Genomic DNA, 66,064 nt, shown 5'->3' with positions numbered 1-66,064 from the left:
ATGAGCTCATCATGTAAGTTAGACCAAGATGAATCAGGTAAATCTGTAAATCAAAAACTTTATAGAGGTATGATAGGTTCTTTACTGTATCTTACTGCAAGTAGGCCTGATATTATGTTTAGTGTGTGCATGTGTGCTAGATATCAGGCTAATCCTAAAGAATCACACCTAGCTGCAGTTAAGAGAATCTTTAAATACTTAATTGGAACTAAGAACATAGGGCTGTGGTACTCTAAAGAATTTAGCCTAAACTTAATAGGGTACACAGATTCAGACTTCGCTGGATGTAAGCTTGATAGAAAAAGTACCAGCGGGTCCTGTCAATTTCTAGGAGAAAACCTAATCTCATGGTTTAGCAAGAAACAAAACTCGGTTGCATTATCCACTGCAGAAGCTGAATAAGTTGCAGCCGGAAGTTGTTGTGCTCAAATCTTATGGATTAAACAACAATTAGAAGATTGTGGCATTAAACAAGATAAAATCCCCATTAATTGTGATAACACAAGTGCCATAAATCTCACTAAAAATCCAATTCAACACTCAAGAACTAAACACATTGAGATAAGACATCACTTCATAAGAGATCATGTATTGAATGGTGATGTGTCACTCCAATTTGTGTGTACTGATAATCAATTAGCAGACATTTTTACAAAACCCCTAAGTGAAGAGAGGTTTAGTGTGCTTAGAAGGGGATTAGGAGTGATTGATCCATCCTAGTGGGGTTTTTCACTAGATTAATTGATTTTGATGATTAGAATGAGGTTAAAATAGAGTTTCTATGCAGTGATCATCAAATCAGTCCTTAATTAGGTGATTTTCCCTCATTTGGCACGATTATGGCATGGTTTTTAGGTGAGTGCCAAGGTTAGAGACGACTCGAGTAAGTTTCAGAGCCGGCTCCTAAGGGGGAGTCGACTCGCGCATTTGCGGGAGTCGACTCGCAAAGTTGGCAGCTGAGGGGGAGTCGACTCGCACACTGTCGGGAGTCGACTCGCGCATATTCTGGAGTCGACTCGAGGTCGAGTCGACTCGCGACTCAGGGGAGTCGACTCGCAGTCGGGATCCGACTTTTTAACCCTAGGTTTGTCGTTTCGCAAACACTTTTCCTCAAGCCGCCACTGTTCACAAAGCCCTAGAGCCGACTCCTAGGTCATCCCCGATCGTCTCCAAGCCCTTTTTCCGTCGATTTTTCGCCGGACATTGAGTTTCCGTCCGTTCCTAGGTCATTTTCGGTCCGTTCCGAGCTTCCTCTGTCGGTCCTTCACCGTCCTCTAGGTATTTTTCTTCCCGTTTAGGTCAAGATGCCTCGTAAGACCGTCGTTAGGAAGAGGTCCCATCCCGAGGCCGGTCCCGAGCGGCGCTCCAAGGCGCGGCACGATCCCGCGAGGCAACCACCTCCGGATCGTTCCCCGCCTAGGGTGGTTCTCGTTAGGCCGTTGGCCGGGAAGGCCGTCACCTCCGGGAGGTTTGTCGATTTCGACTATCTCTCCCGGGAGGGGTTCACCATAGGCGATAGGCTTAGAGCCCAGGGCCTAGAGTACTTTCTCACCTTGGACCTTCCCACCTATCCTGGCCTAGTTCAAGAGTTTTACAGTACCGTCCATCGGGGAGATGGAGGTATCGAGGGCACGGTAGTAGGTGTCCCGTTGCGTGTCACAGAGGACCTCATTGCCCATATCCTTCACCTTCCATTAGTAGGGGTGGCTCCCGCACACCCTGAGGATAGAGTTGCGGCCCTTACGGTCGTCTTAGGGCATCCACCTCAGTCCCCCCTAGATGAGGTATCTGCTAGCTCACTTCCTATTGAAGTGAGAATCCTTTTGAGCATTCTGTCCAGGTCCATCTTCCCTAAGACAGGGAGATTTGATTTTGTGAATGAGAGGGACTTAGCTATTATGTCTTATATCCTTCAGAACACCCCGATCAACTTCCCAAAGCTCATTTATAGGTATATGTGAGAGCCCCTAGATAGACCTAGGCTCTCACTCCCATACTGGATGTTATTCACTCTTCTTTTTAGGCAGTACGAGATTCCCATTCCTGAGAGGGAACCCTCTCGTGCCTTGCGATGGACTGATTGCTTATGTACGGGGACTATGCACAGGATGGGGTTTCGGAAGAGAGAAGGGATCTGGGTTAGGAAGTCCACTCTCACTGCTCAGACCACCAGACCATCACCTAGTCCTGAGCCAGATTTAGACTACCCAGACCTTCCAGACCATCCAGACCTCCCATCCACTCCTCCTGCTCCTACCACCTCTGCCGGACCTTCCTCCTCAGTTCCACCATCTATGGAGGTCCGTATTGATACAGAGCAGCTCCGGGAGCTGCGGCAGGAGATCGTCCGAGATCTGAGGGATGAGCTGCTTCGGGAGCTCCGAGGTGCGGTGCCTGCCCCCACTCCTGCACCCGTATCTTCTCAGTTGGTCCCTTCCTTGACAGCCGTGACTGACGTGACGGCTCATGTACGGGAAGAGATCTACAATGTCCGGAGTTTGGTCCAGGCCCAGTTCCACAGCATGAGTTGAGGTCACGAGCTCCACTCGACAGATGCGAGAGGAGATAGGTCGTGACATGCACACCACCACCGAGGGGGCCGAGCGCTTGCGAATGTACTCATCGACAAGCTGGACGCACTTCAGACATCGGTGACTGGGCTTCAGGCGTCGGTGACAGAGCTCTCCTGTTGCCCAGAGATGGTCACCCAAGAGGGGGGTGAATTGGGTGTTTTAAAAACTTTTTGCCTAATTAAAAATAAAACACACAAATATAAGAACTAAAATAAAGATAAAGAGATAAGAAGAGACAACCACAAACACACGGTTTTATAGTGGTTCGGAGCCTTCACCGCTCCTACATCCACTCCCCAAAGCGCCTTTGGGAATTTCCACTATAATCCAAGATTACAGTACGGTAGTTTTGCGAGTTCACTACCCAACTCGTTGTTTTACACCGGGCTCACAACAAACCCTAAAACCCCCAATTTCTCTTAGGCTTGGGACGCCTTTCCCTTGTTCCAAGTCCCTTGACTGGAACAAGCAGCACAATAAAAGAGTTTACAAAAGGAAATAAAAGCTCTAAGAAGCAAATATAACAATTATGAATAATGTAACCCGGAAGAATCCTTTTGCCGTTGGAAGCGTGGGAAATGTTGATTCTTCCGAGGTGGAGCGCGTAGGGTTGAGTGTGAGCTTCGAATCCCGAGCGCACGAGAGTGGTTGAGCTTGAAATCGCTTGGGAGACTTGAGAATACTTGATTTCCTTCCTTGAATGCACTCACTCCCTTGAGCTTTTCTTTCTAACTTCTCTCTTGAATTGATCTAGCTTTTTGGTTGGTGAAGAGTTGTTAAGAACCACTTAAGAGGTCCCTTTTTATAGCCCAAAAAGCAAATATAGCCGTTAGAAACAAAAAGAGAAGGATTTGAAATTCAAACCAAACCTGAAAAGCTGTCAGTCGCGTCCCAGGCGCTCCGGGGACGTCTCCGCTACAACGAGGGACGTCTCGCCTACAGGATTTTACTTTTTATGTTGTCTGGGGTCGACTCGGCACTTTACGGGGACGTCTCGGCTTGTCTGCACTTTTTGAGTGGGGACGACTCCGCTGCCTTGGGGACGACTCCGCTTCTTTATCTCCGAAAGACATGTCCTCTGGAATTCCCTGAGAGAGTCGACTCCGCTCTTTCAGGGGACGTCTCGGCTCGTCTGCACTTTATGCATGGGGACGGCTCCGCTGTCTCAGGGTCGACTCCGCTGCCTTATCACCGAAAAAACCATTCTCTGGAAAACCCTGAGAGAGCCGTCTCGGCTATCTTGGGGACGACTCGGGAACTCTCCTTTTTACCTGCGGGGACGACTCGGCGTACAGTGGGGACGTCTCGCGCATATCTTTTGAAAACTGCCTTTCTGCCGCCACTGAGAGAGTCGACTCCGCTACTGAGAGAGTCGACTCCGCTAACGCGGGGACGACTCGGCAGGTGCCGGGGACGTCTCCAAGTGTGCCAGTTCTTCCTGTTTGTGCCAGAGACGTCTCTGAAACTATCAGGAGACGTCTCGGCTGTCCCTGAACTTTTTTATTAACTCAAAATGTTCTTCAATGAATTCATAAAAATTATGGGAACTTGTCTAGACATTTCTCAACAATATTCTAGATAAAACACATGAATTCCTTAATTAAATTGTTAAGATATAATGGAATTATGCTCTAGTGTTTTGTATTCATCAAAATCCATTAGGGGGTCAACAATCTCCCCCTTTTTGATGATGACAAAACACTGAGTATATGCAAAATTTGAAATTTAAACATATACACAGTATTTGATCGGATGTACAAGTATAATATTTTGGCCTAGATACAATGTGCATCACTCAATTCAGTTCTTTCCTTGTGCATAAGATTGATCTTTATAGTTCTTAAATGATTTTGGCATATGAACTGAGTTTGAATCAAGTTAAAATGAAATATTGATGCTGAAGATAATTGAAAGCTAGATTCTTTTTGACTCCCCCTTTCTTTTCTAGAAGGGCAATTATCTTAAAATCAATATTCTTCAATTTTATCTTTCCTAATTCAACTTTGGAGTAAGATTAAAAATTTTGCATTCCATATTCAATATCCATGTCTACTCCCCCTTTCATACTCCCCTTTTCAATATCTCTATATTCAATATCTATTATAAATTTTGCATTCCATATACTATCTACTCCCCCTTTTTGTCAGCAACATGAAGGGGACAAATTATCCTTAGGTGCTTAAGACTCAATTTATAGTGGAATTCAGCATTCATTTTACTCAAGGATATTCAAGTTGTGCTCCCCCTGTCCAAGTCATTTTTATTAATGTATTCATATCACTCCCCCTTTGTTTTGGAATTCATTTCAGACTTATCTTTTAGTTTAACATAGTTATCACAAGATGTGCTCCCCCTGTTTCTTTGTATCAAATTTGAACACTCAAGGTATGTGGTAAGAATTTTTATGGCATATCATACAATCACATACACAATCACAGAAACACATACGCAGAATTGGCAATGTACACAAGGTGTTCAAAAGAGATTGTATTCATTCATATGTCATCATAAACCTTTGAAGTCAGTACATAGTCAAAAGAAGAAATCATTACAAGTATTGATTTCTAATACAAAAGGTGTTTCAAAATAGCCTAGGATTTACAAAAAGAAGATCCTACAAGATATCCATCATCGGCGACGTTGCTCATGGGGCCTACTAGTTGTACTTTGTGCATAAGCCTTACAAGCTGCATCTATGAATGCATTGATAGAATCCATGAGGGTCTTAAATTGATCTCCCTGTGACTTGTGGAAACCTGCCACAAGTGCCTCAAACTCTATAGTTGCCATTTCAATTCTTCCTCTGAGTTGGGCAACTAAGGTGCTCACATTGCCATCTGGCTTTGTTAGCTCTTTAAGACTCTTGGAAATGCTCTTCAAGCTGTCCTTGAGCTCTAATGATCTGATGGTTTGGGTGGCACCCATACCAATTATTTCTTGTGTTGTAGCTTCAATTTGACTTCTAATATCTTTCATCTCTTGTAGAAGCCCTTCATGTGAAGCTCTGATGGGGGCCAACTCTGTGGAGATCATGGATCTCATCTCCTCCCTTATCTGCTGGCAAATGGCAGATGCTAAGGTGTGCATCTGATCCTCTGATAGGAAGGAGGGCCCACTGACTGGAGGAGGTGGTGGCATGGATGTGGAAGGTCCAGCTGAGCTGGAGGGAATATCAGGGATGTTCATGTGGCTAGGTGGAGGAGAGTGATGGTCAGACTCATGATGTGGGATTTCAGGCTCTATGGTTTGTGCTTTTCTTTTTAGAACCTTGACCCACGACCCATCTATCTTATGAAACTCCATTCTTCTCATTGTGCCCTCATTATAGTAGTCGGTGTTTCTCAAGGCCTTTGCAGGTTCATTTGTTGGAATGGGAACCTTGAAGTGTTTAAAGATTAAGGTAAAGATCATGCCATAGGGTATACTAAATCTAGAATACCTATGACATAGGGCAATGTAATTTAGCATGAGTCTAGGAAGGTTTAGAGGGATCCCTTGTAGGATATGATGCATAATAGCTAAATCTCGCTCCGAAACAAAATCGAAGCGACCGGTTTTGGGAAACAAGACCTGGTTGACAATACTTAAAAGTAATCTCATTTCGGCGTTTAGGTCTTGGGAGTTGATAACATCAAGAGGGCCGCAGTCCTCTTGTCCTAACAGCAGATTTAGGGCTAATTCCCTTTGGGGAAGTGAGGTTGGAGCCTCACCGTCCTTAGGGATTTGTAGGACAGTGGATAGGACATCTTCATTTACTTCCACTAATGTCCCCCGGACACATCCAGTGTACCCTTGGTCCCCTAATGCCATATTGCTAAAAAACTCTCTAACTAGGCCGGGATAGGTCGAGGTATTTAGTGTGCAAAGGTGCTCCCACCCTTGAGCTCGGAGTCTCTCTCCAATAGAGAACCCCTCATGATCTAAAAAGGAGAAATCGATGTACCTACCAGTCGTGACTGTGCGATTTGCACAGGAAATCGTCGTGGTCAGCGGAGCAACCGGAGGAGAAGGCGCGGAGGGTTCTTCCCGCCGTTCCTCACCGTCGGCCGCTACTCTAGATCGCCTCCCACGGGTTGTCCTAGCTTTCTTTGGTGCCATGGATGCTAGGGTTTGTAATTTAGAGTAAACGGAGGCTGGGATTTGAGGTGGAGAGCAAATGGAGGCTAGGGTTTTCCGTTTTGGTCGGGAATGAGGGAGAAAGCTCGAGTCGGCTCGAGCAATTTTGACCTATTTAAAAAGCTCTCATTCGGTCCCCGAGACGTCTCCGCGACTAAGGCGAGACGTCTCCCCTTGGGGGGACGTCTCTGCGATTTGCCAGAGACGTCTCCGGCACTGAAAAATTTCAGACTGTATTCTATCTTCTCCCAATTTTGGTTAATTACCCTAATCGACATGATCTCTTTTGATAAACTTAGAGTGAATTTGTTTGTGATCCTCCCCCTTAAGGATACAACCTATAATAATTTGATAATTTTTTTGAATTATTAATATTGAAATGAGGAATGTTTGACCAAATTTCGAATACCTATGAAATAGGTTCTGAAAATATCTCCATGAAGAGTCCAAGGGAGGGTAACCATCCTCCGGAAAGTCAAACAGTTCGTCATTTAGCTTAGATGAATTCATGTTTTCACTTATGTCTACCTTGAGGTTGATTACTAATTTGAGTAGCAAAGTAATCCAATACAAATTCAACTCATTTGCTAGGATCATACAAGCTCAAGGCATTCCTTAAGAAATTGAATCTTTCTTTACAAAGGGGCTTTGTAAAGATATCAGCTAATTGATTTTCTGTACATACATATTCAATCATCACATCATTTTTCAGCACATGATCCCTAATAAAATGATGCCTAATCTCTATATGCTTTGACTTAGAGTGTTGGACAGGATTTTTTGTTAAATTAATTGCACTTGTATTATCACATTTAATTGGTATATTATCCATTTTGATACCGAAGTCTTCAAGTTGTTGCTTAATCCAAAGAACTTGGGCACAACAGCTTCCAGCTGCAATGTACTCAGCCTCAGCTGTGGACAAAGCAACTGAATTTTGTTTCTTGCTAAACCAAGAAACCAAATTGGCACCCAAGAATTGACATGTGCCACTTGTGCTTTTTCTGTCGAGTTTGCACCCGGCAAAATCAGCATCGGAATAAGCAATTAAGTTTATGTCAGATTGTTTAGAATACCATAAGCCTACATTAGATGTCCCTACTAGATATCTAAAAATTCTCTTAACAGCTTGCAAGTGTGATTCCTTAGGACATGCTTGGTATCTAGCACACATACAAACACTGAATAATATATCTGGTCTACTAGCAGTAAGATAAAGTAGAGAGCCTATCATACCTCTGTATAATTTGCAGTCTATACTTTTACCTTTTTCATCTTTGTCTAGCTTGCAACTTGAGCCCATGGGTGTGCTGATTTCCTTTGCATCCTTCATCTTGAATTTTTCCAGCATTTCCTTGATGTATTTGGACTGACTGATGAAGATGCCTTCCTCTGATTGTTTTATTTGTAACCCAAGGAAGAAGTTGAGCTTACCCATCATGCTCATTTCAAATTCTTCCTGCATAAGCTTGGCAAACTCTTGACAAAGACTATCATTAGTAGCACCAAAAATTATATCATCCACATAAATTTGTACAAGCAATAAGTCATTTTCTTTTCTTTTAATAAAGAGGATTTTGTCTACATTTCCTCTCTTGAATTTGTTCTCAATTAGGAAATTACTTAACCTTTCATACCATGCCCTAGGGGCTTGCTTAAGTCCATACAATGCTTTATGCAATTTATAAACATAATCTGGATGTAAGTGATTTTCAAAACCTGGAGGTTGTCCTACATAAACTTCCTCCATTATATAGCCATTTAAAAATGCACTTTTTACATCCATTTGATAAAGTTTAAAATCCATGAAGCATGCATATGCTAAAAGTAGTCTAATAGCCTCTAATCTAGCAACAGGAGCAAAAGTTTCGTCAAAATCTATTCCTTCCTCCTGATTATATCCTTTGGCCACTAGCCTAGCTTTGTTTCTTATTACTATTCCATCTTCATCTAGTTTATTTCTGTACACCCACTTGGTACCTATAATTGAAACATTAGGGGGTCTTTTCATTAGAGTCCAAACTTCATTTCTTTCGAATTGATTTAATTCCTCTTGCATAGCATTCATCCAATTATCATCTTTTTCAGCTTCTTCTAGTGATTTAGGCTCTATTTGTGATACGAAAGCAAGGTAATTACTAGTGTTTCTTAAAGAGGATCTAGTTCTTATACCTTGTGAAGGATCACCAAGGATTAGATCTTTTGGATGACCATGTGCATACCTCCATTCTTTAGGAAAATCTTGAATTTTTGATGGAGGTTGACCTTCTTCATCTTGCTGATTTGTATCTTCCTTGACCTCATCCTCATGTTGTTTGTCTTGTATGGAGAATTCCTTTATTCGGTCTTCAAGTATACCTGCATCACCATCTTCTTCTTTTCTAGAAGAATCTCCATTAGTTTCATCAAAAACAACATGAATGGATTCTTCAACAACGAGAGTTCTCTTGTTGAAGACCCTGTATGCTCTACTAGATGAGGAATAACCTAAGAAGATCCCCTCATCTGATTTAGCACTAAATTTACTGAGATTGTCCTTTCCATTATTCAAAATAAAGCATCGACAACCGAAAACATGAAAATAACTTATATTTGGTTTCTTACCTTTTATCAATTCATACGGTGTTTTCTTTAAGATGGATCTAACTAAAGCACGATTTAAGATATAACATGAGGTATTTATTGCTTCAGCCCAGAAATACTTTGGTAGATCCGATTCGCACAACATGGTACGAGCCATATCGGCTAGTGTGCGATTCTTCCTTTCTACCACCCCATTTTGTTGGGGTGTCCTAGGTGCCGAGAAATTGTGATTGATACCATTTTCGTCACAAAACTTTTCAAAGTGTTGATTTTCAAACTCGGTACCATGATCACTCCTAATTGCTTTTAGTTTAAGATTGAGTTCATTCGAAACCTTATTATGAAACTTGACAAAAGCGAGAAAGGACTCATCTTTGTGTGCAAGAAATGAAACCCATGTAAAACGTGAAAAATCATCAACAATGACAAGACCAAATTTCTTACCCCCTAGACTAGCAGTTCTAGTGGGTCCAAACAAATCCATGTGAATTAGTTCTAAGGATTTTGATGTTGAGACTATGTTCTTAGACTTGAAAGAACTTCTTGTTTGTTTCCCTAATTGACATGCCGCACAAATTTTATTCTTTTCAAAGTCTATTTGTGGTAGTCCTTTGACTAGATCCTTTGTGATCAATTTAGAGATTAAATCCATGCTAGCATGCCCTAACCTACGATGCCATAACCAACTAGTCTCATTGACTTTGGGATTCATGGCTACAAGACATTGGCCATCCCTCATGGTGAGATCATCAAGATCTACCATGTAAATGTTTCCATGCCTATGTCCTGTGAGTATGATCTCATTATCAATTGGACTATTAATTATGCATAGTGATGATTCAAATGACACTTTAAAGCCCTTGTCACAAAATTGACTTATACTTAATAAATTATGTTTTAGTCCATTAACTAACAATACATTATCTATAAATGAGGAGGGTGATATGGAGATTTTACCAACACCAATAATTCGACCTTTAGCATTGTCTCCAAATGTGACTACTCCTCCTTCTTTTGATTCCAAGGTGACGAAGAGACTCTTGTCACCGGTCATATGCCTTGAGCAACCACTATCAAGATACCACATTCTCTTTTTATTTCCGGCTGCAAGGCATATCTGCAGAATGATCATGTGAAGCTCTTAGGTACCCAAGTTTTCTTGGGTCCTTCGTGGTTAGTGTAGTTGACTCCCTTAGGCACCCATACTTTAGTTATGTTTTTAGCTTTTACAAATGTACTCTTGTTAGTTTGGATTTTTCTTTGAATACAAGAGTAGGCTTTATGTCCGTTCTTTCCACAAAGAAAGCATGTTGGTTTTTCAGTTTTTACGTCTTTTGCTTTTACAAAGAAATTCTTTAGATACTTTTGTTGCTTATTAGTTTTATATCCTAATCCGGCTTTATTGAAAACAGCTCTTTGATTTGAGAGAATAAGATTTAATTTTTCAGAGCTTTGTGTGAATTTTTCAACAATTGGCTTGTACTTAAGTACCTCATTCTTAAGATTCAAATTTTCTTTAACTAGTTATTTCATATCCTTTTTAAGAGATTCAACAGTTTGCGCAAGTGAGGTATTACTATTGAGTAGGGAATTTACTTTTAGATTTAATTCCTTGATTAGTGTTTTTGCCTTTTCATTTTCAGTGCTAAGTCTTGAATTTTCGATTTTTAGGTTAGTAGTGTTCATATTTTTAACGCTCTCCTTTTCAATTAATAGGTTTTCAATATTTTTCTTTAGTTTTTGATTTGAGGCTTTTAATTCTTTATTCTTTGCTCCTAACATACTACAATCACCCATAAGTTCTTGAAAAGCATCATATAATTCTTCTAAAGTAAAATTTATAGTTGGGTTTTGACATACCTCGTCATCTTCGAGCGCCATGAAGCATAGATTGGCGGTCTCTTCCTTCTCTTCCTCGGAGGATGATGTGTCACTGTCATCCCATGTTGCCTTCAATGCCTTTTTCTTCTTCTTTCCAAAATGCTTCTTTTGTTGTGGGCATTCGGAACGAATATGTCCCGGTCTCTTGCAGTCATAGCATACGATTGGGTCTCTTTCTTTTTCTTTTTCTTTTTCCCAATCATTTCTTCCTCCAAATTTCTTTCTTGGGAATGGTTTCTTTCTTCTCATGAACTTTTTAAATTTCCTTACTATCAAACCCAAGTCCTCATCTTGACTTTCTTCTTCACTCTCACTGCTCTCTTCTTCACATACACTTGAGGTAGCCTTGAGTGCGATTGTCTTTTTCTTTGGCAACTCTTCTTCATGCTGCTTCATCGTGAGCTCATGCGTCATCAATGAGCCCAAGAGTTGTTCTAGCCCCAAGGTGTTGAGGTCTTTGGCTTCTACAATCGCCGTGACCTTTGCTTCCCATGCTTTTGGCAGTGACCTGAGAATTTTACTCACAAGTTCGGGGTTAGTGTAAGATTTGCCCAAGCTTTTTAGACCATTAATAATTTCGGTAAAACGTGTAAACATGCATGTGATGGTTTCATTAGGTTCCATCTTAAACAATTCATACTTGTGAACTAGAATATTCACTTTGGACTCTTTGACTTGATTTGTACCCTCGTGGGTAACTTCAAGCCTATCCCATATTTTCTTAGCGGAACTGCATGTAGAGACTCTATTGAACTCATTTACATCTAGAGAACAAAATAATGAGTTCATGGCTCTAGAATTGAGTTGAGCCATCCTATCATCATTCTCATCCCAATCCTCCTCAGGTTTGGGAACTCGAACGCCATTCACCACGTGTGATGGTTCTTGTGGTCCCTTGACTATAACCCTCCACAAGGCATAGTCTTGTGCTTAAATGAAAATTCTCATTCTCGTCTTCCAATAGGTATAATTTGTCCCATTGAAGAGTGGAGGTCTATTGGTTGCTTGCCCCTAGGCAGGAACATTGTTAAAGGGTGTTGCCATCTAGATCTTTGGCTAAGACAGTTAGGTCTTTCAAGAAATATACAGAGCACCCGCTCTGATACCACTTGTTGCCCAGAGATGGTCACCCAAGAGGGGGGTGAATTGGGTGTTTTAAAAACTTTTTGCCTAATTAAAAATAAAACACACAAATATAAGAACTAAAATAAAGATAAAGAGATAAGAAGAGACAACCACAAACACACGGTTTTATAGTGGTTCGGAGCCTTCACCGCTCTTACATCCACTCCCCAAAGCGCCTTTGGGAATTTCCACTATAATCCAATATTACAGTACGGTAGTTTTGCGAGTTCACTACCCAACTCGTTGTTTTACACCGGGCTCACAACAAACCCTAAAACCCCCAATTTCTCTTAGGCTTGGGACGCCTTTCCCTTGTTCCAAGTCCCTTGACTGGAACAAGCACCACAATAAAAGAGTTTACAAAAGAAAATAAAAGCTCTAAGAAGCAAATATAACAATTATGAATAATGTAACCCGGAAGAATCCTTTTGCCGTTGGAAGCGTGGGAAATGTTGATTCTTCCGAGGTGGAGCGCGTAGGGTTGAGTGTGAGCTTCGAATCCCGAGCGCACGAGAGTGGTTGAGCTTGAAATCGCTTGGGAGACTTGAGAATACTTGATTTCCTTCCTTGAATGCACTCACTCCCTTGAGCTTTTCTTTCTAACTTCTCTCTTGAATTGATCTAGCTTTTTGGTTGGTGAAGAGTTGTTAAGAACCACTTAAGAGGTCCCTTTTTATAGCCCAAAAAGTAAATATAGCCGTTAGAAACAAAAAGAGAAGGATTTGAAATTCAAACCAAACCTGAAAAGCTGTCAGTCGCGTCCCAGGCGCTCCGGGGACGTCTCCGCTATAACGAGGGACGTCTCGCCTACAGGATTTTACTTTTTATGTTGTCTGGGGTCGACTCGGCACTTTACGGGGACGTCTCGGCTTGTCTGCACTTTTTGAGTGGGGACGACTCCGCTGCCTTGGGGACGACTCCGCTTCTTTATCTCCGAAAGACATGTCCTCTGGAATTCCCTGAGAGAGTCGACTCCGCTCTTTCAGGGGACGTCTCGGCTCGTCTGCACTTTATGCATGGGGACGGCTCCGCTGTCTCAGGGTCGACTCCGCTGCCTTATCACCGAAAAAACCATTCTCTGGAAAACCCTGAGAGAGCCGTCTCGGCTATCTTGGGGACGACTCGGGAAATCTCCTTTTTACCTGCGGGGACGACTCGGCGTACAGTGGGGACGTCTCGCGCATATCTCTTGAAAACTGCCTTTCTGCCGCCACTGAGAGAGTCGACTCCGCTACTGAGAGAGTCGACTCCGCTAACGCGGGGACGACTCGGCAGGTGCCGGGGACGTCTCCAAGTGTGCCAGTTCTTCCTGTTTGTGCCAGAGACGTCTCTGAAACTATCAGGAGACGTCTCGGCTGTCCCTGAACTTTTTCATTAACTCAAAATGTTCTTCAATGAATTCATAAAAATTATGGAAACTTGCCTAGACATTTCTCAACAATATTCTAGATAAAACACATGAATTCCTTAATTAAATTGTTAAGATATAATGGAATTATGCTCTAGTGTTTTGTATTCATCAAAATCCATTAGGGGGTCAACATCTCCACTACACATAGCAGAGCCACCACGTCTATTATCACGCAGCTCGGACATGTGACAGATGCAGTCACCCTCCTCATGGAGCAGAGCCGATTGAGAGGAGGAGCACCATCCTCGAGAGGAGGTGCCACATCCTCCAGAGGAGGAGATGCATCCTCGAGAGGGGGAGCTTCATCCTCGAGGAGGACGTAGATGTGTTTGAGTTGTGTTTTGTCTTGCTTTGCTTTACTTATTGTATTCTCACATGTATTCACATTCATATCAATACAATGAGTAGACATTTTATCTTCAATTATGTGCTTTGCTTTATGATTGATTGTGTGTGATTACCTCCTTTTTGGTATGATGACAAAAAGGGGGAGAAATATGTATAAAATGTGTAAAAGGGGAGAAATATGAAAAAATATGTAAAAAAAATCGAAGGAAATAAATAAAAAGATAAACTCTTAAAAACACACTCAAATTTGTTCTAAGTGGATTCGGTACCTCGAGGCTCATTATCTCTCTTTTGGGGCTCCTAATGGAGTAATCTCCAGAATCTATTCAAGGGATATTCGGAGATTAGCTGAATCCTACTCAAGAACAAATTGACAGATTTTTCCTCTAAAAAGATAAAATTCAGTTCAAAAACTTCAAAGCATTAAAAGGAAATTCAGAGAATTAAAACATAGTTGAATGCATATGTTGAGGGGGAGAATCTGAATTTTAATCAAGCTAAATCATTAATGACATATAAGCCAAACAATTGATTGCATAATATGAAGGCTTATATAATTCCAAATGAAAGGGGGAGCTTTAACTCCGAAATTTAATGTTTCACTCCTTTCAAACTTGGATAAATTAAATTATCAGACATTTGAATTCATTTATGGATTTTACTTCATTGTTTTATGAGCAATTCATTTTACATATACTCAAAGTTTTGTCATCATCAAAAAGGGGGAGATTGTGGAGTGATTGATTAAAACCCCATTTGATTTTGATGAGCTCAAAGCATTTGAGTATATCTTGTGATTACTAATGAATTCAATTGAGTGTTTCAGTGAAAATCCTGTCCAAGTGTCTCTAGATTTGGTTCATAGTATTTTGGATAAGGTAAGAAGTCTGCTGAACCAAAGTCTGAGACTCGAGTCGACTCCCGAGTATCACGAGTCGACTCCAAGCATATCAAGTTCACTGGCACGAGCTCGAGTCGACTCCAGATCAGTACGAGTCGACTCCGACTGAGAACAGACAGAAGGACAGAAAGCTTCAACTCAGAAACTGTCAACGAGTCGACTCCCGAAGTGCGCGAGTCGACTCCAATGTTCAACGAGTCGACTCCAGGGTAGTAAGAGTCGACTCCAAGAGAAACACAAAGAAAAGTCAGAGAGCAGTAAGAGTCCTCTTACTCCAGGGTAGTAAGAGTCTTCCTTGATGTATTTGGACTGACTGATGAAGATGCCTTCCTCTGATTGTTTTATTTGTAACCCAAGGAAGAAGTTGAGCTTACCCATCATGCTCATTTCAAATTCTTCCTGCATAAGCTTGGCAAACTCTTGACAAAGACTATCATTAGTAGCACCAAAAATTATATCATCCACATAAATTTGTACAAGCAATAAGTCATTTTCTTTTCTTTTAATAAAGAGGATTTTGTCTACATTTCCTCTCTTGAATTTGTTCTCAATTAGGAAATTACTTAACCTTTCATACCATGCCCTAGGGGCTTGCTTAAGTCCATACAATGCTTTATGCAATTTATAAACATAATCTGGATGTAAGTGATTTTCAAAACCTGGAGGTTGTCCTACATAAACTTCCTCCATTATATAGCCATTTAAAAATGCACTTTTTACATCCATTTGATAAAGTTTAAAATCCATGAAGCATGCATATGCTAAAAGTAGTCTAGCAACAGGAGCAAAAGTTTCGTCAAAATCTATTCCTTCCTCCTGATTATATCCTTTGGCCACTAGCCTAGCTTTGTTTCTTATTACTATTCCATCTTCATCTAGTTTATTTCTATACACCCACTTGGTACCTATAATTGAAACATTAGGGGGTCTTTTCATTAGAGTCCAAACTTCATTTCTTTCGAATTGATTTAATTCCTCTTGCATAGCATTCATCCAATTATCATCTTTTTCAGCTTCTTCTAGTGATTTAGGCTCTATTTGTGATACGAAAGCAAGGTAATTACTAGTGTTTCTTAAAGAGGATCTAGTTCTTATACCTTGTGAAGGATCACCAAGGATTAGATCTTTTGGATGACCATGTGCATACCTCCATTCTTTAGGAAAATCTTGAATTTTTGATGGAGGTTGACCTTCTTCATCTTGCTGATTTGTATCTTCCTTGACCTCATCCTCATGTTGTTTGTCTTGTATGGAGAATTCCTTTATTCGGTCTTCAAGTATACCTGCATCACCATCTTCTTCTTTTCTAGAAGAATCTCCATTAGTTTCATCAAAAACAACATGAATGGATTCTTCAACAACGAGAGTTCTCTTGTTGAAGACCCTGTATGCTCTACTAGATGAGGAATAACCTAAGAAGATCCCCTCATCTGATTTAGCACTAAATTTACTGAGATTGTCCTTTCCATTATTCAAAATAAAGCATCGACAACCGAAAACATGAAAATAACTTATATTTGGTTTCTTACCTTTTATCAATTCATACGGTGTTTTCTTTAAGATGGATCTAACTAAAGCACGATTTAAGATATAACATGAGGTATTTATTGCTTCAGCCCAGAAATACTTTGGTAGATCCGATTCGCACAACATGGTACGAGCCATATCGGCTAGTGTGCGATTCTTCCTTTCTACCACCCCATTTTGTTGGGGTGTCCTAGGTGCCGAGAAATTGTGATTGATACCATTTTCGTCACAAAACTTTTCAAAGTGTTGATTTTCAAACTCGGTACCATGATCACTCCTAATTGCTTTTAGTTTAAGATTGAGTTCATTCGAAACCTTATTATGAAACTTGACAAAAGCGAGAAAGGACTCATCTTTGTGTGCAAGAAATGAAACCCATGTAAAACGTGAAAAATCATCAACAATGACAAGACCAAATTTCTTACCCCCTAGACTAGCAGTTCTAGTGGGTCCAAACAAATCCATGTGAATTAGTTCTAAGGATTTTGATGTTGAGACTATGTTCTTAGACTTGAAAGAACTTCTTGTTTGTTTCCCTAATTGACATGCCGCACAAATTTTATTCTTTTCAAAGTCTATTTGTGGTAGTCCTTTGACTAGATCCTTTGTGATCAATTTAGAGATTAAATCCATGCTAGCATGCCCTAACCTACGATGCCATAACCAACTAGTCTCATTGACTTTGGGATTCATGGCTACAAGACATTGGCCATCCCTCATGGTGAGATCATCAAGATCTACCATGTAAATGTTTCCATGCCTATGTCCTGTGAGTATGATCTCATTATCAATTGGACTATTAATTATGCATAGTGATGATTCAAATGACACTTTAAAGCCCTTGTCACAAAATTGACTTATACTTAATAAATTATGTTTTAGTCCATTAACTAACAATACATTATCTATAAATGAGGAGGGTGATATGGAGATTTTACCAACACCAATAATTCGACCTTTAGCATTGTCTCCAAATGTGACTACTCCTCCTTCTTTTGATTCCAAGGTGACGAAGAGACTCTTGTCACCGGTCATATGCCTTGAGCAACCACTATCAAGATACCACATTCTCTTTTTATTTCCGGCTGCAAGGCATATCTGCAGAATGATCATGTGAAGCTCTTAGGTACCCAAGTTTTCTTGGGTCCTTCGTGGTTAGTGTAGTTGACTCCCTTAGGCACCCATACTTTAGTTATGTTTTTAGCTTTTACAAATGTACTCTTGTTAGTTTGGATTTTTCTTTGAATACAAGAGTAGGCTTTATGTCCGTTCTTTCCACAAAGAAAGCATGTTGGTTTTTCAGTTTTTACGTCTTTTGCTTTTACAAAGAAATTCTTTAGATACTTTTGTTGCTTATTAGTTTTATATCCTAATCCGGCTTTATTGAAAACAGCTCTTTGATTTGAGAGAATAAGATTTAATTTTTCAGAGCTTTGTGTGAATTTTTCAACAATTGGCTTGTACTTAAGTACCTCATTCTTAAGATTCAAATTTTCTTTAACTAGTTATTTCATATCCTTTTTAAGAGATTCAACAGTTTGCGCAAGTGAGGTATTACTATTGAGTAGGGAATTTACTTTTAGATTTAATTCCTTGATTAGTGTTTTTGCCTTTTCATTTTCAGTGCTAAGTCTTGAATTTTCGATTTTTAGGTTAGTAGTGTTCATATTTTTAACGCTCTCCTTTTCAATTAATAGGTTTTCAATATTTTTCTTTAGTTTTTGATTTGAGGCTTTTAATTCTTTATTCTTTGCTCCTAACATACTACAATCACCCATAAGTTCTTGAAAAGCATCATATAATTCTTCTAAAGTAAAATTTATAGTTGGGTTTTGACATACCTCGTCATCTTCGAGCGCCATGAAGCATAGATTGGCGGTCTCTTTCTTCTCTTCCTCGGAGGATGATGTGTCACTGTCATCCCATGTTGCCTTCAATGCCTTTTTCTTCTTCTTTCCAAAATGCTTCTTTTGTTGTGGGCATTCGGAACGAATATGTCCCGGTCTCTTGCAGTCATAGCATACGATTGGGTCTCTTTCTTTTTCTTTTTCTTTTTCCCAATCATTTCTTCCTCCAAATTTCTTTCTTGGGAATGGTTTCTTTCTTCTCATGAACTTTTTAAATTTCCTTACTATCAAACCCAAGTCCTCATCTTGACTTTCTTCTTCACTCTCACTGCTCTCTTCTTCACATACACTTGAGGTAGCCTTGAGTGCGATTGTCTTTTTCTTTGGCAACTCTTCTTCATGCTGCTTCATCGTGAGCTCATGCGTCATCAATGAGCCCAAGAGTTGTTCTAGCCCCAAGGTGTTGAGGTCTTTGGCTTCTACAATCGCCGTGACCTTTGCTTCCCATGCTTTTGGCAGTGACCTGAGAATTTTACTCACAAGTTCGGGGTTAGTGTAAGATTTGCCCAAGCTTTTTAGACCATTAATAATTTCGGTAAAACGTGTAAACATGCATGTGATGGTTTCATTAGGTTCCATCTTAAACAATTCATACTTGTGAACTAGAATATTCACTTTGGACTCTTTGACTTGATTTGTACCCTCGTGGGTAACTTCAAGCCTATCCCATATTTTCTTAGCGGAACTGCATGTAGAGACTCTATTGAACTCATTTACATCTAGAGAACAAAATAATGAGTTCATGGCTCTAGAATTGAGTTGAGCCATCCTATCATCATTCTCATCCCAATCCTCCTCAGGTTTGGGAACTCGAACGCCATTCACCACGTGTGATGGTTCTTGTGGTCCCTTGACTATAACCCTCCACAAGGCATAGTCTTGTGCTTAAATGAAAATTCTCATTCTCGTCTTCCAATAGGTATAATTTGTCCCATTGAAGAGTGGAGGTCTATTGGTTGCTTGCCCCTAGGCAGGAACATTGTTAAAGGGTGTTGCCATCTAGATCTTTGGCTAAGACAGTTAGGTCTTTCAAGAAATATACAGAGCACCCGCTCTGATACCACTTGTTGCCCAGAGATGGTCACCCAAGAGGGGGGTGAATTGGGTGTTTTAAAAACTTTTTGCCTAATTAAAAATAAAACACACAAATATAAGAACTAAAATAAAGATAAAGAGATAAGAAGAGACAACCACAAACACACGGTTTTATAGTGGTTCGGAGCCTTCACCGCTCCTACATCCACTCTCCAAAGCGCCTTTGGGAATTTCCACTATAATCCAATATTACAGTACGGTAGTTTTGCGAGTTCACTACCCAACTCGTTGTTTTACACCGGGCTCACAACAAACCCTAAAACCCCCAATTTCTCTTAGGCTTGGGACGCCTTTCCCTTGTTCCAAGTCCCTTGACTGGAACAAGCACCACAATAAAAGAGTTTACAAAAGAAAATAAAAGCTCTAAGAAGCAAATATAACAATTATGAATAATGTAACCCGGAAGAATCCTTTTGCCGTTGGAAGCGTGGAAAATGTTGATTCTTCCGAGGTGGAGCGCGTAGGGTTGAGTGTGAGCTTCGAATCCCGAGCGCACGAGAGTGGTTGAGCTTGAAATCGCTTGGGAGACTTGAGAATACTTGATTTCCTTCCTTGAATGCACTCACTCCCTTGAGCTTTTCTTTCTAACTTCTCTCTTGAATTGATCTAGCTTTTTGGTTGGTGAAGAGTTGTTAAGAACCACTTAAGAGGTCCCTTTTTATAGCCCAAAAAGTAAATATAGCCGTTAGAAACAAAAAGAGAAGGATTTGAAATTCAAACCAAACCTGAAAAGCTGTCAGTCGCGTCCCAGGCGCTCCGGGGACGTCTCCGCTATAACGAGGGACGTCTCGCCTACAGGATTTTACTTTTTATGTTGTCTGGGGTCGACTCGGCACTTTACGGGGACGTCTCGGCTTGTCTGCACTTTTTGAGTGGGGACGACTCCGCTGCCTTGGGGACGACTCCGCTTCTTTATCTCCGAAAGACATGTCCTCTGGAATTCCCTGAGAGAGTCGACTCCGCTCTTTCAGGGGACGTCTCGGCTCGTCTGCACTTTATGCATGGGGACGGCTCCGCTGTCTCAGGGTCGACTCCGCTGCCTTATCACCGAAAAAACCATTCTCTGGAAAACCCTGAGAGAGCCGTCTCGGCTATCTTGGGGACGACTCGGGAAATCTCCTTTTTACCTGCGGGGACGACTCGGCGTACAGTGGGGACGTCTCGCGCATATCTCTTGAAAACTGCCTTTCTGCCGCCACTGAGAGAGTCGACTCCGCTACTGAGAGAGTCGACTCCGCTAACGCGGGGACGACTCGGCAGGTGCCGGGGACGTCTCCAAGTGTGCCAGTTCTTCCTGTTTGTGCCAGAGACGTCTCTGAAACTATCAGGAGACGTCTCGGCTGTCCCTGAACTTTTTCATTAACTCAAAATGTTCTTCAATGAATTCATAAAAATTATGGGAACTTGCCTAGACATTTCTCAACAATATTCTAGATAAAACACATGAATTCCTTAATTAAATTGTTAAGATATAATGGAATTATGCTCTAGTGTTTTGTATTCATCAAAATCCATTAGGGGGTCAATATCTCCACTACACATAGCAGAGCCACCACGTCTATTATCACGCAGCTCGGACATGTGACAGATGCAGTCACCCTCCTCATGGAGCAGAGCCGATTGAGAGGAGGAGCACCATCCTCGAGAGGAGGTGCCACATCCTCCAGAGGAGGAGATGCATCCTCGAGAGGGGGAGCTTCATCCTCGAGGAGGACGTAGATGTGTTTGAGTTGTGTTTTGTCTTGCTTTGCTTTACTTATTGTATTCTCACATGTATTCACATTCATATCAATACAATGAGTAGACATTTTATCTTCAATTATGTGCTTTGCTTTATGATTGATTGTGTGTGATTACCTCCTTTTTGGTATGATGACAAAAAGGGGGAGAAATATGTATAAAATGTGTAAAAGGGGAGAAATATGAAAAAATATGTAAAAAAAATCGATGGAAATAAATAAAAAGATAAACTCTTAAAAACACACTCAAATTTGTTCTAAGTGGATTCGGTACCTCGAGGCTCATTATCTCTCTTTTGGGGCTCCTAATGGAGTAATCTCCAGAATCTATTCAAGGGATATTCGGAGATTAGCTGAATCCTACTCAAGAACAAATTGACAGATTTTCCCTCTAAAAAGATAAAATTCAGTTCAAAAACTTCAAAGCATTAAAAGGAAATTCAGAGAATTAAAACATAGTTGAATGCATATGTTGAGGGGGAGAATCTGAATTTTAATCAAGCTAAATCATTAATGACATATAAGCCAAACAATTGATTGCATAATATGAAGGCTTATATAATTCCAAATGAAAGGGGGAGCTTTAACTCCGAAATTTAATGTTTTACTCCTTTCAAACTTGGATAAATTAAATTATCAGACATTTGAATTCATTTATGGATTTTACTTCATTGTTTTATGAGCAATTCATTTTACATATACTCAAAGTTTTGTCATCATCAAAAAGGGGGAGATTGTGGAGTGATTGATTAAAACCCCATTTGATTTTGATGAGCTCAAAGCATTTGAGTATATCTTGTGATTACTAATGAATTCAATTGAGTGTTTCAGTGAAAATCCTGTCCAAGTGTCTCTAGATTTGGTTCATAGTATTTTGGATAAGGTAAGAAGTCTGCTGAACCAAAGTCTGAGACTCGAGTCGACTCCCGAGTATCACGAGTCGACTCCAAGCGTATCAAGTTCACTGGCACGAGCTCGAGTCGACTCCAGATCAGTACGAGTCGACTCCGACTGAGAACAGACAGAAGGACAGAAAGCTTCAACTCAGAAACTGTCAACGAGTCGACTCCCGAAGTGCGCGAGTCGACTCCAATGTTCAACGAGTCGACTCCAGGGTAGTAAGAGTCGACTCCAAGAGAAACACAAAGAAAAGTCAGAGAGCAGTTTTCGGGTCTGAGATTCGAGTCGACTCCAGTGGAACGCGAGTCGACTCCGATGGTTGGCAGGTCGACTCCAAAGAAGGTAAGAGTCGACTCTCAGAGGAACACAAGGAAAAAGTCAGAGAACGATTTTCGGACTCTGAGATTCGAGTCGACTCCCGCAGTACGCGAGTCGACTCCGAGACTGAGCGACCATCAACAGACAGAAGACCATGTTACTGCCTCTGAGATTCGAGTCGACTCACAGACAGCTCGAGTCGACTCCGAGACAAGCTTCACGTCAAAAGGCAGAAGACCAACTTTCGGAAACTGAGAGCCGAGTCGACTCCAAGGAAGTTCGAGTCGACTCCAAGACTGGATGAGCCAAAAGACAGAGAATCGGGAGTTCGGGCTCTGAGATTCGAGTCGACTCCCAGGACAGTCGAGTCGACTCGAGTGGACAAAATTCAAAATTGGATCCACGGACTTCAGTGGATGAGCCGACTCCAAAATTGCCAGGTCAGCTCCAGAAGTTGGCGAGTCGACTCCAGGTCAAGACGAGTCGACTCCCAGTCAAGACGGCAACTTTAATTCAAATTTGGAACAGTTGCCGAGTCGACTCCGGAAAAGCGTGAGTCGACTCCCGCTACAGCCGAGTCGACTCCTGATCGCGCGAGTCGACTCCAACCCACCAACGGTCATATTGTCAGGCTGCGCAGAGTGTGCAGAACGGCCAGAAAAAGCAGAGTAACGGCTAGTTTCCGTGGGGGTTGGCTTAAATAGCCACAGAGGACTGTAGCAAGGCAGAGAACAGACATTCCACTCCAAGCATTCAAGTTTTCAAGCTCTCCAAGTGCTCTTAAACGAAAAAGGGAAGATCTGCATTTACTGCTCCAACAACTTCTTCCCAACAATCAAAGCTTCCTCCTCCTGCATTCAAGTCGACCACTCTTTCAAGAGGAGACCGGAGTTCCAGAAGCCATACCTCTTCACCAGCTTAAAAGCGTTTGAGGGCTTCTAACTCCTTTACGATTATATTGTTTTAAATCTGCTTTTTGAGAAGCTATTTTCTGTTTTCTTCTATCTCTTGTATTTACTTGATTCAATCGGGGGATTGAATCAAGGGGTTTAAGGTTGGTTGGTGAGCCAAGTTAAAACCAACGTGTGTAAGGGTTTGATTGTGAGCCCGGAAAAACAATCGGGGTTGGTTCTAGTCGGTGAGCCTGGAAAAACTGACTGAGTTCGTTGTGAGCTCGTAAAACAACAAGTTTGGTTGTGAGCTTGCAAAACAACCGGCTGTAATCCAAGGGGGTTATAGTGAAATTCCCAAGTGAGACTTGGGGAGTGGACGTAGGAGCAAGGGTTAGCTCCAAACCACTATAAAACTTTGTGTTTGTAGTGCATTGTCTCTCATCTTCTTCCCCGCACATTACTCACAGCACTAGGCTTTAATTAAATAACTTGCTATAGTTTTTAATTAATCATCCACAAAGTTTTAATTAGCCAAATTATTTTAAAAACCCAATTCACCCCCCCTCTTGGGTTGTCTATCTGGGCAACAACTAATGAAGACAGAAAAAGTGAAACAAGTTGGCTTTGGCACCATAGACTAGGACATGCTAGTATGGACTTAATATCAAAACTAGTTAAAAAGGATTTGATAAAAGATGTGCCAAAATTGATTTTTGAGAAAGACAAAATCTGTGGACCATGCTCATTAGGAAAGCAAACAAAATTATCTTTCAAATCAAAGAATGTAGTATCAACCACTAGGCCTTTTGAACTTATATACATGGATCTATTTGGACCTACTAGAACTACAAGTCTAGGAGGAAAAAAGTATGGACTAGTTATAGTACATGATTTCTCAAGATATACATGGATTTCATTTCTTGCACATAAGAATGAAGCATTTTCAGCATTCTTGAAATATTATAAAAATATCATAACTGAAAAGAAGCTCACCTTAATTGCAATTCGAAGTGATCATGGAACTGAATTTGAAAATCAACACTTTGAAGAATTCTGTAATGAAAATGGTATTTCTCATTAATTTTCAGCACCTAGAACGCCTTAACAAAATGGAGTTGTCGAAAGAAAAATAGGACATTGGCAGAAATGGCACGCACGATGTTGTGTGAGTCAAATCTTCTAAAGTACTTTTGGGCTGAAGCTATAAATATACTGCTTGCCATATTTTAAATCATGTTTTAATACATCCTATAACAAAGAAAACTCCTTATGAATTTTGGAAGAATAGGAAACGAACTGCTAAATATTTTAGAGTATTTGGATGTAGATGTTTTATTTTAAACAATGGCAAAGAGGATCTAAGCAAATTTGATGCCAAGTCAGATGAGGATATCTTCTTAGGATACTCGACTTCAAGCAGGGCATACAGAATATTCAACAAAAGAACTCTTGTAGTTGAAGAGTCAATTAATATTATTTTTGATGAGTCTGATAGTGAGTCTTCTAGGAGAGAAAGTATTTTTGATGATGATGCAGGAATTATTGAGTTTGAAAAATTGAATCTTAATGACGTGCCAAATCAAAAAAAGGAAGATGATCGTGTGCCACTACAATCTCAAGACTTGTGAAAGGAATGGAGGTATGCACATGGACACCCCAAAGACTTAATCATTGGTGATCCATACACAACATGGTCCTAGCCATTTCCTCTAGGGTTCTATTCTTTCTTTCCACCACTTCATTTTATTGTGGAGCCCTAGGTGCAGAAAAATTATGAGTTATCCCCTTTTTACTACAAAATTTTTCAAATAGATGATTTTCAAATTTTGTTCCATGATCACTCCTAATAGCTATAACTGAAGTATTTTTTGCGTTAGTTACTTTCTTATGGAATTTCTTAAACACTGAAAATGCTTCATTTTAATGAGCTAAAAATATGACCCATGTGTTGTAGAAAAATCATCTACTATGACAAGACCATACTTGTTTCCACCAAGGCTTGTGGTCCTAGTTGGTCCAAAAAGGTCTTTGTGAAGTAGCTCAAGAGGTCTAGTAGTAGAGATGTAATTTATAGACTTAAAAGAACTTCTAGATTGTTTGCCAAATTGATACGCTCTATAAATTTTATTTTTCTCAAATTTCAACTTCGGCAAACCAATCACGGAATCTCTTTTAATTAACTTAGATAGTGTGTCCATGCTTGCGTGACCTAATTTACGATGCCATAACCAACTTGCCTCATTGAGCTTAGTATCATTAGCTACTAAGCAGCGGCTATTTTTATCAAGATCATCAAAATCTACTACATAAATATTGCCACATCTTAGTCCTTTGAAAACTAAGCTATTGTCAATTGAATTGGTTATGATGCACATAGATGGCTTAAACAGAATATCAAAACCTCTATCGCATAATTGACTAACGCTAAGTAAGTTATACTTGAGACCATCTACAAACCGAATATTATCAACAAAGGTTGAAGATGTGATTTGTATTTTACCGATACCAATGATGTAACCTTGGTTATTATCTCCAAAAATCACCGCACCTTCTTTCTTAGACTCTAGGGTGAAGAATTGCTCCTTGTCATCCATCATATATCTTGAGCAGCCACTATCCAAGTATCAACAATGTTTATTGAGCTTGGCTGTAAGACATTCCTACACAAAGAAATCATACCGTCTTAGGTATCCAAGTTTTCTTGGATCCTTCAAAGTTAGTTATGTTAGTTCCTTTCGAAACCCAAACCTTTTTAATCTTTCTTTTAGCTCTTGTTTTTCTATGGTTACACATATTAGCTTTATGTCCTACTCTATCACAACAAAAACAGGTTACAACTTTAGCTTTAATTTCAACGACTTTTACAAAGAAGTTTGTAAGAAATTTTTGCTTGTTCTTAAGCTTATACCCTAAACCGGCTCTATTAAACACAGCTTTTTGACTATTAAGAATCATTTCTAGTTTTTCAGAGCTATAAGTAAACTTCTCAACAATAGGTTTACATTTTTCAAGTTCTTTTATTAAGTTCATTTTTTTTTAGTAAGTTTAAATCTTTTGTAAAGTTATCTTTTAGAGTTTGATTACTGTTTTTAAGTTCTGAAATTTTCTTAGTTAGTTTTTCTTTATTTTTAATTAAGGTATCAGTTTTTTGAGTTAGCAATTGGTTGTTTGTTTTAAGTTCTAAGTTTTCTTTGACAATAGAGTCCTTATCTTTAATTAATTTATCATTTTTATGAATGTAAGATTGATTAGTTAGCTTCAATTATTTGTTTTTAAGGTATATTGTCCTATATTCATCCATTAGTTCATTAAAGGCATCATACAATTCTTCAAGGTAAAATCTAAATGAGTTTCAGATATTACCTCATTTTTATTTGCCATAAAGCAGAAATTGGCCTTTTCCTCTGGTTCCTCTTCCGATGATGATGATGACTTATCGGAGTCAGTTCAGGTGGTGACAAGAGCTTTCATCTTCTTGTACTTGCTGCCCTTCTTCAGCAAGGGACAGTCGGCTCTAAAATGATCCGGCTTTTTGCATTCATAGCATCCGATTCTCTCACTTTTTCTTTTCTTACCTTTATCCTTATTGAAGGAACTCGAAGAAAATCTCTTCTTATTGAAGGGCTTCTTCCGATTGATGAATCTTCTAAATTTTTGCACAAGGAGAGCCTCTTCTTCATCTTCCTCATAGTCTTCTTCTTCACTACTGCTACTACAAGAAAGATCTTTGTTAGAAGAGGTAGACTTGAGGGCAATTACCTTTTTCTTATGGGACAATTCTTCTTCGCTGTGTTGTTTCATTGTGAGCTCATGCGTCATTAGAGATCTAAGGAGCTCCTCGAGTGGCAGCTTGTTCAAGTCTTTTGCTTCTTGGATTGCCGTGATCTTGGTAAAGAACGAAGAATTTTTCTGACAAGATCACTGTTAGTATAACTTTTGCCAAGGCTTTTTAAGCCATTGACAATATCAGTAAATCTGGTGAACATGCAAGAGATGGTTTCATTAGATTCCATTTTAAATAGTTCATATTTATGAACTAGCATGTTGATTTTAGATTTTTTAACTTGATTTGTGCCCTCATGGGTCACTTCAAGTCTATCCCATATATCTTTTGCAGAGTTACAAGTAGAAATTCTATTGAATTCATTAAGATCCAAGGCACAATAAAGAATATTCATTGCTTTGGCATTTAGTTGTGTCTTCCTCCTATCATTATTATCCCAATCTTTTTCAAGCTTGGCTATAGCAATGTTATCAACATAGATAGAAGAAATATACGGTTCATTAACTATGATGCTCCAAAAATTATAATCTTGGGCTTGGATAAATTGTTGGGAACCCTCCTATGCCACAGAAAATTAACAAAATTTCAGATGCAGAGGAAGTGGCATGCGCGGGATCGATGTTCATCTCATGAACGTTGTTCAAAAACCGTTCGTAGTTAGATTAGGATTAAAAACTTTTAATAACATTAGGAAGATCATATCTTCACGTTGTGCGGGTAGATGGTCACCGCAAACTGAAGTTCGTGGTTTGGGATGAAGGTTTGCTTGAAGCCGCACACGCGTCCGGCCTCTACGGGTATCCACACGAAGTAGAGAACCGATCTAAGCTTTCTTATCTCCCCAGGGTGCTAGCTCCCTTGCAGAGACAACTTTGGATAGCTGATTTCCTCCCTTTGAATCAACCTTTGATTATGCTTGAGAGGAGGAAGAAGAAGAAGGGATCTTGAAGGAGAACCAAAAGCCTGACTGCAGCCCTTTTGTTTCCCTTGCGTTGGAAGAAGGAAGGGAGGAGAGGAGTGCCGCCAAGACTTCTTTCTTTTCTTCCTTGCTTGCGGCTGAAGACCAAGGGAAGAAGGGGGCCACGGCACAAGGGAGAAGAGGACTTCAATTAACCCTAGGGTGCCACCCCATACCCCTTTATAAAGCAAGTGGAGCTCCTAACTTTTGGGAGCTCCTTGATAAAATTCCAAGAGGGGCATCGGCCCCTCTTGTTTGCCGCACCAAGGAAGAATGAGGGGAGGGTTGTACGCCCCTCCCTCTTGGTTAGCCCTAGTCCTCCTCTAAGGAGGATTAGGAGGCCCTAATATGGTTAAGCCTTAATCCAATTAGGCTTAGACCAAGGGTGAACCAATTGGGTTTAATCTAGGTAAGTCCTAATCCAATTAGAACTCAAATCAATTATGACTCAATTGAACTCTTCAATTCTAATCCAATTAGGAGTCTTGTTAATTCATTAGATTAATAATTAATTAGGACTTAAGAAATTCTAATTCAATTAGGATTTATTTAATTTTAGTTCTAATCCAATTAGGACTCTAATTTGAATCCGAAGTCCTAATCCAATTAGAACTTCTAGGAATCCTATTCTAAGTAGGAATCCAAATTGAATTCAAAATTCTAATTCGATTAGGATTGCAGGAATCCTACTCCAAGTAGGACTCCCAGTCCTACTCCAAGTAGGACTCCCAGTCCTAATCCAATTAGGACTGCAGGAATCCTACTCTAAGTAGGATTTGTGTTTAAGTCCAATTAATTAATTTTCATTATTCCTTCTTCTACTGATTATTAATCGAATTGATTACCGTGATTCATAATCACTTTTCAACCATTGGATCGGTCAATACCTCTAGCGTGTGTGACCTCATAGGTTCTATTCTGTCTGGTAGTGAGATATATTGCAATCTCTATCACAATATCATTGAAAACTCCTTTCAATGGGTTGGAACAGTTCCAACTCAACTCATCAGGATTTATCGATCATCAAGATATTCCCTGCAAGTCTTACCATCCATCAGTGACACCTAGCAGCATGTAGTGGCTACCCAGCAAAATGGAATGATGAACCTCTAGGTACAGTTATCGTATGATACAGTCCTACTATCGTGGATCCCTACAGGACGGAAGTCATGGACAACTCGTCAAACCCCATCGTATATCATATGTCAAGATTTATTCGACTTAAGTTTGAGAGTGAAAAACTCTTTCTCCACTATTTTTACTGCCCCGGCCGAGGTCTTACGAACTCAGTCTTATAAATCACATAGGATTTCTCCTTATCTACCAAGGTCGATAGATTCTATATAGCTGCATACCCTACTCCTACAGTGAACCTATTGCAGCTAATCTATACTGCATGGACCCGTATGTCTAGAGACCATGTATACGTGTAGTCAAACTTGTTGCCCAGAGATGGTCACCCAAGAGGGGGGTGAATTGGGTGTTTTAAAACTTTTTGCCTAATTAAGAGTAAAACACGCAAATGTATGAACTAAAGTAAAGATAGAGGGATGAGAAGAGTCAATCGCAAACACAAGGTTTTATAGTGGTTCGGAGCTTCCACTGCTCCTACATCCACTCCCCAAAGCACCTTTAGGAATTTCCACTATAATCCAAGATTACAGTCCGGTAGTTTTGCGAGTGCACTACCCAACTCGTTGTTTTACACTGGGCTAACAACGAACCCTAAAACCCCCAATTTAACCTAGGCTTGGGACGCCTTTCCCTTGTTCCAAGTCCCTTGACTGGAACAAGCACAATATTGAAGGAGTTTTACAAACAATTAGAAAGCTCTAAATAAGCAAATATGACAATGATAAACAATAGAACCCGGAAGAATCCTTTTGCCGTTGGAAGCGTGGAAAATGGTGATTCTTCCGATGTGGATTGCGTAGGTTAGAGTGTGAGCTTTGAATCCCGGGCGGAAGAGAGTAGTTGAGCTTGAAATCACTTGGAAAGCTTGAAAGCACTTGATTTCTTCACTTGAATGCACTAACTCCCTTGAACCTCTTTTTCTTTCTTCTCTCTTGAATGATTTTGCTTTGGGTTGGTAAAAAGTTTTTGAGAAGCACTTAAGAGCTCCCTTTTATAGCTCAAAAAGCAAATATAGCCGTTAGAGATAAAGTAAAAGAGATTTGAAATTCAAACCAAACCTGTAAAAGCTGTCAGTCGCGTCCCAGGCGCTCCGGGGACGTCTCTGCTTCAACGAGAGACGTCTCGGCTACAAGATTTTACTTTTTACGTTGTCTGGGGACGACTCGCCTCTTTACGGGGACGACTCTGGAATTGTACCGTTTGAATCCTTGCCTTTCTGATTTGCTGAGAGGGTCGTCTCTGCACTTTACGGGGACGTCTCGGCTTGTTTGCACTTTTTGAATGGGGACGACTCCGCTGCCTCGGGGACGACTCCGCTTCTTTATCTCAGAAAAACATGTCTTCTGGAATTCCCTGAGAGAGTCGATTCCGCTCTTTCAGGGGACGTCTCCGCTGCCTTATCACCGAAAAAGTCATTCTCTGAAAAACCCTGAGAGAGCCGTCTCCGCTATCTTGGGGACGACTCAGGAAGTCTGCTTTTTACTTGCGGGAACGACTCCGCGTACGGTGGGGTCTCGCGCATATCTCTTGAAAACTGCCTTTCTGCCGCCACTGAGAGAGTCGACTCCGCTACTGAGAGAGTCGACTCCGCTATCGCAGGGACGACTCGGCAGGTGCCAGGGACGTCTCCAGACGTGCCAGTTCTTCCTGTTTGTGCCAGAGACGTCTCTGAGACAACCCGGAGACGTCTCGGCTGTCCCTGAACTTTTTCTTTCATCTCAAAAATTCTTTAATAAGTCCTTAAAAATCATGGGAACTTGCCTAGACATTTCTTAACAATATTCCTAATAAAATACATGAAATCCTCAATTAAATTGTTAAGATAAATGGAATTATACTCTAGTATTTTGTATTCATCAAAATCCATTAGGGGGTCAACAATCTCCCCCTTTTTGATGATGACAAAATACTGAGTATATGCAAAATTCGAAATTTAAACATATACACAGTATTTGATCAGATGTATAAGCATAATGTTTTGATTAGAGCTAGATACAGTGTGCATAATTCAAAATAGTCAATTTTGAGTTCTATCATTATGCATAAGATTGATCTTCATAGCTCTTAAGCAATTTTAGCATATCAACTGAATTTGAATTAAGTTAAAATTTGAAAGCTTAGTTCTTTTTGACTCCCCCTTTCTTTTCAGAAGAGCAATTATCTAAAGGCCAATATTTTTCAATTTTATCTTCTCTTAATTCAACTTGGGAGTATGAATTTTGCATTCCAATGTATCCAATATCCATATATCCATATTGGTTCTACTCTTGGTTCTACTCTTGATTCTACTCCCCCTGCTATATCTACTCCCCCTTTTTGTCATCAACAATGAAGGGGACAAATTATCCTTCCATGAACTACTCAAAGAGATTCAAGTTGTGCTCCCCCTGTCCAAGAATTTAGTCATTCATATCACTCCCCCTTTATTTTGGAATTCATTTCAGACTCCTCTTTTTGTTTAACATAGTTATCACAAGATGTGCTCCCCCCTGTGTCATATGTATTGATAAGTTGTGTTGAATTTGAATACTCAAGGTATGTTATGAGATTTTTATGGCACATCACAAGAAACACATACACAGTCACAGAATCACATACACAGAAGCACATACACAAGGTTTCAAAAGAAATTGTATTCATGTATCATTGTAAACCTTTGAAGTCAGTACATAGTTAAAAGAAGAAATCATTACAAGAAGTGTTCCAAAATAGCCTAGGGTTTACAAAAAGAAGATCCTACAAAATGTCCCTCATCGGCGACGTTGCTCATAGACCCTACAAGCTGCATCTATAAATGCATTGATTGAATCCATTAGGGTCTTGAACTGATCTCCCTGTGACTTATGGAAGGCTGCCACGAGTGCTTCAAATTCTATGGTTGCCATTTCAATTCTTCCTCTGAGTTGGGCAACCAAGGTGCCCACATTTCCTCCTAGGCTTGTCAACTCTTTAAGATTCTTTGAAATGGCCTTCAAACTGTCCTTTAGCTCGATTGATCTGACTGTTTGGGTGGCACCCACACCAATTATTTCTTGCGTTGTGGCTTCAATTTGAGCTCTAATGTCCTTTAGCTCTTGTAGAAGCCCTTCATGTGAAGCTCTGATGGGGGCCAACTCAGTAGAGATCATGGATCTCATTTCCTCCCTCATTTGTTGGCAAATGACAGATGCTAAGGTACGCATCTGGTCTTCTGATAGGAAGGAGGGCCCACTGACTGGAGGAGGTGGTGGCATGGATGTGAAAGGTCCAGCTGAGCTGGAGGGTATATCAGGCAAATCCATGTGGCTAGGTGGAGGAGAGTGGTGGTCAGGCTCCTGAAGTGGGATCTCAGGCTCTAGGATTTGGGCTTTTCTCTTTGGTACCTTGACCCACGACCCATCTACTTTATGAAACTCCATTCTTCGCATTGTGCCCTCATTATAATAGTCGGTGTTTCTCAAGGGTTTTGCAGGCTCATTTGTTGGAATGGAAACTTTGAAGTGTTTGAATACTAGGGTAAATATCATGCCATAGGGTATACTAAACCTAGAATACCTATGACAAAGAGCAATGTAGTTCAACATAAGTCTAGGGAGGTTTAGGGGAATCCCTAGTAGGATATGATGCATAATAACTAAGTCTCGCTCCAAAACAAAATCGAAGCGACCGATTTTAGGAAACAAGACCCGGTTGACAATACTCAAAAGGAGTCTCATCTCAGCGTTTAGGTCTTGAGAGTTGACAACATCAAGAGGGCCGCAGTCCTCTCGTCCTAAAAGTAAATTTAGGGCTATTTCCCTTTGGGGATGTGAGGTTGGAGCCTCACCGTCCTTAGGGATTTGCAAAATAGTGGACAAGATGTCCTCATTAATTTCTATTAATGTCCCCCGGACATATGCAGTGTACCCTAAGTCCCCTAAGGCCATATTGCTAAAAAGTTCTCTAACTAGACCGGGGTAGGTCGAGGTATTGAGGGTACAAAGGTGCTCCCACCCTTGGGCTCGGAGTCTCTCTCCAATAGAGAACCCCTCACTGTCTAAAAATGCAAAATATATGTACCTACCGGTCGTCACTGTGCGATTTGCACAGAAAATGGTCGTGGTTGGCGGAGCAACCGGAGGAGACGGCGCGGAAGGTTCTTCCCTCCGTTCCTCACCGTTGGCCGCTACCCTAGGTCGCCTTCCACCGGTTCGTCTAGCCCTCTTTGGTGCCATGGATGCTAGGGTTTGTGATGGAGAGCAAATGGAGGCTAGGGTTTGAGGTGGAGAGCAAATGGAGGCTAGGGTTTTTTGTTTTGGTCGGGGATGAGAGAAGATAGCTCGGGTCGGCTCGAGCGGTTTCACTTATTTAAAAAAAAAACCTCGTTCGGTCCCCGAGACGTCTCCGCGACTAAGGCGAGACGTCTCGCCTGGAGGGACGTCTCTGCGATTTGCCAGAGACGTCTCCGGCACTGAAAAATTTCAGACTGAATTCTATCTTTTCCCAAATTTTTGTTTAATCACCCTAATCAACATGATTTCTTTTGATAAACACAGAGTGAATTTGTTTGTGATCCTCCCCCTTAATAATACATCCTATAATAAATTGATAAAGATTTTTGAATTATTAATGTTGAAATGAGGAATGTTTGCCCAAATTTCGAATACCTATGAAATAGGCTCTGAAAATATCTCCATGAAGAGTCCAAGGGAGGGTAACCATCCTCCGAAAAGTCAAACAGTTCGTCATTTAGCTTAGATGAATTCATGCTTTCACTTATGTTTACCTTGAGGTGGATTACTAGTTTGAGTGGCAAAGCAATGCAATACAAGTTTAATTTATTTGCTAGGATCATACAAGCTCAAGGCATTCCTTAAGAAGTTGAATCTATCTTTACAAAGGGGCTTTGTAAAGATATCGGCCAATTGATTTTCAGTACATACATATTCAATCATCACATCATTTTTCAGCACATGATCCCTAATAAAATGATGCCTAATCTCTATATGCTTTGACTTAGAGTGTTGGACAGGATTTTTTGTTAAATTAATTGCACTTGTATTATCACATTTAATTGGTATATTATTCATTTTGATACTGAAGTCTTCAAGTTGTTGCTTAATCCAAAGGACTTGGGCACAACAGCTTCCAGCTGCAATGTACTCAGCCTCAGCTGTGGACAAGGCAACTGAATTTTGTTTCTTGCTAAACCAAGAAACCAAATTAGCACCCAAGAATTGACATGTGCCACTTGTGCTTTTTCTGTCGAGTTTGCACCCGGCAAAATCAGCATCGGAATAAGCAATTAAATTTATGTCAGATTGTTTAGAATACCATAAGCCAACATTAGATGTCCCTACTAGATATCCAATAATTCTTTTAACAGCTTGCAGGTGTGATTCCTTAGGACATGCTTGGTATCTAGCACACATACAAACACTGAATAATATATCTGGTCTACTAGCGGTAAGGTAAAGTAAAGAGCCTATCATACCTCTGTACAATTTGCAGTCTATACTTTTACCTTTTTCATCTTTGTCAAGCTTGCAACTTGAGCCCATGGGTGTGCTGATTTCCTTTGCATCCTTCATCTTGAATTTTTCCAACATTTCCTTGATGTATTTGGACTGACTGATGAAGATGCCTTCCTCTGATTGTTTTATTTGTAGCCCAAGGAAGAAGTTGAGCTCACCCATCATGCTCATTTCAAATTCTCCCTGCATAAGCTTGGCAAACTCTTGACAAAGACTATCATTAGTAGCACCAAAAATTATATCATCCACATAAATTTGCACAAGCAATAAGTCATTTCCTTTTCTTTTAATGAAGAGGGTTTTGTCTACATTTCCTCTCTTAAATTTATTTTCAATTAGGAAATTACTTAATCTTTCATACCATGCCCTAGGGGCTTGCTTAAGTCCATACAATGCTTTATGCAATTTATACACATAATCTGGATATAAGTGATTTTCAAAACCTGGAGGTTGTCCTACATAAACTTCCTCCATTATATAACCATTTAAAAAGGCACTTTTTACATCCATTTGATAGAGTTTAAAATCCATGAAGCATGCATATGCCAAAAATAATCTAATAGCCTCTAATCTAGCAACAGGAGCAAAAGTTTCATCAAAGTCTATTCCTTCCTCCTGATTATATCCTTTGGCCACTAGCCTAGCTTTGTTTCTTATTACTATCCCATCTTCATCTAGTTTATTTCTATATACCCATTTGGTGCCTATGATTGAAACATTAGGGGGTCTTTTCATTAGAGTCCAAACTTCATTTCTTTCAAATTGGTTTAATTCCTCTTGCATAGCATTCATCCAATTATCATCTTTTTCATCTTCTTCTAGTGATTTAGGCTCTATTTGTGAAACGAAAGCAAGATAATTACTAGTATTTCTTAGAGAGGATCTAGTTCTTATACCTTGTGAAGGATCACCAAGGATTAGATCCTTTGGATGACCATGTGCATACCTCCATTCCTTAGGAAGATCTTGATTTCTTGATGGAGGTTGATCTTCTTCATCTTGCTGATTTGTATCTTCTTTGATCTCATCCTCATGTTGTTTGTCTTGTATGGAGAATTCTTTCATTCGGTCTTCAAGTATACCTGCATCACCATCTTCTTCTTTTCTAGAAGAATCTCCATTAGCTTCATCAAAAACAACATGAATGGATTCTTCAACAACAAGAGTTCTCTTGTTGAAGATCCTGTATGCTCTACTAGATGAGGAATAACCTAGAAAGATCCCCTCATCTGATTTAGCACTAAATTTACTTAGATTGTCCTTTCCATTATTTAAAATAAAGCATCGACAACCGAAAACATGAAAATGACTTATATTTGGTTTCTTACTTTTTATCAACTCATAAGGTGTTTTCTTTAAGATGGATCTAACTAAAGCACGATTTAAAATATGACATGAAGTATTTATTGCTTCAGCCCAAAAATACTTTGGTAGATCCGATTCGCGCAACATGGTACGAGCCATATCTGCTAGTGTACGATTCTTCCTTTCTACCACCCCATTTTGTTGGGGTGTCCTAGGTGCCGAGAAATTGTGATTGATACCATTTTCTTCACAGAATTTTTCAAAATACTGATTTTCAAACTCGGTACCATGATCACTCCTAATTGCTTTTAGTTTAAGATTGAGTTCATTCGAAACCCTATTATGAAACTTGATAAAAGCGGGAAAGAACTCATCTTTGTGTGCAAGAAATGAAACCCATGTAAAACGTGAAAAATCATCAACAATTACAAGACCAAATTTCTTACCCCCTAGACTAGCAGTTCTAGTGGGTCCAAACAAATCCATGTGAATTAGTTCTAAGGGTTTTGATGTTGAGACTATGTTCTTAGACTTGAAAGAACTTCTTGTTTGTTTCCCTAATTGACATGCAGCACAAATTTTATTCTTTTCAAAGTCTATTTTTGGTAGTCCTTTGACTAGATCCTTTGTAATTAATTTAGAGATTAAATCCATGCTAGCATGCCCTAACCTACGATGCCATAACCAACTAGTCTCATTGACTTTGGGATTCATGGCTACAAGACATTGGCCATCCTTCATGGTGAGATCATCAAGATCTACCATGTAAACATTTTCATGCCTATGTCCTGTGAGTATGATCTCATTGTCAATTGGACTACTAATTATGCATAGTGATGATTCAAATGACACTTTAAAGCCCTTGTCACAAAATTGACTTATACTTAATAAATTATGTTTTAGTCCATTAACTAATAATACATTATCAATAAATGAGGAGGGTGATATGGAGATTTTACCAACACCAATGATTCGGCCTTTAGCATTGTCTCCAAATGTGACTACTCCTCCTTCTTTTGATTCCAAGGTGACGAAGAGACTCTTGTCACTGGTCATATGCCTTGAGCAACCACTATCAAGGTACCACATTCTCTTTTTATTCCCGGCTGCAAGGCATACCTGCAAAATGATCATGTGAAGCTCTTAGGTACCCAAGTTTTCTTGGGTCCTTCGTGGTTAGTGTAGTTGGTTCCCTTAGGCACCCATACTTTAGTTATGTTTTTAGCTTTTACAAATATACTCTTGTTAGTTTGGATCTTTCTTTGAATACAAGAGTAGGCTTTATGTCCATTCTTTCCACAATGAAAGCATGTAGGTTTTTCAGTTTTTATATCTTTTGCTTTTACAAAGAAATTCTTTAGATACTTTTGTTGCTTGTTAGTTTTATATCCTAATCCGGCTTTATTAAAAACAGCTCTTTGATTTGAAAGAATAAGATTTAATTTTTCAGAGCTTTGTGTGAATTTTTCAACAATTGGTTTGTACTTATGTACCTCATTCTTAAGGTTCAAATTTTCTTTAACTAGTTCTTCCTTATCTTTTTTAAGAGATTCAACATTTTGTGCAAGTGAGGTATTATTATCAAATAGGGATTTTACTTTTAGATTTAGTTCCTTAATTAGTGTTTTTGCCTTTTCATTTTCAATGCTAAGTTTTAAATTTTTGATTTCTAGGTTAGTAGTGTTAATATTTTTAACGCTCTCCTTTTCAATTAATAGGTTTTCAATATCTTCCTTCAGTTTTTGATTGGAGATTTTTAATTCTTTATTCTTTGCTCCTAACATACTACAATCACCCATAAGTTCTTGAAAAGCTTCATATAATTCTTCTAAAGTAAAATTTATAGTTGGGTTTTGACATACCTCGTCGTCTTCAAACGCCATGAAGCACAAATTGGCGGTCTCTTCCTTCTCTTCCTCGGAGGATGATGTGTCACTATCATCCCATGTTGCCTTCAATGCCTTCTTCTTCTTCTTTCCAAAATACTTCTTTTGTTGAGGGCATTCGGAACGAATGTGTCCCGGTCTCTTGCAATCATAGCATATGATTGGGTCTCTTTCTTTTTCTTTTTCTTTTTCCCAATCATTTCTCCCTCCAAACTTTTTCTTTGGGAAGGGTTTCCTTTTCCTCATGAATTTTTTAAACTTCCTAACTATCAAACCTAAGTCCTCATCTTCGCTTCCTTCTTCACTCTCACTACTTTCTTCTTCAACTACACTCGAAGTAGCCTTGAGTGCGATTGTCTTCTTCTTTGGCAACTCTTCTTCATGTTGCTTCATTGTGAGCTCATGCGTCATCAATGAGCCCAATAGTTGTTCTAGTCCCAAAGTGTTGAGGTCTTTGGCTTCTACGATCGTCGTGACCTTTGCTTCCCATGCTTTCGGCAAAGACCTGAGAATTTTACTTAGAAGTTCCGGGTTAGTATAAGATTTACCCAAACTCTTTAGACCATTAATTATATCGGTAAAGCGTGTAAACATGCATGTGATGGTTTCATTGGGTTCCATCTTAAACAACTCATACTTGTGAACTAGAATGTTCACTTTAGACTCTTTGACTTGATTTGTACCCTCGTGGGTAACTTCAAGCCTATCCCATATTTGCTTAGCGGAACTACATGTGGAGACTCTATTGAACTCATTTACATCTAGAGAACAAAATAATGAGTTCATGGCTCTAGAGTTGAGTTGAGCCATCCTATCATCATTCTCATCCCACTCCTCCTCAGGTTTGGGAACTTGAATGCCATTAACCATGTGTGATGGTTCTTGTGGTCCCTTAAGTATAACCCTCCACAAGGCATAGTCTTGTGCTTGAATGAAAATCTTCATTCTAGTCTTCCAATAGGTATAATTTGTCCCATTGAAGAGTGGAGGTTTATTGGTTGCCTGCCCCTCAGCAGGAACATTGTTAAAGGGTGTTCCCATCTAGATCTTTAGCTAAGATGGTTAGGTCTTCAAGAATTATACAGAGCACCCGCTCTGATACCACTTGTTGCCCAGAGATGGTCACCCAAGAGGGGGGTGAATTGGGTGTTTTAAAACTTTTTGCCTAATTAAGAGTAAAACACGCAAATGTATGAACTAAAGTAAAGATAGAGGGATGAGAAGAGTCAATCGCAAACACAAGATTTTATAGTGGTTCGGAGCTTCCACTGCTCCTACATCCACTCCCCAAAGCACCTTTGGGAATTTCCACTATAATCCAAGATTACAGTCCGGTAGTTTTGCGAGTGCACTACCCAACTCGTTGTTTTATACCGGGCTAACAACGAACCCTAAAACCCCCAATTTAACCTAGGCTTGGGACGCCTTTCCCTTGTTCCAAGTCTCTTGACTGGAACAAGCACAATATTGAAGGAGTTTTACAAACAATTAGAAAGCTCTAAATAAGCAAATATGACAATGATAAACAATAGAACCCGGAAGAATCCTTTTGCCGTTGGAAGCGTGGGAAATGGTGATTCTTCCGATGTGGATTGCGTAGGTTTGAGTGTGAGCTTTGAATCCCGGGCGGAAGAGAGTAGTTGAGCTTGAAATCACTTGGGAAGCTTGAAAGCACTTGATTTCTTCACTTGAATGCACTAACTCCCTTGAACCTCTTTTTCTTTCTTCTCTCTTGAATGATTTTGCTTTGGGTTGGTAAAAAGTTTTTGAGAAGCACTTAAGAGCTCCCTTTTATAGCTCAAAAAGCAAATATAGCCGTTAGAGATAAAGTAAAAGAGATTTGAAATTCAAACCAAACCTGTAAAAGCTGTCAGTCGCGTCCCAGGCGCTCCGGGGACGTCTCTGCTTCAACGAGAGACGTCTCGGCTACAAGATTTTACTTTTTACGTTGTCTGGGGACGACTCGCCTCTTTACGGGGACGACTCTGGAATTGTACCGTTTGAATCCTTGCCTTTCTGATTTGCTGAGAGGGTTGTCTCTGCACTTTACGGGGACGTCTCGGCTTGTTTGCACTTTTTGAATGGGGACGACTCCGCTGCCTCGGGGACGACTCCGCTTCTTTATCTCAGAAAAACATGTCTTCTAGAATTCCCTGAGAGAGTCGAGTCCGCTCTTTTAGGGGACGTCTCCGCTGCCTTATCACCGAAAAAGTCATTCTCTGAAAAACCCTGAGAGAGCCGTCTCCGCTATCTTGGGGACGACTCGGGAAGTCTGCTTTTTACTTGCGGGGACGACTCCGCGTACGGTGGGGACGTCTCGCGCATATCTCTTGAAAACTGCCTTTCTGCCGCCACTGAGAGAGTCGACTCCGCTACTGAGAGAGTCGACTCCGCTATCGCGGGGACGACTCGGCAGGTGCCAGGGACGTCTCCAGACGTGCCAGTTCTTCCTGTTTGTGCCAGAGACGTCTCTGAGACAACCCGGAGACATCTCGGCTGTCCCTGAACTTTTTCTTTCATCTCAAAAATTCTTTAATAAGTCCTTAAAAATCATGAGAACTTGCCTAGACATTTCTTAACAATATTCCTAATAAAATACATGAAATCCTCAATTAAATTGTTAAGATAAATGGAATTATACTCTAGTGTTTTGTATTCATCAAAATCCATTAGGGGGTCAACAAAACTACAATAACCTCACTGTGAGTAGCCGAAGCACCGCAGGTCAAAAGACTAGTCACACTACTGCAACATCAAGCAAGTCACTGACGAGTGGATAGACATCCAAGTGACTTCTTGTCTTGGTCACGCTCAGTACCTTTGTTCTTTAACAAGCACCTGCACTATTACTTCAGTGTCGCCACACCGTGGACTTGAGTCTCGTCCATCCAAAAGGAAAGCAATGTGTGCACTGATCTCATCGGATCGATCACTATCCTCGTGATGATCCATCGATCAAGAGCATTCAGAAATTAATCACCAATGATGCATGGCTCAAAATCTTAACTCTTAAGAATATGCATCATCATCTTATTAATTCTTGGACGATTCATAGACACATAAACAATATGAATGAAAAAGATGCTTTTTATTTATTCAATAATAAATAGTCAAGTAGAAAATTATGTCTTAGAATTAACAATGTGTCAGCCAGATTGGCTTCTAGGGCATACATTTAACAATCTCCCACTTGCACTAAAGCCAATCAGTCATATATCTAAGTCCCATCTTCTCAAGGTGGGCTTCAGTCTTTTGTTGACTTAGCTGCTTAGTGAACGGGTCCGCCATGTTGTCCGCGGAGTCTACTCTCTGCACCTCGACATACTTCTTCTCAACATGGTCGCGTATGAGGTGGAAGCGCCGCTCTATATGCTTGAACTTCTGATAAGACCTTGGCTCCTTAGCAAGAGCTATGGCGCTATTATTATCGCAGTAGAGTGTTATGGCATCTGATGACATTACATCCAATTCCGCAATGAATGTCTTGAACCAGAAGCCTTCCTTAGCAGCTTCAGAGGCGGCGATATATTTAGCTTCCATAGTAGAATTAGCAATGATCGGTTGTTTAGAACTTTTTCAATTTATCGTACCACCATTGCACAAGAACACATATCCAGATGTAGACTTTCTATCATCGATATCAGTCATGAAATCTGAATCTGTGTACCCTTCTACCTTTAACTCTGATGTTCCTCCATAGATCAAAAATAAATCTTTAGTTCTTCTTAAGTACTTAAGAATTCTTCACAGCTGTCCAGTGCTCTTCACCTAGATTCGACTGATATCTGCTAGTGACACTCACAGCAAGGGCTATATCAGGTCGTGTACATAGCATGGCATACATGAGGCTCCCTATTGCCGATGCATAAGGGATCTTGCTCATGCGTTGAATCTCTTTAGATGTGTTGGGGCACATCTTCTTGTAGAGATGAATTCCATGCCTAAGGGATAAGAGACCCCTTTTGGAGTTTTCCTTGCTGAACATTTTCAGCACTTCCTCTATGTACATCTTCTGTGATAGGCCAAGCTTTCTTTTAGATCTATCTCTATAGACCTTTATCCACAAAATATAGGATGCTTTCCCAAGATCTTTTATGGAGAATTCTTTTGACAACCAGACCTTGATCGAGGTTAGCATGGAAATATCATTCCCTATCAAGAGAATGTCGTCCACGTACAATACGGAAACACGACAGCACTCCCACTAACCTTCTTGTAAACACACGATTCATCTTCGTTCTTGATGAAATCAAACGTTTTGATTGCATCATTGAAATGAGTGTTCCAACTCCGGGATGCTTGCTTTAATCCATAAATGGACTATTGCAGCTTGCAGACCTTGTGATCTTTATCACTGAAAGTGAAACCCAAAGGCTGTTCCATATAGATATCTTCATCAAGATATCCATTTAGGAAAGCTGTTTTCATGTCCATCTACTAAATTTCATAATCATGAAATGCTGCAATGGCAAGCAATGTTCGGATGAATTTCAGCATGGCTACAAGTGAAAAGGTCTCCTAATAGTCAATGCCTTCGCGTTGACTATACCCTTTCGCTATTAGCCTTGTCTTATAGGTCTCTACCTTTCCATCCGAACCTATCTTCCTTTTGTAGATCCATTTGCATCCAATAGGTACAATACCTTCTGGTAAATCTACTAAGGTCCAGACTTGGTTGGAATGCATGGAGTCTAACTCTGACTTCATAGCTTCCAACCATTTTTCGGAATCAATATCTGATATCGCCTTGTCGTAGATTTTGGGATCCTGTATGTGTTCCCTATCTCCCATGAGGAATATTTTCTTAGTATCCTCTTCAAGCATACCTAAGTATCTATCAGGAGGATGGGAGACCCTACTAGATCTGCGAGGTAGAGGAACAACGTGTACTGGCTCTGTATGAATAGGTTCTATAGGATCCATGACTCATTGCTTTTCAGAGATTTTCTCTTCAAGCTCAATTTTCCTCCCATTGCCTCTATCAAGGATCAACTAATTTTTCAAGAAAATGGCATGTCGGCTCATAAACACATTGTGATCCTCTAAGATGTAAAAATTATATCCTAATGACTCTTTAGGATATCCTATAAAACGAGCACTTATGGTCCTAGCCTCTGGCTTGTCCGCCTGTAATCGCTTGACGTGGGCTGGACATCCCTAAATCTTAAAATGACCAAGACTTGGTTTCTTACTATGCCATATCTCATACGGTGTGGTAGGAATGGATTTAGAGGAAACTCTATTCAGTAGATAAATAGCGGTAAGTAAGGCATCTCCCCAAAGAAACATAGGTAAATCAGTGAAGCTCATCATGGATCGGACCATATCCAATAGAGTCTGATTTCTCCTCTCTGACACCCCGTTGAGTTGAGGAGTTTCCGAAGGAGTCCATTGTGAGACTATGCCATTCTCCTTGAGATAGTTCCGAAATTTTTCACTAAGGTATTCTCCTCCTCGATCTGATCGAAGTGCCTTAAGGAGTTTTCCAGTTTGTTTTTCTACTTCATTTCTGAACTCTTTGAACTTTTCAAAAGATTCAGATTTGTGTCTCATAAGATCCACATATCCATGCCGTGAATAATCATCGGTAAAGGTAATGAGGTACGAATAACGACCCCAGGCTAGCACATCGAATGTGCCACACACATCTGTATGTACCAAGGTAAGTATTTCAATGGTCCTCTCCCCATGTCCTACAAAGGGCAATCTAGCCATTTTTCCTTGAAGATAGGACTCGCAAACTAGATATGACTCGGAAGTCAATGAGTCGAGAAGCCCATCTTTATTCATTTTGTTCATTCTGTCCTCTCCAATATGGCCAAGTCTGAGGTGCCACAAATATTTTTGGTTTATCTCATCCCTGGATCTCTTGGATCCTTTGGCACTCACTTCTTGCTCAGACACATTTACAGACACATCCATATGCAAATGGTAGAGACTGTCAATCATAAAACCACGTGCGACTATTTTATTTCTGAAATAAATAGAACAGCAGTCTTTATCAAATGTAAAAATATGACCTTCTTGTGCTAGACATGAAACAGAAATCAAATTTCTGCTAGCAACAGGTACATAATAACAGTCTCTAAGTAATAAACTAAAACCAGACGGTAGTCGCAGAGGGTAGGTACCCACAGCCACAGCAGCAACTTTTGCCTCGTTGCCAACCCGAAGGGTTATTGCACCTTCCGCCAGCCTTCTACTTTTCTTTAGACCCTGCATAGTAGTGCACAAGTGAGCACTAGAACTAGAATCTATAACCCAACTCGAAGTAGAGAAAACCGTAAGGTTAGTTTCAATCACGAGCAAGTCTAACATACCTTCTGAAGGTGTGTCTACCTTCTTGTTCTTCAGGCTCTCAAGATATGAAGGACAATTCCTCTTCCAGTGGCCATCGACATTACAGTGAAAATATTTTTCTTTGTCATTAGCCTTTTTCTTTTGAACTTCCTTCTTTGGCTTCTTGTCTTTCTTCTGCTTCTTAGCAGGCTTCTTTTTCTTCCAAGTAGACTTTCTCTTGGAACTAAAAGTCAACTCAGCAGCAAGGACATTGCCCCTTGAACCTTTGAAGGCTCCCTCAGCAGTTACCAACATGTTTAATAGTTCAGTCTTAGTGCATTTAATCTTATTCATGTGGTAGTTTACTATAAACTGTCCAAATAAATCAGGAAGGGATTGCAGGATCAGATCTACTTGCAATTCCTTGTGCATGTTCATACCGAGCTTCTCAAACTCCTTCAAGTCCTTGATCATAGTCAGACCGTGATCATGGACAGACTGCCCTTCGCGCATCTTTGCCTTGAAGAGTCTCTTGGACACTTCAAAATGAGCTGTGCGACTCTGCTCACCATACAACTCTTGCAAGTGTGCCAGTATGTCCCTAGCAGTCTTCGTATTCTCATGCTAGCATTGGAGTTCATTGGATATGGATGCCATGATGTAGCACTTGACCTTAATGTCATCGTCTGTCCACCTTTCATGCGTCGCACGCTGATCAGCGGTCGGACGTGCTGGTAATGTGGGGATATCATTGTCAAGCACATAGCCTATTTTCTCGCAACTCAGAATAATTTTGAGATTTCTAAGCTAGTCTTTGTAATTGGTACCGGTCAGTCGGTTGGTCTCAAGAATACGTGTCAAAGGGTTTGAGGCTGACATTGTGATTTGCAGAGAGTAAAGATTTTAGTTAGAATTTTGTACTTCATCTTAATTTGTTCTAGGATCTTTTAGAACAAATGTACCTCTCACTATTTTCTCGAATCCTCACACTCCCCTGGTAGGAAAATGGAAATCCTACACGACTAGGATTTCTAGTGGGTACTACGGTCCCACCGATTTACATGCCACCTCACCTAACAGTTATTGATGACACATAAATGGATGAGTGTACAACTCTTGTACAATGTTTCTCAAGCATGTTGCAGTGCTTCTTGGTCTTTAAGTCATATAGACCTCACCTAACAGTTATTGGTCCCATTTTTTAGTTAAGTCAGACCCACCGTATAACCGTAGAAATAAAGTCGTCATTGGGTCCTCACCTAACAGTTATTGGTACCCAACCCCATCTTTATCCCTACAACATCACATGTTTATAGAGAGGTCCAGCCCCCCGATGCAACTTGCCCATTGTGTCCAGCCGAGACAAGTCAACACCAGAAAGACCTTAGCAGCTCTACTATGGTGGAAGACCTATGGACTTAATATTGATTAATCATGTCTTAGTGTTTGCAATTTGAGCTCTTCATAAGAGGTAATCGAACAATTGGCCAGATAAGCAGGTGGGAGGCTCCCCTTACTCAGAGAGTAAGGTGCTAATTAAGTAACCACCATTCATGCTTTCCTAGACACCAATTAGATCAATTAATCTAATATGAATCGCTCATGTTGGTTCACTCTCGACATGATTGAGGAGGTTTTAGTTTAGGTCTCATTGGGATTGGTCTACTAGATTGCATCATATGTAAATCTATCTACCCTGCTCACATTCGCATCGCATACAAACGGCACATCGCAGGCAGTTATAATTGCAATAATAAATAAAAGCTGAATTTAAATAGGTGATGATCATAAATTCTAATTAGGTCATATTACAAGCACATGCACGTCAATCGATTAGCTGGTCTTCAACTCTTGAATTGGTCCCGAGCCTCCTTGATTCGATCCCTGATCAACTCTTGATCCAATCGCCATCAACCGCTCAGATCGCCGTTCATCTCAGGTACTATCTTCGACTGATCGTTGACGTACATTACATCACAGAAATACAACCAAATATATAATAATTACATCCCTTTTAGGAGGCACGCAGGCCCCTCAAAACATCAAATAAGATGCATGCAAGCATCTCAAAAATTACATGACATTACATATCACATCGCAGGTTTTTATATTTGATACCAAAAGGGTTTGAATCCATTGATCATCACCACATGCAGCAATTACAATTTTCAGATCTGAAATCTAATTGATTACGTTATGACATGGTTGCTGATCATGCTAGACATGATTCTAAACCTTTGTAATCTTATTAAAAATGCAATAGAATCATCAATTTATCATATAAAGATTCAGCATGCAAAAATCAGCAATCCTGAAAAAATCTGCATGCAGAAAATTTTCAGCATGCATAACCTTTTAAATTTTAGATCTAACATACCTTTTAATAATTAATCCTTACCTTAATCTATAAAGCCTAGGCTCTGATACCACTATTGGGAACCCGCCCATGCCACAAAAAATTAACAAATTTCAGATGCAGCGGAAGTGGCATGCGTAGGATCGACGTTCATATCATGAATATTGTTCAAAAATCGTTCGTAGTTAGATTAGGATTAAAAACTTTTAATAATATTAGGAAGATCAGATCTTTATCTTGTGTGGGTAGATGATCACCGTAAACTGAAGTTCGTGGTTTAGAATGAAGGTTTGCTTGAAGCCGCACACGCGTCCGGTCTCTACGGGTATCCACATGAAGTAGAGAACCAATCTAAGCTTTCTCGTCTTCCCGGGGTGCTAGCTCACTTGCAGAGATAACTTTGGATGGCTGATTTTCTCCCTTTGAATCAACCCTTGTTTATGCTTGAGAGGAGGAAGAAGAAGAAGGGATCTTGAAGAAGAACCAAAAGCCTGACTGTAGCCCTTTTGTTTCCCTTGCGTTGGAAGAAGGGAGGAGAGGAGTGCCAACAAGCCTTCTTTCTTTTCTTCCTTGCTTGCGGCTGAAGACCAAGGGAAGAAGGGGGCCACGGCACAAGGGAGAAGAGGACTTCAATTAACCCTAGGGTGCCACCCCATACCCCTTTGTAAAGCAAGTGGAGCTCCTAACTTTTAGGAGCTCCTTGATAATATTCCAAGAGGGGCGCCAGCCCCTCTTGTTTGCCACACCAAGGAAGAATGAGGGGAGGGGCGTACGCCCCTCCCTCTTGGTTAGCCCTAGTCCTCCTCTAAGGAGGATTAGGAGGCCCTAATATGGTTAAGCCTTAATCCAATTAGGTTTAGACCAAGGGTGAACCAATTGGGTTTAATCTAGGTAAGTCCTAATCCAATTAGAACTCAAATCAATTATAACTCAATTGAACTCTTCAATCCTAATCCAATTAGGAGTCTTGTTAATTCATTAGATTAATAATTAATTAGGACTTAAGAAATCCTAATCCAATTAGGATTTATTCAATTTTAGTTCTAATCCAATTAGGACTCTAATTTGAATCCGAAGTCCTAATCCAATTAGGACTTTTAGGAATCCTATTCTAAGTAGAAATCCAAATTGAATTCAAAATTCTAATTCAATTAGGATTGTAGGAATCCTACTCCAAGTAGGACTCCCAGTCCTAAGTCCTACTCCAATTAGGACTGCAGGAATCCTACTCTAAGTAAGATTTGTGTTTAAGTCTAATTAATTAATTTCCATTGTTCCTTCTTCTACTGATTATCAATCGAATTGATTACTCGTGATTCATAATCACTTTTCAACCATCGGATCGGTCAATACCTCTAGTATGTGTGACCCCATAGATTCTATTCTATCTGGTAGTAAGATATATTGCGATCTCTATCACAATATCATTGAAAACTCCTTTCAATGGGTTGGAACAGTTCCAGCTCAACTCATCAGGATTTATCGATCATCAAGATATTTCCTGCGAGTCTCACTATACACCAGTGACACCTAGCAGCATGTAGTGGCTACCCAGCAGAATGGAATGATAAACCTCTAGGTGTAGTTATCGTATGATACATTCCTACTATCGCGGATCCCTACAGGACGGAGGTCATGGACAACTCGTCAAACCCCATCGTCTGTCATATGTCAAGATTTATTCGACTTAAGTTCGAGAGTGGAAAATTTTTTCTCCACTATTTTTACTGCCCCGGCCGAGGTCTTACGAACTCAGTCTTATAAATCACATAGGATCTCTTCTTATCTACCAAGGTCGATAGATTCCATATAGGTGCATACCCTACTCCTACAGTGAACCTATTGCAGCCAATCTATACTGCATGGACCCGTATGTCTAGAGACCATGTATACGTGTAGTCAAACTACAATAACCTCACTGTGTGTAGCCGAAGCACCGCAGGTCAAAGGACCAGTCACACTACTGCAACATCAAGCAAGTTACTGACGAGTAGATAGACATCCAAGTGACTTTTTATCTTGGTCACGCTCAATACCCTTGTTCTTTAATAAGCACCTGCACTATTACTTCAGTGTCGCCACACCGTGGACTCGAGTCTCGTCCATCCACAAGAAAACAAATGTGTGTACTGATCTCATCAGATCGATCACCATCCTCGTGATGATCCATTGATCAGGAGCATTCAGAAATTAATCACCAATAATGCATGGCTCAATTCTTAACTCTTAAGAATATGCATCATCATCTTATTAATTCTTGGACGATTCATAGACACATAAACAATATGAATGAAAAAGATACCTTTTATTTATTCAATAATAAATAGTCAAGTACAAAATTATGTCCTAGAATTAACAATGTGTCAGCCAGATTGGCTTATAGGGCATACATCTAACATAAATATCCTCATTCTAGCCTTCCAATAGGTATAGTTAGCTCTATTGAATAATGGAGGCCTATTGGTGGATTGCCCCTCACTAAGGAAAGATCCAAAAGGGGTTGTCATCTTAATCTTTTACTCTTTTTAAGAATTGGAATACCAATCAATATGAGAGTACCTGCTCCGATACCACTTGTTGCCCAAGGAGACAACGCAAGTGGGGGGGTGAATTGGGCTTAAATTAATTATTGACCAATTAAAAATAAGGTGAGTGATTAACTAAACCTACTGCAAATGAATTAGTTAGATCACAAGATGCAATGAGTGAAGAGAGTGAAAGAGAAAATGTGCAATACAAACACAGAGAGATTTATAGTGGTTCGAAGCTAACTCTTGCTCCTACGTCCACTTTCCAAGCCGCACTTGGGAGTTCACTATAATCACTAGGATTACAGCCGGTTGTTTAACAAGCTCACAACCCAACTTGTTGTTTTCATGAGATCACAACGAACTCGGTCGGTTTTGACAGGCTCACCGACTAGAACCACTCGATTATTTTTCCAGGTTCATAATCAAACCCAGTTGATTTTTTCTGGTTCACCAACCACAACCTTACACCGTTGGTTTTATCTTTGGCTCACCAACAAACCTTACAATCCTTGATTCAATCTCCTGATTGAATCAAGTATACAAAATAAGAGTTTATAGTTTACAAGAAAGCTTCTAAAAAAGAAAGTGTGAAACAATATAAATAAAGTTGAGTTAGAAGCTCTCAAACAGATTTTAGATGAGGAAGTGGGGGCTTCTCGATTTCTAAGTCTGCTCTTGAATGTGCCAAAGGATGGAGGACAGTAGTAGAGCTTTGAATGCGAAGAAAGCACTTTTTGGTTCGAGTTGAATGCACTTCTTCCTTCTTTTTCTTGGATTCACTCTACGGAAGCTCTTGGTGGTTGAAATGCTTTAATGCTCAGATGAAATAGCTCTCTTGTTGTCTACGACTGTTCACTCTGGCCATTTAAATGGTTCCTTTCGAAAACTAGCCGTTAGAAAGTGATTTGGAGCCGTTCTGTCCCGTCTGCACATCCTGACAATGTATCCGTTGGGATCGGAGTCGACTCGTGCGATCTGGAGTCGACTCGGCTGTTACTTGAGTCGACTCGCGCTTTACTGGAGACGACTCGCCCACTGTTCCAGATTTGAATTAAAGTGCATGCCTCATCCTGGGGTCGACTCGGGCCAAACTGGAGTCGACTCGCCATTAGCTGAAGACGACTCGGGCACTTAGGGGTCGGCTCGTTCTCAGGGTTCCAGAAACTCAACTTTCTATTTTTCTTCCTCGAGTCGACTCGGGTTTACTTGGAGTCGACTCGTCTGACTTAAGAGGCGACTCGATATTTTCGAGAGACGACTCGTTCTCAGAGACCGAAAAATTGATTCTCTGTCTTTTGAACATTTCTGCCTTGGAGTCATCTCGGACCTTACTGGAGTCGACTCGACTATCTTGGGGGTCGACTCTGCAACACTTGGAGTCGACTCGTTCACAGGATCTTCGAAAGCTGATTCTCTACCTTTTCAGACTACTTTTCTTTGGGAGTCGACTCGTACATACTGGGAGTCGACTCGCCAAGAATCGAAGTCGACTCGCCAAGAATCGAAGTCGACTCGCAACCTTATAGAGTCGACTCGGTAACAGGGTCTAAAATCCATCGTTCTGTCTTTCTGTCTGTTACCCTTTGGAGTCGACTCGGGACCATCTGGAGTCGACTCGCCAAGCATCGGAGTCGACTCGAAATCTTTTGGAGTTGACTCGCTATCAGGGTCTAAAAATCATCGTTCTGTCTTTCTGTCTGTTCTCTGTCGGAGTCGACTCGGATAGTCCCAGAGTCGACTCGAGCTTGTGCCAGAAACGTTAAACCATCCGGAGTCGACTTGCAAAGTTTCGGAGTCGACTCGTGATGCAGACTTTGGTTCAAATTAAGTCCAATGCTTAGCCAAATAACTTTGAACCAATGCTCGAGGCACTTAAACAGAAATTCACATATATTTTTCTGAAACACTAGTTTGAATTCATTAGAACAACATAAGATATACTCAAAATACTTTGTGCTCATCAAAATCAATTAGGAAATACTCAATTACTCCACAAGTCGTCTCCTCAAATAGTTCAAGAGATAAAATCTTTTTAAATTAGATTTAACAATTGATTGCAAACCACATATCAAATAAACTAAAATTCAACCAATAATAGTCAATCAAAATATGCAATTTATCATTCATAATCAGTCATCAAAATGGATCACAAATGCATAATTCACCTCTAAATTTACAAAAGACTTCTTCATTAAGAGGTTTAGTGAAAATATATACAATTTGTTTATTAGTATTTATAAATTTCATTTTCATATCCCCATTTTGAGAATGATCTCTTATGAAATGATGTCTGATTTTTATATATTTAGATCTTGAGTGTTGTATGGGATTTTTAGTCAGATTTATGCACTAGTGTTGTCACACCTTATAGAAATCTTATTTTATTTTATGCTATAGTCCTCGAGTTATTGCTTAATCCATAGAATTTGGGCACAGCAACTTTTTGCAGCAATATATTCAGCCTCGACTGTAGATAAAGCTACAGAATTTTGCTTTTTGCTAAACCAAGAGATTAAGTTTGTTCCAAAAAATTGATAAGTTTCACTTATATTTTTTCTATCTAATCTACAACCAGCAAAATCAGTATCTGAATATCCAATTAAGTCAATTGTAGATGTTTTAGAATACCATAACCCTAAATGTTGAGTTTCTTTTAAGTATCTTACTATCCTTTTAACAACAATTAAGTGTGATTCTTTAGGATTTACTTGATATCTTACACACATACAAACACAATGCATTATATCAAGTCTACTTGCTTTAAGATAAAGTAGAGATCCAATCATTTCTCTATACAGCTTTGAATCAAAAGATTTACCATGCTCATCTTTTTCTAATTTATAAAAGAGGCTCATAGGAGTACCTAATGATTTTGAATCTTCCATACCAAACTTCTTTAAGATTTTCTTTGTGTATTTGTTTTAGCATATGAAGATTCTATCTCTTGTTTGCTTGATTTGGAGTCCAAGGAAGAAGTTGAGTTCACCCATCAAACTCATCTCGAACTCATTTTGCATGAGCTTAGCAAATTCTTTACATAAACTTTCATTAGTAGCACCAAATATAATATCATCAATATATATTTGAACAATCAAAATATTAGCATTTTTTTTAATAAATAGAGTTTTATCAATATTTTCTCTTGAAAAATTACTCTTTATTAAAAATTTGCTTAATCTAACATACCAAGCTCTAGGAGCTTGCTTCAAGCCATTAAGTGCTTTGTTCAATTTAAAAACATAATCTGAAAGTTTATGATTTTCAAATCCGAATGGCTGTTCTACATAAACTTCTTCAGTTATGAAACCATTTAGAAATGCACTTTTAACATCCATTTAAAATAATTTAAAATTCATAAAGCATGCAAATGCAAGTAATAGCCTAATAGCTTCAAGTCTAGCTATAGGTGCAAAAGTTTCATCAAAATTAATTTCTTCTTCTTGATTCTATCCTTTAGCAACTAATCTAGCCTTATTTCGAATTACAATTCCATCTTTATTTAATTTATTTCTGAAAATCCATTTTGTCCCAATTATAAAAATATTTTCATGTCTTCTAACCAAATTCCAAATATTGTTTCTTTCAAGTTGATTTAGTTCTTCTTGCATTGCCATTAACCAATTGTTATCTTTTCAGCTTCTTCAAAAGATTTTGGTTCTAGTTGAGAAACAAATGCAAGATGATTACAAATATCTCTAATAGAAGATCTAGTCCTAATGCCATGTGAAAGGATCACCAATTATTAAGTCTCTAGGATGACTATGTGCATACCTCCATTCTTTTGGTAGACTAGTTTTACCTTTAACCATTTGGTCTTCTTTTTCTTGATTTTCATCATGTTTTGAATTTTCAGATGCAGAAACATCCTTTAGGGTTAACTCTCGGATTTGCTTGTTGAGTTCTCCTGCATCATCATCGAGATCTACATTCTTTCTTGAATAAGGATCATTAGATTCATCAAAAATAACATGTATTGATTCTTCTACAACTAAAGTTCTCTTGTTGAATATTCTATATGCTTTGCTTGATGAAGAATATCTAAGAAAAATAGCTTCATCTGATTTGAAATCAAATTTCTCAAGTTGTCCTTACCATTATTTAGAACAAAAAAATTGCAACCAAAAATATGAAAGTATGAAAGATTTGGTTTCTTATTTTTCAAAAATTCATAAGGAGTTTCTTTAGAATAGACCTAATAGTAACTCTTTTAAGAACATGACAGACTGTGTTTATAGCTTCAGCCCAAAAGTACTTAGGTAAGTTACTTTCACATAACATTGTCCTAGCCATTTCAGTAAGAGTTTTATTCTTTCTTTCTACAACTCCATTTTGTTGTGGTGTTCTTGGTGCAGAAAAGTTATGATCAATACCATTTTCAGTGCAGAAATTTTCAAAGTCATGATTTTCAAATTCAGTTCTATGATCACTTCTAAACTTGATGGTTTGCAGTCCATGTTCATTTGAAATCTTTTTATATAGTTTAGTGAAAGCTGAAAATGCTTCATTTTAATGCGCCAAAAATAAAATCTATGTGTATCTAGAAAAATTATCCACAATAACAAAGCCATAAAGTTTTCCACCTAGGCTTGCAGTCCTAGTTGGTCCAAATAAGTCCATGTGCAGAAGCTCTAAAGGTCTAGTTGTGGAGACAATATTTTTAGATTTGAAAGAAGTTCTGGTCTGTTTTTCTAGTTGACATGTAGAGTAGATTTTATCTTTTTCAAATGATAATTTAGGCAAACTGAAAACAAGTTCTTTTCGAATAAGCTTTGAAATTAAGTCCATGCTTGCATGAGCTAATTTTCGATGCCATAACTAGCTAGCTTCACTATTTTTGGTTTTCATAGCTACCAAACAATCCATGTTTTTCATGAGTATTTGATCTAAATCAACCAAATACACATTTTCATATCTATATCCAGTAAATATTACACCACTGTTATTAGTACTAGAAACTAAGCACATAGATGATTCAAAAGTCACAACATATCCTTTATCACATAATTGACTAATGCTTAGTAAATTAAGTTTTAATACATCTACCAATAAAATATTTTCAATAAAAGTTGTCGGAGTGATCCGAATGTTACCAATACCAATGATTTTGCCTTTTCCATTATCATCAAAGGTAATCATTCTTCCATCTTTCTTTTTGAGTGACATGAATTGGGATTCATCCCCTGTCATGTGTCTAGAACACCCACTGTCCAAATACCATTTTCTGTTTGATGTTTGGGATGCTAGACACACCTGCAAAACAGAAATTTAATTCTTTATCTTTGGTACCCAAGCTTTCTTGGGTCCTTGAATGTTAGCAATGATGGTTCCTTTTGAAACCCATATCTTCTTAATTGAAACATTGCTCATAAGATTCTAGCTTATATGATTGCATGTAGTGCATTTCTGTTTCAGTTTGTCTAATTTGAATAGTGCAGATTTTGGTTGAACATAAGTTGGCTTCACAAATATATTTTTCAACGATTTCTATTTTCTTCAAGGATTATATCCTAAACCAACTTTATCATAGACAACTTTCTAACTTTCAAGAATTAGATTTAAATTTTCAGAATTTAGGGTGAATTTATCTACTATAGGTTTCAGTTTTCCAACTTCTTTAGCTAACTTCGGATTTTCATCATGCAATTTTTTTTCATTTTTCAGAAGCAGAACATTTTCTTTTCCAATGATTAGTTCTTATTTTTCAGTTCCTTATTTTTTAAGCTAAGTTTTTTATATTCAATCATTAGTTCAGAAAAAACATCTCGAAGTTCATCAAAAGTGAAATCATATTCAGTATTCAAATATACCTCATTTTTGTGTACCATTAGACATAGATTTGCAGCTTCTTATTATTGTTCTTCTTCTCTAGAGCTGGATTCATCACTGTCACTCCAAGTAGCCAGCTGGTGTGCTGTCGCAGGTAACCAAAAATAAAACCTATACTCCTAAAAATATATATGTAGTAGTGCGAGTAAGGATCGTTCCCACGGAGAGTATCTAGCCTAGTTTTATGCTACTTGAATAAGGATTTGGGGGGGGTTGAGTATAACGAAAATAATAAAATAACTAAAGAACAATTTATATTAAAGTATTGAAATCAATCAAAAGAACAAATCTTGGTCTAAGTCAACATCCACCTTCAAAATTTTACAACTAATCATTGATGCAAGTATATATCAATTCGCACTTTGAATATTCACCGTTGGAATTATTTCCCTATCTCTTCTTAGTCGTAGTTAATTAAAAACAAGCGATCTAATTTATCCTAACTACTAAATAACCCAAGACAAGCACTAAAGGTTTAATCTAGTAGCAGCCTTAAGAATTAGAGAGATCAATGAAGCTAAACAACACAAACACAAGCGGTTGCATTTAATTTAGTCGGGCGTTCTTCCTAAGATCTGAAAATTTCTGACGCAACAAATCATTAAATCTTAGTTGCTTCACAGATTAGAGGGATCAAATAATTACGGATCTGATATCTAACCTAGCAATGGATTGCAATGAATAATAAACTATTAGGCCTCCTAGTAATTAAACGAAACAATCATAAAAATAGGCACTGAAGAACATCTGATACTCAAGCATAAATTGAACAATAAAAATAATTCAGATCTCACAATAAAAATAATATAACTGGGAAAGTGGTGTTTCCAGCTTGAATTTTCGTGCATCAAATTTGGAGACTTGTGAAAATTGACCGAGTCAAATCCACATACTGCAGGCTAAGGACGTGCAGCAACATTAAGACCGATTTTGACCTTGATAAAGCTAGTATCTCTTAAAACTCAAACCATGAAAGTTGTATATCTTTTTCTTGGCATTCCATAGTATCTTGAATCATCTCAATCAGAGCTCGGATGAGAAAGTTGTGCCCAGATTACGAAGCAATATCGAAACTATCCAAAATCACCCAATTAGCTTCGTTTTGCACTTAACGCCTCCATTTGCATCCTAAATCAAAATATAAGAATAATGAGTACATTTAGGCACAAAATAAGTATAAAACACTAAACATTAAAAAAGAAAAATATGACATTTTGCATTCTCATCAAATTCCCCCATACTTAACTTTTTGCTCGTCCTCGAGCAAAACTCAAATTCACTTTTCCGAAAATACGAAGGTTGCAACGCCATCAACAAAGAACAACCAAACTCTTCAAAAGTCATAACAACTATTTTTGAACAACTTATAATTACTTAGTAAGCATTTTCACTCAAAAATAGAACGTTAAATACGTAGACCCTTACGAAAATAAATACTCGACTCTCATGTATTTGAAGGGTATGTGTTTCGCTCAAATTCATTCCAATAGAAATAATCTACCATAGGCTTGCATATCTTCTCATTCTCCGCCACTGGGATCACATGCATAACACGAATCATAAGGACTTTTCAAGGGTTGTAACAAGGCTTAGGATCAAGGTGAGAAATATTTGGGAATGTAGCTCAAAAGCCATTGAAACTAGTAGAGCAAAAATGAATTAACTCAAGCTCGAATATATGACATGTAAAACCAATCACTTCATTCAGCAGCTTCTTCAATTTGGCTTCAAAGCATTAAATCATGTGAAACTTCTGCATTGAAAAAAAAAATCGTTGAAAAGGAACACTTTTCGTTTGCAGCAGGGAACGATCTATCACAACAGCTTCCACCTTTGTATATATCACGTATAAACAGATCCCTTTGTTTTTTTTTTAATTGTAGGAGGAATTATGAACATGAATAGTTTGTACATTAAAAATGATTTCCTCCATTACTTTTTCTCTTTTTTTTGTTTCTTTTTTTTTTTGACATTGAAACTCACGAATTAAGAATGAAAATATGTTCCATTTCACCAGTCATAGCCATACCATAAATCCAGACACCCCCACACTTATTTCTTGCACACCCATACATATTATAATGATGAATAATGCTCCACTAGTTCTACGGCTTGGGTAAAGGCATTTTTTTTTCTTTTTCTTTTGGGTTTAAAGCTTGTAACGTGGGTTCACAATAAATGAAAAAGGTCAATAAAGCCCAAAGGGGTTCAACAAAGGAAAAAATTAATTACAAGATAGGCTATTTGCCTTATGCAGCTTATAACAAAGAAGGCCTTAATCATGTTCATGCATGCATGTATCAATGTGACCTCGAAGAGAATCAAGGCAAGTTCTAGAGAAATAAATCCATGGAAGAATATCTCTCATGAAAGAAAATAGTGAGAGTGATATGGATGTGTCAGTCTAAAGGCTCAAAATCTCACCGGCTTTTGTCAACCAAATTTAGTCACTACCATTCTCAAGAAAAATAACTAGACTAATTAATTCTAAGTTGGAGAATTTTGTTATGAGTTTTTTTTTCAAGCTTAATTGAATCTTGCTTATGACATATACAACCTAAATCCCTCCCCATACTTAAAACTTACGTTGTCCCCAATGTAAGGCTAAATGCAAAGGAAAAGCAAAAATAACTAAAATATAAGTGCGAAAATAAGAAGAAAAAGGAACGAACTCTCCTTGGGTTGCCTCCCAAGCAGCACCTTTGTTTATTGTCATTGGCTCGATTCAATGCTTTCTTCTTCAATTAGTATAAATCGGGTCCTCAAGTACCAATTCTGCCACATTCTCTACTTAGGAACCTTCATAGAAAGGATTAAGTCTACAGCCATTCACCTCGAACATTTTGAAAGTTGCTAAACTTTGAATTTCAACTACACCATGAGGAAAAATATTAGTAATAACAAAAGATCCAATCCAACGAGCACGCAACTTACCCGGAAACAAACGAAGCTGTGAATGGTATAGAAGAACTTTTTGACCAACTTTAAACTCCTTCGTAAAGATCTTGTCATGAAAAGCCTTCGTCTTTTCCTTGTAAATCCTTGCACTCTCATAGGCATCATTGCGAATTTCTTCTAATTCTTGTAGTTCTAACTTCCTGTGTTCTACACATGTTGAAACTCTTGAGAGCCCAATAAGCCTTGTGTTCTAACTCCACTGGAAGGTGGCATGGTTTTCCAAACACCAACCGATAAGGTGACATACCAATGGGCATCTTATATGCAGTCCTATACACCCACAAGGCATCATCCAAGCGCAAATTCCAATCTTTTCTACTTAGATTGACCGTCTTTTCAAGGATGGACTTGATCTCTCGTTTTGACACTTCTGCTTGTCCACTAGTTTGTAGATGATAGGCAATTGACACCTTGTGAATCATATGGTACTTTCTCAGCAAAGCCTTCACAGTCTGATTGCAAAAGTGAGTGCCCCGATCACTTATTAGAGCTCTTGGAATTCCAAATCTGGAGAATATGTTAAACTTGATAAAATTTGTAACAACTTTAGAATCATCAGTCCTGGTAGCTTTAGCTTCCACCCATTTCGAGACATAATCAACAGCAAGCAAAATATAAACATAACCGAAAGAGACAGGGAACGGTCTCATAAAATCGATGCCCCAAACATCAAAAATTTTGCAAAATATTACGGGGGTTTGTGGCATCTCATTTCCTTGGGATATATTACCTATCTTTTGACAATGATCGCATGACTTACAAAAAGAATATGAATCTCGGAATATAGATGTTGTCGAATTCTTGTTTACCTAAAAATACGCTAAACAGATCGTTGTTAGAACCGACAAACAAAGTTTAATTTAATTACACTCTTACATTTTTTACTCGAAGAATAGTGGTCGTAAGAGATCGATCCACAGGGAGGCAGTTGGAGTTGCATAAAAATCAAAACGTTCACTCGGATTCAAATTCGATTTTTGAATAACAAAAGAAAAACATTATGTCGGGAATGTTGAATGATTCTCTAGTCTACCAGAGAATATTTTTTATTTAAAAATAAACAAAGGAAAGAAAGAAAACTTGCAATTGAATTCTAATGCAGAGTAGGGGTCGACTCCTGAAGACATAATATAAATAAAAACTACAGATCGAATAGCAAAGAAAAATTTCAGAGTTATCCTAAAACTAAGAATTCTAAAATGCATAAAATAAATTGCAAAAATTAAACTGAAACTTAAACATGGATTTCATAAAAGAAAAATGATGGAAAACTTCTCCCTCTCGGTGGAACTCCCAAAAAAATAACATAAAATATTATTTGGAAAACAAAGCTCTTCTTTCTCCCTCTTTTTTCCTTTTCTTTTTTTCTCTTTTCTTTCTTTCAAAAATAGAGCTCTCCTTCTCTGTTTCTTGGCCTCAACCGAGCACACCCTCCTCCCCTTTGGACCCTGCCGATGGCTCCCTTATATAGATCCCCAGCAAGCACGTGGAGAGGAGGGGAAAACGGACGCGTGATCAATAGGATTGGGTCTCCAGAAGCTGGCCGCGGGATTGCTGGGAGGCTGAGGCGGAATTTTTGAGTGCATCGCGGGATGCTGGGAATGTGGAGGGCTGAAGAAGAAGATGGCTGGATCGATGGCTTCGGAAGCTTCATGGACGGTTGGGATGCACGAGATGAGATGCGAAGAATGCTGGGATGCGCTGAAGAGGAAGGATGCCACGGGCACGCATCGCAGGAAGAAGTAGAGGCGAAGGAGGGGTGCTACGGATTCTTTGCTGGGAGGAGCATGTTCGTCCGATTTCTGTCTAACTAAAAATATGCTAAACAGATCGTTGTTAGAACCGACAAACAAAGTTTAATTTAATTTTACTCTTACCTTTCCTACTCGAAGAATAACGGTTGTAAGAGGTCAATCCACAGGGAGGTGATTGGAGTTGCATAAAAATTAAAACGTTCACTCCGATTCGAAATCGACTTATGAATGATAGAAGAAAAAACATTATTTTGAGGATATTGATTGATTTTTTGGTCTACCAGAGAATCTTCTTTATTTAAAAATAATAAAAAGACAAGTACTTAGAAATCAAAGAGCATTTATAAATTCATGAAATGTTTAACTATTCAAAAGAAAATTTCGGTATAAATTAAAATGGATGAAAACAAGTGCTAAGAAGATCAAAAGCCTAGAACATAACTTGCATAAAAGAAAATTTAATGTATTGCATCAAAGAAGAATTAGAAGATTGCATTAAAAAAAAGAAATTAACTTGAACCTAGAACAAGGATTGCATGAAAAAAAATGATAGATTTGATAAAAAGAAAATTCATTACCAATAAAAGTGGAGATTGGAAACCTAATGTTTCTTCTCTTTTACAAATAACATAAAAAAATTAAAACAAAAAGCTTCTCCCTCCCGTTAGAACATAACATTTTTTTTTTCTTTTCTTCCCCCCAAGAACAGAGCAATGCTCTGTTTTCCTTCTCAACCGAGCTCACCTCCTCCTCCTTGGACCCGCCGGCCACCACCCAAACCGAGCTCTCCTCCCCCTGCTCTTCCTTCCCTCTTCTTATAGATCGCCCCCACCCGGCGATGGATCCCATGATTTCGTGGAGAGGATCATCCGGGATGCTCATCCCGGCTAGCCGCGAGGTACATGGGGTGCTGGGATCGCGCATGATCTGTGGGGGAAATGGCTGGATCCGGATGAAGAGCGCAGCGGGATCGACGAGAGGAAGGGATCACGGCTTGGAGATGTTGAAGGTTGGATGCGGAAATGGAAGGAGATGGACGCGGTGAGGAGCCGATCACGGGATGCTTGTAGACGCGGATAAGGCAGACGGAGGGAGTCGATGATCCATGGAGCTCGGACGCGGCGTCGAAGGCTGGGATTCCGGGAGGACGTGGATCCGTGGGTGCAGAGGCGGAGGCTGCCGTGGGACCATTGCTAGCATCACGGGAGGCTTGGATTCCATGGGAGAGGGGGCTAGCCGCAGGATGATGGCGTTGAAGACGGGAGGAGGCGTTCACGGCTTGGATCCGAGAGGCTGATGTGCGGACGGATCGTGGAGGAAGAAGAGGGCTAAGGCGGAGGAGCTGCAGGATGAGCTGGAGGAACTGGGAGCGTTGGGAGGAGCCTTCTTGGATGGCTGGGATGTTGATCACGGCAATCGGTGGAAGCTTGGATCACGGCTTGAAATAGGAAGGGAGCTTGATCCGTGGATGTTCACCGCTTGAAGAATGGGATCACGGGAAGGAAGGAGACGTGCGGATGCTTCACATGCGTGGGAGCTTGATCTGATCATGAGATGGACGGCTGTGATGACGGCGTGATCCGTGGGATGCTAGGAGGACTCGTTGACGATGCGGACGGAGTGGATTTATTTGGGATGTTGATGATTGGCTGGGCAGATGGCCGAGAAGAAAATGATCGTGGGTGGGGCCTTGATGCGAGACTGATTTGGTAGGTGACCTGATGGACGGTGCAGGATTTCATGCTTGCATGGCAGCTGGGGAATTTATTGAGCTCGAGCTGCTGGGCATTTGGGTTCAAACCCAATGTTATTGGGTCTTTTGGACTCCTTGCACTCAAACACAAATACAATGTTAATTAATTAATTTTATCATTAAAAATTAACTATAATACTAATTAAGGTGGTACGATGATTGCACTTTTGTGCTCTCATCACACCCCCCAACTAGCTTATTGCTAGTCTCTAGCAATTTAGTGCAAAAGTGTTATTTATTATATAAATATACTAAGATAAATACTCACTTTCGTAGAGCATTACGATTGCACTTAGCACGTGCAACAAGCCGTTAAACCCCTAGGTTACCCTAGTGGACGAGTGTTGTCTCGTGAGGGTTTGCAAAGAAGTTACCACAAACTTCATTAGTCAGGAATTTCTAAATTTTAACTCGAAATTTGAACAAGTATTACTGCATGAAACTAGAATTGCAAGGACAATAAAGACTTATAGCTTTCATATTTAAGCAGACTTTAACTCAAGTTTCATTATACCCCATCTATCTGCTAACAAGTCAAGAATGTAGTGAGGTGCAAGATAGTATCATGTAAATGAGTGGCTTTCACTTACTTCCAACATGATCACTCCAATTTTCAAGACTTTCTAGAGTTAAATGGTAAGGAATACCCCGGATTTATTTATTAATTTTTATCAAACTGAATGCTAAGAAGAATGACTTGTGCCTTATTAAGCCTTCTAGCTGACCCATATAGCGAGTGTTAGGCCAGTGACTCCCGATCCAGATAGCTCAGGGCACTAGGTGTAGAGACACCCTAACAGACTTAATAACTCAAGTTAACTAGGCTTCAAGGCCAAATTAGTCACTCAGAGTTTAATCTCAATCATCCTCACCTTTTTACGCGAACACTCGCTGCTTGCCAGGCAAGAGGCCCAGTTACTCAGTGAGAAGACTTAAATTAAACTCATTATTTTATTTTATTTTATCTTTTTTTTGTTTTTTTCTTTTTTTTTGATTAGGGTGTTCATCATACATATAACTTTAAATTATCCCGAAGATTAAAAGTATTTATATTAGTCGTAAGTTTACATATCCCACTATTCATGTGCTTACGTGTAGGTGCTAACTCATCTTGTACCATGTTAGCAGAAGATAGGTGGGACGAAAATTCAAGCTAGAACTGCTATCATATTACTTAACTCAACTATTGTCAAAGCAATTCCTAGTTTGTACAGTAAAAAAGAATAGAGTTTGAGTTAAAAATTTGAAATCCCTCTTTTTTTTTAATTTTAATTTTTTTTAATTGCATAAAAAAATTAAAAATATTCTCACCCCCATATCTAAATCTAACATTATCCTCAATGTTAAAAAAAATTTAAAGCAGTAATAGAACATATGAGAAGTTACCTGATATGGATGGGTAAAGTAATAATTGGGGCCAAAAACCCCCAAACCTGCATGTTAGTAATTTTTTTTAAATAATTATTATTTTTTTATTTTTATTCTTTATTTATTTTATTTTTTTTAATATTTATATATTGGATTGCGTCCCCAGAGCGCTAAGTTTTATGTCTTCAGCCAGACAAAATGTGGATTCATTTTTTTTTAACCATTATGTAAGAATGGTTTTGGAAGAGTCCGAGGAAGAACAGTTGGTTGATGATGATCTATGCTCATGAGGAAAACAGAATTAGGGAGCGCATGCTCGACCCCTTCATCAGAATGGGCAAGGTAAGCTTCGAAAGGGTCCTTACTATAAGTTTGAAAGAAAGTCTCCTGAACCAAACTTTCAATCATGTCAACTTCATTGATTTCTTTGTCATCTGATGGTTGTTTACTTATGTTGAAGACATTAAGCTCGACTTTCATGTTGCCAAAAGATAACTTCAGCATCCCATTTCGACAGTTGATCATAGCATTTGCTGTGGCTAAGAAAGATCTACCTAAAATTATAAGTGTGTGACTGTCTGGATGTATTGCAGGTTCAGTCTCAAGGATAACGAAGTCCACAGGATAGTAAAACTCGTTTACTTTCACTATTACATCCTCTATAATCCCCTTGGGGTACTTCACTGTCCTATCTGCTAAGGAAAGGGTAATATTTATAGGCCTTAATTCCCCCAAACCTAACTTTTGGTACACATAGTAGGGAAGTAGGTTCACACTGGCTCCTAAATCTAATAGAGCTCTCTGGATGATCGTCTCTCCTATTTTTATTTCAATGGTTGGGCAACTAGGGTCTTTGAATTTCGGGGCAATCTGTTGTTGAATGAGAGATGAGGCTTGTGCAGCCATAACAGCTTGCCTAGGAATGCTGATTTTTCTTTTGACCGTGGTGAGGTCTTTCAAGAATTTTGTATAGGAGGAAATTTGTCGTATGGCATCGAGGAAAGGTATATTTATTTGAACAATTTTAAAGACTTCCATTATTTCATCAAAGTTAGATTGTTTTTTGGAGTTCCGAAGTCTATTGGGAAAGGGAACCTTAGGTTTGTATGTTTCTATGGGTTCTTCCTTTTTTTCTGATTTATCCTGTTCTTGACCTCTCTTCTGAATAGGGTTCTTATCGGATTCATTTTTATTTTCTTTTTCATATTCAGAAAGTTGGACTTTATTGTCCACTTGCTTGCCAGACCTTAAAGTGGTAATTGCCTGGACTTCATAGGTCGGATTTTCATTAGAATCGATTTGATACTGATCTCTCTGATCTTGATTTTGTTGTCTACTAGGGTTAGGCACTGGTTGACTAGGTAGTTCACCTTTCTTTCTATCCCCTAGAGAGTTTGCTATTTGGCTTAGACTAACCTCAAGTTTCGCAATCGCTTGCGCATGGAATTGGTTAGTCTGGGCTTGGGTTGTATTGGTCTGTTGTTGTTGCTTGATAAAATCTTGTTGTCGTTTCATCATATTAGCCATCATGGTTTCTAATTGTGAAGGTTGCTGTGGGATAGGGGCATTATAAGGAGGTACAAATGGAACCAATGGTTGGTTCATTTGTGATGGACCTATCCTGGAAAAGTTGTTCTGAAAATCTGGTGGACCACCTTGATGCTGAATAGGTTCATTCTGCTTGTATGAGAAATTTGGGTGAAACCTATTATCAGGATGGTAAACTGGGCTGAACGAGTTGGGAGTGGGCTTCTTAAAGGCACCATATGAATTTAGAGCATTTGCTTGCTCGGCCTTTATGGTGGGCAGATTAGGGCAGCACTCCACTAGATGCTCCGGACTGTTACACAAGATACACAAACTATATGACTCGTGATCCACTTTTATGACGGGATTTGACTCTTTGTATGAACTCGAACTAGTGGAAACAGTGAAAGCATCAAACTTTTTACTTAAGTTGTTCATTCCAGTCACCAGATTGGACATGACATTTTTGAGATCTGGGTCTGCTTTTATTTCATAATTATCTAATTTTCTAGACCCGAACTCATCTCTATTTACTTCCTCAGCATAGCTACTCCAATTTTGGGCGTTCTTGGCTAAGTCAACAAGAAATTCATAGGCTCGATCTGGGGTTTGGTTTGTGGAGTGATTGGTTATACCCCTATTTGATTTTGATGAGCTCAAAGCATTTGAGTATATTTCATATTGTACTAATGAATTCAATCTAGTGTCTCAGGCAAATATATGTGAATTTATATTTAAGAGCATCGAGTTTTTGTTCAAGGTCATTTGGCTAAGTGCTGAACTCAATTAAGCCAAAATCTGAAGCTCGAGTCGACTCCGGAAGATTACGAGTCCACTCCAAGTGTTTCAGAGGTTCTAGCACAAGCCCGAGTCGACTCCGGTACACTACGAGTCGACTCCGACTGAGGACAGACAGAAGGACAGAAAGATGAATTTTAGACCCTGTCACCAAGTCGACTCCGACGATTTCGAGTCGACTCCGATGCTTGCCGAGTCGACTCCCGACGGTTCCGAGTCGACTCCAAGGAGTAACAGACAGAAAGACAGAGAAGTGTTTTCTAGATCCTGTTACCGAGACGACTCCAGAAGGATGCGAGTCGACTCCAACGTTTGGCGAGTCGACTCCTAAAACATGCAAGAGTCGACTCTCAGAGGAAAGCAGACTGAAAGGCAGAAAACCAAACAAAGTGACTCTGTGAACGAGTCGACTCCGAGAATACGAGAGTCGACCCCAACAAAGTGTGAGTCGACTCCGAGGCAGTTCTACTCGAAAGATAGAGAATCGGTTTTCGGGCTCTGAGAGCCGAGTCGACTCTAAGATAATCCAAGTCGACTCCGAGACAGTTCAACTCAAAAGACAGAGGATCAGTTTTCGGGCTCTGAGAGCCGAGTCGACTCCAAGATGATCCGAGTCGACTCGAGAGAGAAATGTAGAAACATAGATCTCTGGAAACCTGAGAACGAGCCGTCTCCAAAAGTGTCGAGTCATCTCCGGATATTGGCGAGTCGACTCCAGGTTTGGCCCAAGTCGACTCCAGGACGGGACAGCACTTTAATTCAAATCCTGAACAGTAGGCGAGTCGTCTCCAGTAAAGCATGAGTCGACTCCAGCAACAGCCGAGTCGACTCCAGATCGAGCGAGTCGACTCCGACCCCAACGGATACATTGTCAGGAAGTGCAGACTGTGCAGAACGGCCACAAATTAGTGTCTAACGGCTATTTTTTAAAGGGGACTGTTTAAATAGCCAGAGTGAACAGTAGTAGACAAAAAGAGAGTTACTCCATCTGAGCATTAAGTGTTTTTCAACTTCCAAGAGTCCATTAAAAAGAAAAGT

At 39.5% G+C, this 66,064-nt stretch overlaps 1 protein-coding gene across 1 annotated transcript; it reads right to left on the bottom strand.

The window, feature by feature from the left end:
- Positions 1-10,796: 10,796 nt before the first annotated feature.
- Positions 10,797-11,799, bottom strand: LOC149752852 (uncharacterized). The gene has a single exon (XM_089925638.1). It carries the CDS (start codon positions 11,775-11,777, stop codon positions 10,797-10,799), a length of 981 nt encoding a protein of 326 aa, XP_089781764.1. The 5' UTR covers positions 11,778-11,799.
- Between the last annotated feature and the right edge of the window lie 54,265 nt (positions 11,800-66,064).

The sequence above is a fragment of the Phoenix dactylifera genome, chromosome 9 (genome assembly GCF_051530095.1).
Source record: "Phoenix dactylifera cultivar Ajwa chromosome 9, Ajwa_hap1_PhDact_Kaust_v1.1, whole genome shotgun sequence".
NCBI classification, from domain to species: domain Eukaryota; kingdom Viridiplantae; phylum Streptophyta; class Magnoliopsida; order Arecales; family Arecaceae; genus Phoenix; species Phoenix dactylifera.
Note: the sequence above shows the minus strand (reverse complement) of the source record. Positions and strands in the feature narration are given on the sequence as shown.

What these genes read in the sequence shown, in the direction of transcription:
- LOC149752852 (XM_089925638.1), bottom strand. Translation starts at nt 11,777, where the DNA reads ATGGAACCTAATGAAACCATCACATGCATGTTTACACGTTTTACCGAA.